At 43.7% G+C, this 68953-nt stretch overlaps 2 protein-coding genes across 2 annotated transcripts; one reads left to right on the top strand and one right to left on the bottom strand.

The window, feature by feature from the left end:
• Nucleotides 1-29138: 29138 nt before the first annotated feature.
• On the top strand, nucleotides 29139-32928 carry LOC134612002 (stonustoxin subunit beta-like). The gene is made up of 3 exons (XM_063456384.1): nucleotides 29139-29223; nucleotides 29885-32615; nucleotides 32685-32928. The coding sequence occupies exons 1-3, from the start codon at nucleotides 29139-29141 to the stop codon at nucleotides 32926-32928; spliced, it is 3060 nt and encodes a 1019-aa protein (XP_063312454.1).
• Nucleotides 32929-50825: 17897 nt separating this feature from the next.
• Nucleotides 50826-67582, bottom strand: SMN1 (survival of motor neuron 1, telomeric). Its single transcript, XM_063456784.1, has 9 exons — nucleotides 67456-67582; nucleotides 63504-63575; nucleotides 63151-63276; nucleotides 61073-61273; nucleotides 58811-58966; nucleotides 58420-58491; nucleotides 57252-57362; nucleotides 51815-51889; nucleotides 50826-50988 (listed from the first exon to the last, which is right to left on the bottom strand). Exons 1-8 carry the CDS (start codon nucleotides 67504-67506, stop codon nucleotides 51833-51835), a joined length of 846 nt encoding a protein of 281 aa, XP_063312854.1. The 5' UTR covers nucleotides 67507-67582; the 3' UTR covers nucleotides 50826-50988; nucleotides 51815-51832.
• Between the last annotated feature and the right edge of the window lie 1371 nt (nucleotides 67583-68953).

Genomic DNA, 68953 nt, shown 5'->3' with positions numbered 1-68953 from the left:
AATGCACTAACTATAATGAACGTGTAAAACTATTTTTACTTACCTTCCAGGACCTTGCTGTGGAGGAGTAGCAGGAGTGCTAGCACGCATGTGCAGCACAGGATCCAGCTGATTCCCCTCCCCGGATGTGACTAGGGTAGGGGATTTTCACGGGTAGGGGAATTTGATAGAACACCGGTGCTCCACTCCTCAGTTTATACACAACTGGGAGAAATAAGGTCCAGGGCAGAGTTTTTTGGAACTTTCTTCAACCCACTGCTCAGATAATCAGCTGTAGCAGTGGGAATGAACCCCTCCCTGCTAGGCAGGAAAAAGGGAGATGTTTTGGTTCTCTCTCTGAGAGGTTGGAAGCAGCAGGCTAACTGAGATCACTGGAGTGCAGAGTGTTGCTTTCTAATAAGGTTGGTGCAACCCAATGATAAGTTTTGTTAGTTTAACACTGATAGAGAGGGATATTAAAAGTTAGTCAGTGCTCAGACGAGCTAGGTTTTTGTTTAAAGGGGAAACCTGTTATATTTATGTTTCTTTAGTTGTGTTGCTGTCTCCTGTGTGGACTTGCCAATAAAGTGCCTGGATTATGTGAAAATAAAAGGACTGTGCCTGTTTACTCTAGAGTACCGTGCTATCTGCAAACAAGGATCACAGTATATCAGTATGTATGTATGTATGTATGTATGTGTGTCTATATCCGTGTGTATCTGTCTCTGTCTGTCTGTGTGTGTATTTATTTCAGTATGTCTTTGTGTGTGTGCAGGGCCGCCATCAGGGCATGACAACCGCAACGGTTTTCATGGGCCCGGCGGTCCTGGGGGGCCCGGACTGCTCAGGTCGTCCGGGCCCCACATTCAGTGGGAACATACCAGGTCGCAGGGGGCCCTGCGACCCCGGTATTTTCCCACTGGGCCAGCCTCTTCTCCTGGGGGGCCCAGCAGCCGGTCACCTCAGGGCCCCCCAGAGGCTGGCCCTGCTGACACCCGGCGGGTGCGCGAGGGAGCACTCTCCTCTGAGTGCTTCCTCTTCAGCTCCCTCGCGCACCGTACTGATGCCGGAGCCGGAAGATGACGTCATCTTCCGGCTCCGGCATCAGTACGCGGCGCGCGAGGGAGCTGAAGAGGAAGCACTCAGAGGAGAGTGCTCCCTCGCGCGCCCACCGGGTGTCAGGAAATTTGAGTGGGTGGGGGTGGGGGTGGGGGAATTTGAAGGGGGTGGGGGGGGGATTTGAATGAGTGGGGGGGAGAGGGAAAGCAGGAAATTTGAGGGAGGGGGGAGGGAGGAAATATGAATGAGTGGGGGGAGGGAAGGGAGGAAATTTGAGTGGGGGGGATTTGAATGAGTGGGGGGAGGGAAGGGAGGAAATTTGAGTGGGGGGGATTTGAATGAGTGGGGGGGAGAGGGAAGGCAGAAATTTTGAGGGGGGGAGGGAGGAAATATGAATGAGTGGGGGGGAGGAAGGAAATATGAATGAGTGGGGGGGAGAGGGAGGGAAGGGAGGAAATTTGAGGGAGTGGGGGGGAGAGGGAGGAAATTTGAGGGAGTGGGGGGGGGAGAGGGAGGAAATTTGAGGGAGTGGGGGGGGAAAGGGAGGAAATTTGAATGAGTGGGGAGGGAAGGGAGGAAATTTGAGGAGTGGGGGGGAGAGGGAGGGAGGAAATTTGGGGGGGAGAGGGAGGGAGGAAATTTGGGGGGGAGAGGAAGGGAGGAAATTTGGGGGGAGAGGAAGGAAATTTGGGGGGGAGAGGAAGGAAATTTGAGGGAGGGGAGGGAGAGGTAGAAATTTGAGGGGGGAGAGGAAGGAAATTTGAGGGAGGGGAGGGAGAGGTAGAAATTTGAGGGGGGAGAGGAAGGGAGGAAATTTGAGGGAGGGGGGAGAGGAAGGGAGGAAATTTGAGGGAGGGGGGAGAGGAAGGGAGGAAATTTGAGGGAGGGGGGAGAGGAAGGGAGGAAATTTGAGGGAGGGGGGAGAGGAAGGGAGGAAATTTGAGGGAGGGGGAGAGGAAGGGAGGAAATTTGAGGGAGGGGGGAGAGGAAGGGAGGAAATTTGAGGGAGGGGGGAGAGGAAGGGAGGAAATTTGGGGGAGGGGGAGAGGAAGGGAGGAAATTTGAGGGAGGGGGGAGAGGAAGGGAGGAAATTTGAGGGAGGGGGAGAGGAAGGGAGGACATTTGAGGGGGGAGAGGAAGGGAGGACATTTGAGGGGGGAGAGGAAGGGAGGACATTTGAGGGGGGAGAGGAAGGGAGGACATTTGAGGGGGGAGAGGAAGGGAGGAAATTTGAGGGGGGGGAGGAAGGAAATTTGAGGGAGGGGGGAGAGGAAGGGAGGAAATTTGAGGAAGGGGGAGAGGAAGGGAGGAAATTTGAGGGAGGGGGAGAGGAAGGGAGGAAATTTGAGGGAGGGGGAGAGGAAGGGAGGAAATTTGAGGGAGGGGGAGAGGAAGGGAGGAAATTTGAGGGGGGGAGGAAGGAAATTTGAGGGGGAGGGAGGAAGGAAATTTGAGGGGGGAGGGAGGAAGGAAATTGGAGGGGGGAGGGAGGAAGGAAATTGGAGGGGGAGGAAGGAAGGAAATTGGAGGGGGGAGAAGGAAGGAAATTGGGGGAGAAGGCAATGAGAGGGAGGGGGAGAAGAAGGCAATGAGAGGGAGGGGGAGAAGAAGGCAATGAGAGGGAGGGGGAGAAGAAGGCAATGAGAGGGAGGGGGAGAAGAAGGAAATGAGAGGGAGGGGGAGAAGAAGGAAATGAGAGGGAGGGGAGAAGAAGGAAATGAGAGGGAGGGGAGAAGAAGGAAATGAGAGGGAGGGGGAGAAGAAGGAAATGAGAGGGAGGGGGAGAAGAAGGAAATGAGAGGGAGGAGGAGAAGAAGGAAATGAGAGGGAGGGGGAGAAGAAGGAAATGAGAGGGAGGGGGAGAAGAAGGAAATGAGAGGGAGGGGGAGAAGAAGGAAATGAGAGGGAGGGGGAGAAGAAGGAAATGAGAGGGAGGGGGAGAAGAAGGAAATGAGAGGGAGGGGGAGAAGAAGGAAATGAGAGGGAGGGGGAGAAGAAGGAACTGAGAGGGAGGGGGAGAAGAAGGAAATGAGAGGGAGGGGTAGAAGAAGGAAATGAGAGGGAGGGGTAGAAGAAGGAAATGAGAGGGAGGGGGAGAAGAAGGAAATGAGAGGGAGGGGGAGAAGAAGGAAATGAGAGGGAGGGGGAGAAGAAGGAAATGAGAGGGAGGGGGAGAAGAAGGAAATGAGAGGGAGGGGGAGAAGAAGGAAATGAGAGGGAGGGGGAGAAGAAGGAAATGAGAGGGAGGGGGAGAAGAAGGAAATGAGAGGGAGGGGGAGAAGAAGGAAATGAGAGGGAGGGGGAGAAGAAGGAAATGAGAGGGAGGGGGAGAAGAAGGAAATGAGAGGGAGGGGGAGAAGAAGGAAATTGGAGGGGGGGGGAGAAGAAGGAAATTGACGGGGGTAGGGGGAGAGATTGACATCCATCACACACACACACACACAATGCACCCCTTGCACACAGAAAAACACACAATGCATTACACACAGACACACATACACAAGCATTGCATCCCTTACACACAGCAACACACAATGCACCCCTTCCACACACTCAGTGCATCCCTTACAGACACACACACTGCATCCCATACATACACAAACTCACCTTGCAGCCCTTACACATACAAACACAGATTCACACAAGGCATTCCTTACACACATCAGGACATCCCCCCCCACACACACCCCTGTGAACAAACTCATTGGTGGAACATGAAGGTGGACCCTGGGACCCAGACCTTGAGCTGTGTAAAGGGCCCTCAAAAAATGGAGCTGCTTCTCGTTCTCCCAGAACATTGATTTTTGTGACCACAGTTACAAACCGCCTCCAGAGAGCCTGTTCTACACCAGACCAGTGGAGCCAGACGGCAGCTGAAGCCCATCATCATCCTCATCTGGTTGTAAGTAGGCAATCTAGTATATTATTCGTGGCACTAATCTTTAATTTACCTCACATTAAAGGGACACTATAGTCCCCAGAACCACTGCAGCTTAATGTAGTGGTTCTGGTGTCTATAGCCTGTCCCTGCAGGCCTTTTATTGTAAACACGGTGGCACTGCAGCACTGTGTTAGTTAACATGGCAGATCATATGGGTGGGGCACTGTGATGTCACATGGGGGAGTGGCAAACTTTACTTTTGCCTAGGGCGGCAAAAATCCTTGCACCGGCCCTGCAGACACTGCATCCGTGTGGGCGGACTCGGGGGGGGGGGGGGGGACTTGGGTGCAGGAGCCGGGGGGCCCAGACCTTGAGCTGTGTCAGGGGCCCCAAAATTTCTGATGGCAGCCCTGTGTGTGTGTGTGTGTCAGTATGTATGTATGTATGTATGTATGTATGCATACAAAAAGATCAGTCTTGCGCTAACTCCCATCACTCCTGGGCGGCAGCAACGATGACAGTACACATCAGCTGCAATACATACAGTAAAAACAAAAGAAAAAGTTACCTGCGCTCTCTCCTTAATCCCTATGTATATCTAAACAAATAGAGGTAATTTAGTTACTCCAATGGCCATTGGAAGGAATGCCCACCTGCCAATGACCAGATAGACCCCCCTAGGCGGGTCCTACACTGACCTTTCCCCTTGCTTCCTTGAGCTTCTGGCAAAGATATCTCTAATGAGACAGAGAGGGGTAATTTTTATATACTTATTACTTATTAACCCTCAATAGGGATCCCATGTGTTCCCTATTGAGGGTTAAGAAGTATATAGGGTTGTATATAAAACTAGAAAAGCTAAAATTTCTGGGGAAATTGTGTAAAGTGTTCTTGCCTCCACCAGTAGTCTACAACTGGAGTGGGCGGAGTAACTGTTATTATTTATATAGCACATTTAATTGCAATGTTGTTGCACAGTTACATTAAATAATACATTTATAAAAACATTAGCAGGTGCAAAAGGCCCTGTCTATGACATCACTTGCTGCTGCAGCCTGGCACAGGTCAGAGTATTTTGCCAGTTGCCATCTTCCAACGGTCGTATTTTAAAAACTATAAATCCTACAATGAAGAGCTTTATATTGTGAGAATCACAAGACCCAGACCTACATTTTGATGCATAGTATGTCTCTGCAATATTAACAATGAAGGCATAGTCGCAGTTTAGAAATTGCCCTTGAAATGTGAGCTTTGCAGAGTGGAGTTTCAATGAATGTCAATGGACGGTGTGAGTTGCAAACAAATGGTCATATTGTGAAAACTATCAGGACTATGGCTTAGCTGTGGACATTTTTAGCAGCAGGGATAGCTGAACATTTTGATATAAGATTTGTGTAGGTGGGCCTGAAAATGAGGGAGTGGTGGTAGTTTAGAAATCATGTCCTGATTTTTCAGCTTTTGCCAGCTCCCACTCTAGCTTTGCCATTCATTCCTATGGGACAAATCTCGCCACAAGAACGACGATATTCCGTGAACCATTCGGCGAAACATTCCCACTCTAGCTTTGCCATTCATTCCTATGGGACAAATTTTGCCACAAGAACGACGATATTCCGAGAACCATTTGGCGAAACGTTCCACAAAGTAATAGCACACCAATTAGGAACAATCCGCACGTTTCGGTATATTTCTGTCTATGTAGTGTAAAAACTGTGGGAGGAGTTAGGGTGGTAAATTTGGCTATAATAAGAATAATAAGAACTAGAAAAGGTACAATTTCTGGGGAAATTGTGTGAAGTGTTCTTGCCTCCACCAGTAGTCTACAACTGGAGTGGGCGGAGTAACTGTTATAATTTATATAGCACATTTAATTGCAATGTTGTTGCACAGTTACATTAAATAATACATTTATAAAAACATTAGCAGGTGCAAAAGGCCCTGTCTATGACATCACTTGCTGCTGCAGCCTGGCACAGGTCAGAGTATTTTTGCGGTTGCCATCTTCAAACGGTCGTATTTTAAAAACTATAAATCCTACAGTGAAGAGCTTTATATTGTGAGAATCACAAGACCCAGGCCTACATTTTGATGTATAGTATGTCTCTGAGATATTAACAATGAAGGCACAGTCGCAGTTTAGAAATTACCCTTCAAATGTGAGCTTTGCAGAGTGGCGTTTCAATGAATGTCAATGGACTGCGTGAGTTGCAAACAAATGGTCATATTGTGAAAACTATCAGGACTATGGCTTAGCTGTGGACATTTTTAGTGGCAGCAGGGATAGCTGAACGTTTTTATATAAGATTTGTGTAGGTGGGCCTGAAAATGAGGGAGTGATGGCAGTTTAGAAATCATGTCCTGATTTTTCAGCTTTTGCCAGCTCCCACTCTAGCTTTGCCATTCATTCCTATGGGACAAATTTCGCCACAAGAACGACGATATTCCGTGAACCATTCGGCGAAACGTTCCACAAAGTAATAGCAATCCGATCGGGAACAATCTGCACGTTTTGGTAAATTTTTGTCTATGTAGTGTAAAAACTGTGGGAGGAGTTAGGGTGGCAAATTTGGCTATAATAAGAATAAGAATAAGAACTAGAAAAGCTACAATTTCTGGGGAAATTGTGTGAAGTGTTCTTGCCTCCACCAGTAGTCTACAACTGGAGTGGGCGGAGTAACTGTTATTATTTGTTTATATAGCACATTTAATTGCAACGTTGTTGCCCAAAGTGCTTCACAGTTACATTAAAACATACAGTTATAAAAACATTAGCAGGTGCAAAAGGCCCTGTCTATGACATCACTTGCTGCTGCAGCCTGGCACAGGTCAGAGTATTTTTGCGGTTGCCATCTTCAAACGGTTGTATTTTAAAAACTATAAATTCTACAGCGAAGAGCTTTATAGTGTGAGAATCACAAGACCCAGACCTACATTTTGATGTATAGTATGTCTCTGAGATATTAACAATGAAGGCACAGTCGCAGTTTAGAAATTACCCTTCAAATGTGAGCTTTGCAGAGTGGAGTTTCAATGAATGTCAATGGACTGCGTGAGTTGCAAACAAATGGTCATATTGTGAAAACTATCAGGACTATGGCTTAGCTGTGGACATTTTTAGTGGCAGCAGGGATAGCTGAACGTTTTTATATAAGATTTGTGTAGGTGGGCTTGACAATGAGGGAGTGGTGGCAGTTTAGAAATCATGTCCTGATTTTTCAGCTTTTGCCAGCTCCCACTCTAGCTTTGCCATTCATTCCTATGGGACCAATTTCGCCACAAGAACGACGATATTCCGTGAACCATTCGGCAAAACGTTCCACAAAGTAATAGCAATCCGATCGGAAACAATCTGCACGTTTTGGTAAATTTTTGTATATGTAGTGTAAAAACTGTGGGAGGAGTTAGGGTGGCAAATTTGGCTATAATAAGAATAATAATAACTAGAAAAGCTACAATTTCTGGGGAAATTGTGTGAAGTGTTCTTGACTCCACCATTAGTCTACAACTGGAGTGGGCGGAGTAACTGTTATCATTTATATAGCACATTTAATTGCAATGTTGTTGCACAGTTACATTAAACCATACAGTTATAAAAACATTAGCAGGTGTAAAAGGGTTTGTCTATGACATCACTTGCTGCTGCAGCCTTGCACAGGTCAGAGTATTTTTGCGGTTGCCATCTTCAAACGGTCGTATCTTAAAAACTATAAATCCTACAGTGAAGAGCTTTATACTGTGAGAATCACAAGACCCAGACCTACATTTTGATGTATAGTATGTTTCTGAGATATTAACAATGAAGGCACAGTCGCAGTTTAGAAAGTGCCCTTCAAATGTGAGCTTTGCAGAGTGGAGTTTCAATGAATGTCAATGGACTGCGTGAGTTGCAAACAAATGGTCATATTGTGAAAACTATCAGGACTATGGCTTAGCTGTGGACATTTTTAGTGGCAGCAGGGATAGCTGAACGTTTTGATATAAGATTTGTGTAGGTGGTCCTGAAAATGAGGGAATGGTGGCAGTTTAGAAATCATGTCCTGATTTTTCAGCTTTTGCCAGCTCCCACTCTAGCTTTGCCATTCATTCCTATGGGACAAATTTCGCCACAAGAACGACGATATTCCGTGAACCATTCGGCGAAACATTCCACAAAGTAATAGCAATCCGACCGGGAACAATCTGCACGTTTTGGTAAATTTTTGTCTATGTAGTGTAAAAACTGTGGGAGGAGTTAGGGTGGCAAATTTGGCTATAATAAGAATAAGAATAAGAACTAGAAAAGCTACAATTTCTGGGGAAATTGTGTGAAGTGTTCTTGCCTCCACCAGTAGTCTACAACTGGAGTGGGCGGAGTAACTGTTATCATTTATATAGCACATTTAATTGCAACGTTGTTGCACAGTTACATTAAAACATACATTTATAAAAACATTAGCAGGTGTGAAAAGGGCTTTGTCTATGACATCACTTGCTGCTGCAGCCTTGCACAGGTCAGAGTATTTTTGCGGTTGCCATCTTCAAACGGTCGTATTTTAAAAACTATAAATCCTACAGTGAAGAGCTTTATATTGTGAGAATCACAAGACCCAGACCTACATTTTGATGTATAGTATGTCTCTGAGATATTAACAAGGAAGGCACAGTCGCAGTTTAGAAATTGCCCTTCAAATGTGAGCTTTGCAGAGTGGCGTTTCAATGAATGTCAATGGACTGCGTGAGTTGCAAACAAATGGTCATATTGCGAAAACAATCAGGACTATGGCTTAGCCGTGGACATTTTTAGTGGCAGCAGGGATAGCTGAACGTTTTAATATAAGATTTGTGTAGGCGGGCTTGAAAATGAGGGAGTAGTGGCAGTTTAGAAATCATGTCCTGATTTTTCAGCTTTTGCCAGCTCCCACTCTAGCTTTGCCATTCATTCCTATGGGACAAATTTCGCCACAAGAACGACGATATTCCGAGAACCATTCAGCAAAATGTTCCACAAAGTAATAGCAACGCGATCGGGAACAATCTGCACGTTTTGGTAAATTTTTTTCTATGTAGTGTAAAAACTGTGGGAAGAGTTAGGGTGGCAAATTTGGCTATAATAAGAATAATAATAATAACTAGAAAAGCTACAATTTCTGGGGAAATTGTGAAGTGTTCTTGCCTCCACCAGTAGTATACAACTGGAGTGGGCGGAGTAACTGTTATTATTTATTTATATAGCACATTTAATTGCAACGTTGTTGCACAGTTACATTAAAACATACAGTTATAAAAACATTAGCAGGTGCAAATGGCCCTGTCTATGACATCACTTGCTGCTGCAGACTTGCACAGGTCAGAGTATTTTTGTGGTTGCCATCTTCAAACGGTCGTATTTTAAAAACTATAAATCCTACAGTGAAGAGCTTTATATTGTGAGAATCACAAGACCCAGACCTACATTTTGATGTATAGTATGTCTCTGAGATATTAACAAGGAAGGCACAGTCGCAGTTTAGAAATTGCCCTTCAAATGTGAGCTTTGCAGAGTGGCGTTTCAATGAATGTCAATGGACTGCGTGAGTTGCAAACAAATGGTCATATTGTGAAAACAATCAGGACTATGGCTTAGCCGTGGACATTTTTAGTGGCAGCAGGGATAGCTGAACGTTTTTATATAAGATTTGTGTAGGTGGGCTTGAAAATGAGGGAGTAGTGGCAGTTTAGAAATCATGTCCTGATTTTTCAGCTTTTGCCAGCTCCCACTCTAGCTTTGCCATTCATTCCTATGGGACAAATTTCGCCACAAGAACGACGATATTCCGAGAACCATTCAGCGAAACATTCCACAAAGTAATAGCAACGCGATCGGGAACAATCTGCACGTTTTGGTGAATTTTTGTCTATGTAGTGTAAAAACTGTGGGAGGAGTTAGGGTGTCAAATTTGGCTATAATAAGAATAATAATAACTAGAAAAGCTACAATTTCTGGGGAAATTGTGTGAAGTGTTCTTGCCTCCATCAGTAGTCTACAACTAGAGTGGGCGGAGTAACTGTTAGTATTTATTTATATAGCACATTTAATTGCAATGTTGTTGCCCAAAGTGCTTCACAGTTAAATTAAAACATACAGTTATAAAAAATTAGCAGGTGTAAAAGGCTTTGTCTATGACATCACTTGCTGCTGCAGCCTTGCACAGGTCAGAGTATTTTGGCGGTTGCCATCTTCAAACGGTCGTATTTTAAAAACTATAATTCCTACAGTGAAGAGCTTTATATTGTGAGAATCACAAGACCCAGACCTACATTTTGATGTATAGTATGTCTCTGAGATATTAACAATGAAGGCACAGTCGCAGTTTAGAAATTGCCCTTCAAATGTGAGCTTTGCAGAGTGGAGTTTCAATGAATGTCAATGGAAGGCGTGAGTTGCAAACAAATGGTCATATTGTTAAAACTATCAGGACTATGGCTTAGCTGTGGACATTTTTAGTGGCAGCAGGGATAGCTGAACGTTTTTATATAAGATTTGTGTAGGTGGGCTTGACAATGAGGGAGTGGTGGCAGTTTAGAAATCATGTCCTGATTTTTCAGCTTTTGCCAGCTCCCACTCTAGCTTTGCCATTCATTCCTATGGGACAAATTTCGCCACAAGAACGACGATATTCCGTGAACCATTCGGCGAAACATTCCACAAAGTAATAGCAATCCGACCGGGAACAATCTGCACGTTTTGGTAAATTTTTGTCTATGTAGTGTAAAAACTGTGGGAGGAGTTAGGGTGGCAAATTTGGCTATAATAAGAATAAGAATAAGAACTAGAAAAGCTACAATTTCTGGGGAAATTGTGTGAAGTGTTCTTGCCTCCACCAGTAGTCTACAACTGGAGTGGGCGGAGTAACTGTTATCATTTATATAGCACATTTAATTGCAACGTTGTTGCACAGTTACATTAAAACATACATTTATAAAAACATTAGCAGGTGTGAAAAGGGCTTTGTCTATGACATCACTTGCTGCTGCAGCCTTGCACAGGTCAGAGTATTTTTGCGGTTGCCATCTTCAAACGGTCGTATTTTAAAAACTATAAATCCTACAGTGAAGAGCTTTATATTGTGAGAATCACAAGACCCAGACCTACATTTTGATGTATAGTATGTCTCTGAGATATTAACAAGGAAGGCACAGTCGCAGTTTAGAAATTGCCCTTCAAATGTGAGCTTTGCAGAGTGGCGTTTCAATGAATGTCAATGGACTGCGTGAGTTGCAAACAAATGGTCATATTGCGAAAACAATCAGGACTATGGCTTAGCCGTGGACATTTTTAGTGGCAGCAGGGATAGCTGAACGTTTTAATATAAGATTTGTGTAGGCGGGCTTGAAAATGAGGGAGTAGTGGCAGTTTAGAAATCATGTCCTGATTTTTCAGCTTTTGCCAGCTCCCACTCTAGCTTTGCCATTCATTCCTATGGGACAAATTTCGCCACAAGAACGACGATATTCCGAGAACCATTCAGCAAAATGTTCCACAAAGTAATAGCAACGCGATCGGGAACAATCTGCACGTTTTGGTAAATTTTTGTCTATGTAGTGTAAAAACTGTGGGAAGAGTTAGGGTGGCAAATTTGGCTATAATAAGAATAATAATAATAACTAGAAAAGCTACAATTTCTGGGGAAATTGTGAAGTGTTCTTGCCTCCACCAGTAGTATACAACTGGAGTGGGCGGAGTAACTGTTATTATTTATTTATATAGCACATTTAATTGCAACGTTGTTGCACAGTTACATTAAAACATACAGTTATAAAAACATTAGCAGGTGCAAATGGCCCTGTCTATGACATCACTTGCTGCTGCAGACTTGCACAGGTCAGAGTATTTTTGTGGTTGCCATCTTCAAACGGTCGTATTTTAAAAACTATAAATCCTACAGTGAAGAGCTTTATATTGTGAGAATCACAAGACCCAGACCTACATTTTGATGTATAGTATGTCTCTGAGATATTAACAAGGAAGGCACAGTCGCAGTTTAGAAATTGCCCTTCAAATGTGAGCTTTGCAGAGTGGCGTTTCAATGAATGTCAATGGACTGCGTGAGTTGCAAACAAATGGTCATATTGTGAAAACAATCAGGACTATGGCTTAGCCGTGGACATTTTTAGTGGCAGCAGGGATAGCTGAACGTTTTTATATAAGATTTGTGTAGGTGGGCTTGAAAATGAGGGAGTAGTGGCAGTTTAGAAATCATGTCCTGATTTTTCAGCTTTTGCCAGCTCCCACTCTAGCTTTGCCATTCATTCCTATGGGACAAATTTCGCCACAAGAACGACGATATTCCGAGAACCATTCAGCGAAACATTCCACAAAGTAATAGCAACGCGATCGGGAACAATCTGCACGTTTTGGTGAATTTTTGTCTATGTAGTGTAAAAACTGTGGGAGGAGTTAGGGTGTCAAATTTGGCTATAATAAGAATAATAATAACTAGAAAAGCTACAATTTCTGGGGAAATTGTGTGAAGTGTTCTTGCCTCCATCAGTAGTCTACAACTAGAGTGGGCGGAGTAACTGTTAGTATTTATTTATATAGCACATTTAATTGCAATGTTGTTGCCCAAAGTGCTTCACAGTTACATTAAAACATACAGTTATAAAAAATTAGCAGGTGTAAAAGGTTTTGTCTATGACATCACTTGCTGCTGCAGCCTTGCACAGGTCAGAGTATTTTGGCGGTTGCCATCTTCAAACGGTCGTATTTTAAAAACTATAAATCCTACAGTGAAGAGCTTTATATTGTGAGAATCACAAGACCCAGACCTACATTTTGCTGTATAGTATGTCTCTGAGATATTAACAATGAAGGCACAGTCGCAGTTTAGAAATTGCCCTTCAAATGTGAGCTTTGCAGAGTGGAGTTTCAATGAATGTCAATGGACGGCGTGAGTTGCAAACAAATGGTCATATTGTGAAAACTATCAGGACTATGGCTTAGCCGTGGACATTTCTAGTGGCAGCAGGGATAGCTGAACGTTTTGATATACGATTTGTGTAGGTGGGCCTGAAAATGAGCAAGTGGTGGCAGTTTAGAAATCATGTACAAATTTCATGGGACAAATTTCGCCACAAGAACGACGATATTCCGTGAACCATTCGGCGAAACGTTCCACAAAGTAATAGCAATCCGATCGGGAACAATCTGCACGTTTTGGTATATTTTTGTCTATGTAGTGTAAAAACTGTGGGAGGAGTTAGGGTGGCAAATTTGGCTATAATAAGAATAATAAGAATAATAATAATAATATATATGTGAGATAACATTAAGTGGTCTTGCTATGCAAGAACACTTAATAATAATAATAATATATATGTGAGATAACATTAAGTGGTCTTGCTATGCAAGAACACTTAATAATATATATGTGAGATAACATTAAGTGGTCTTGCTATGCAAGAACACTTAATAATATATATGTGAGATAACAGTAAGTGGTCTTGCTATGCAAGAACACTTAATAATAATAATATATATGTGAGATAACATTAAGTGGTCTTGCTATGCAAGAACACTTAATAATATATATGTGAGATAACATTAAGTGGTCTTGCTATGCAAGAACACTTAATAATATATATGTGAGATAACAGTAAGTGGTCTTGCTATGCAAGAACACTTAATAATAATATATATGTGAGATAACATTAAGTGGTCTTGCTATGCAAGAACACTTAATAATATATATGTGAGATAACATTAAGTGGTCTTGCTTTGCAAGAACACTTAAAAATACCCCTCTCTGTCTCAGTGGAGATATCTTTGCCAGAAGCTCAAGGAAGCAAGGTGATAGGTCAGTGTAGGACCCACCTAGGGGGGGTCTGCCTTGACGTTGGCAGGCGGGCATTCCATCCAATGGCAAGTGGAGTAACTAAATGACCTCCATTTGTTTAAATATACATAAGGATTTAGGAGAGAGCGCAGTATGTATGTATGTCCTTATGCGTTTGTGTCTGTATGTATGTTAGTATGTATCAGTGGCGGATCCAGGGGGGGGGCAACGGGGCAGCACATGCAGGCGCTAGCCCTGCAATGTGCCTTCACGGACCGGAGGGGAGATCAGAGATCTCCCTCCCCGGTCTGCAGGCACTATGCTGGCAGCCGGCAGGGGAGGGAGTGAGAGAGGACCCGGGAGCTCAGCCTGCAGCTCCTCCGGGTCCTCCTCTTGTGAGCAGGGAGCATTTCCGCGGTTACCACGGCAACGCTCCAAATCTCGCGAGAGTGAACTCTAACCCTGGAGCACCAGGGAATCCCACTGGAACCACCAGGGACGGAGAAATGTCCCCCCTCCTCCTCAGTAAAGGTAAGAAGGGAGGGGGGACATAGAATATTTATTTTAATTAAAAAAAAATTATATATAAAAAAAAAAGCCCCCCCTACCCTTCTTATAACACACACACTGCTCCCCATACACTCTACACACATACACTACCCCCATACACACACTGCTCCCCATACACACATTGCCCTACACATACACTGCCACCCCATACACTCACACATACACTGCAATCCTCACACACACTGCAACTGTTGCACACACATACTGTCCCACACATACACTGCATCCCTGACATAACTTCCGCCCTCACTCACACACTACAACCTTCACACACTGCTCACACACTGTCCCCCTCACACACACACACACACACACACACACTGCACCCCTTACACATTGCACCATTCACACACACCACTGCTCCTATGCAGGGCCGACCTTAGGCCTTAAGGCGCCCTGTGCGAAAAATCTTAACAGTGACCCCCCCAATCATACCCCTTTATCCATGTACAGTGTATGTCAAAAGGTGTGTAGTGTTTGTATATAGAATTTATTAAATTAATAATTATTTAAAAACAAAAATGATTCCCCCTTCCTTGTTACCTTGCATGGAGGTGGGCATGCTGAACTCTGGTGATCCAGTATGCTGGGAATCTGGTCGGCGCCTCCACCGCGTGCAAGACCATAAGTAACCGTTTTTTGTTATCTCAGGCACTTACAGTGTCAGAGCTTTCCTGTAGTAATCCGTGGCAACGTTCTGATTGGCCAGAGCTCGGAGGACAGCTACATATTGCATTTTGTATGAGACCGCTCTGCTGTAAAAAATCTCATAATAATATGATGTAGTGTGTGGTGTCTGTGTGTGATACGAGTGATGGCTGTGTGTGATATGTATGCTATGTGTTGGCTGTGTGTAATATTTGTAATTATTGTATTGGATATGTGTGCTGATATGAAGAGCAGAGATCGTGTACTGGTAGGTGGGGAGCAGGAGGCATAGTAGAGGAGGGTGGTGGAGCAGCGGTCGTGTAGTGATAGGTGGGGGAGCAGGGCAGTGTAGTGGTAGGTGGGGGAGTAGGGGGCACAGTGGGGGTAGATGGGGCGGAGGCACAGTGGTTGTAGCTGGGGGCACAGTGGTGGTGTATTGTTAGGTTGGGGAGCAGGGGCACAGTAGTGGTAGGTGGGGGAGCATAGGTAGTGTAGTGGTAGGTGGGGAGCAGGGGGATCAGTGGAGGAGGGTGGGGGAGCAGCGGTAGTGTAGTGGTAGCTGGGGAGCAGGGGGCACAGTGGGTAGTTGGGGGCACAGTGGGAAGCTGGGGGAGCAGGTGGCACAGTAGTGGTAGCTGGTGGAGCAGGGGCAGTGTAGTGGTAGGTGGGGGGGCAGGGACACAGTGGTGGTAGGTGGGGGACCAGGGGGCACAGTGGTAGTAGCTGGGGGCACAGTCAGTGGTGTATCCTGGTTTTGTGCTGCCCTAGGCAGGACAAAACTCAGGTGCCCCCCTCCCGCCCACGCCACCCCCACCCAACCCTCCCCCCCCGCCCGCGCCACCCCCACCCAACCCTTCCCCCGTCCCGCCTTCTAAATACACACACACACATTCACTGACAAATACGCATACACTAGGTAACAGAAACACACACACACACTAACACACACACTCACTAGCAGATACACACACACACTCACACTAACAGACACACACACGGTCTAACAGACACACACAGTCTAACAGACAAACACACTAACATACACACACACACACTTACAGACACACACACACTAACACACACACTGACACACACACACACACACAGACCCACACACTAACAGACACACACAGACACACACACACTTACAGACATACACACACACACACAAACAGACATACACACACACAAACAGACATACACACACACTAACAAACACACACTTACAGACACACACACACACACACTAACAGACACACACACACTAACAGACACACACACACTTACAGACATACACACACACTAACAAACACACACTTACAGACATACACACACACAGACACACTAACAGACATACACAGACATACAAACACACTCACTCACTCACATATTTAATACATTTTTTTTTTTTTTTAAATTTAACCCCCCCAGCCTCCTTACCTTTGGGAATGCTGGGGGGGTATCTGTCTCCCTGGTGGTCCAGTGGCTGCTGGGCAGTGCGGGTGGGTGGGCGGGCGGCGAGGGAGCACTTCCTCTGAGCTGTCTGCTCAGCTCCCTCGCGCGCCGCAGAGTGATGCTGGGAGGCGGAGCCGGAATATGACGTCATATTCCGGCTCCCAGCCTCACTCTGCGGCGCGCGAGGGAGCTGAGCAGACAGCTCAGAGGAAGTGCTCCCTCGCCGCCCGCCCACCCACCCGCACTGCCCAGCAGCCCGCCGGCCGCCCAGCATGCCTTGTTAGCCGCAAGGCTAACAAGGCATTTGCCTTGGGCATTTGGGGGCGGCTTTTTTTGCCGCCCCCTGAAAAATGCCGCCCAAGGCAAATGCCTTGTTTGCCTCGCGGCTAATACGCCCCTGGGCACAGTGGTGGTATATTGGTAGGTTGGGGAGCAGGGGCACAGTAGTGGTAGGTGGGGGAGCATAGGTAGTGTAGTGGTGGGTGGGGAAGCAGGGGACACAGTGGGGGAGCAGGGGTAGTGTAGTAGTAGGTAGGAGAGCAGGGGCACAGTGGGAAGGTGGGGGAGCAGGGGCACAGAAAGTAGCTGGGGGAGAAAGGGCACGGTGGTGGTAGCTGGGGAAGCAAGGGTCACAGTGGGTAAGTGGGGGAGAAGGAGCACAGTTGGGCTAGGTGGGGGCACAGTTGGGCTAGGTGGGGGAGCAGGAACTGCTTCCCTTAACTTACCAGGCAGAGGGTTCGCCTGCATGTAGCTCCGCCCCTGCTTGCCATGTAGCTCCGCCTCTTGCCACTTAACTCCACCCCCTTTGCCCTCACTGATAGACCCGAGTGGGGTCTGTCAGTGAGGGCTGAGTTAAGAGGCAGGGGGGGCGGAGTGCGGCCACGCTACACAGCGCAGCCTGTATTAGGGGAGGGCTCTGAGCTCTCCCTCACAGGCTGTCACTAGGAGACAGTGCGAGCTGTGTAGGCCGTCAGGGTGCCCCCTGGTCCACCCCTAAGGCCGGCCTTGCTCCTATGCCCTACTACAGCCCCATTTCCCAGCAGACCTCTTAAACGGTTTGACTACTTACTCTGGGAGGGGGTCCCGGCACTATTGACACCATAACCACTACACTGAGCTGTAGTGGTTATTGTGTCTGGATTATTTCTTTAAATAATCTACAAGTGCCCCTCCCGAGATCAGGCTCTGGATCTGCCACTGGTATGTATTTGTGTGTCTGTATACGTCTGTGTCTGTTTCAGTATGTATAGGAATTAGTTAAAATTTGTTTCAAACTATAGTCTGGCCCCAAGCAGTGTCTGAGGGATAGTGAACTGGCCCCCTGTTTAAAACGTTTGAGGACCCCTGGCTTAGTAGATCGGTCCCATAGTAAATTCTAATGGGTTCCGATCTCCACTGACGCTTTAAAGATAAGGAAATAATAGCACAACAAAGTCTTTTATGTTTGAAAATTGTCAGTTTTTTTGAAGGTGTAATCTGTTTTCTGCTGGAGCAGAACTTTTCCTGTGCTAAACTCCAATATTGCACATGTGATGTTTTCTGTTGTTGTTTTGTGAAGTTTTAATTCAATGTCCTTTTTATAGTTATTCTTTGGACCACGGTATTATGAGTTCTCTATTACATTTTAGTACTTATTAATACCTAATCCATTAATTATATCAGTTATATATTTTATATTGAATATGCATTTTTGTAATATATTCTATACCGAAATCATAAAATCTTCAAGACATACAAATAGTTAAAACAAGATAAGATATTATTCTGGATCAAACCAAGTGTTTGTTTATTTGAGTATCTGCACCTGTCCAAATTGTTAAGATAAATGCGTGAACACTCTGAAGTAAGTCACACCGAGACACAAGGTTTCAGGTTAATGGAAAAACTTTGGAATGTTTATTCAGGGGGCGACAAACCCCTTATAAGGGCATGAATACATCATATGCAACAATATAGATAACAGAATACATCTTTAATTGGTTAGGTTCCTCTGTGCACATCCAACAAGGCGTGATGTCACCATCTTCCCGGGATTTTACTCCGGATACAGGCACCATCTTGTTACACGAGGTAGGTAGTTAGTCGATGGGAGGGGTTGCTCTAGCAGCCATTTTGAGTAGATATTGAATACAGGTTTACATAGTAAATAGACATTTTACTAATTTATGTCCACAACAGTCCCCCCTTAAAATGACTATTTGCTAACAACTACAATAAGCATATAAAACTCTAAACCTGTCCCTAAGAGGCTGCAGCACATCTGTCCTACAGCTCTCAAACTTTTTTGGTGCTGCGCATAAGATGGCTTGTCCACTACCCCCCTCGATACAGACTTTGCCCGTAAAGACAGATGCTATCCCTAAAATTAAATAGTTGTACGATTGGTGCGAAGGGACTGCTACGAAGAATGGGGCTTGTCATAATCCTTGTCATCTATTTCTTGGTAAAGGAAAGTCGGGGTGGTCTGGTCAACTGTCTTCTGTAGGCACTTTTTAATACAGGGTAACACGCAACAGATAAGAAGAGCAAGAATGATCATCATCATTACTAAAACAGCCATACCTATCTGGGCCAGAACTCTCTGCCAGCCATTCATCCATCCAAACCATCTTTCCCACGGATCAGTGACGCCAGAATTCCTTTTCAATTCTTCAGAGAGACTCTCTAGTTTCTCTATTGCCAGGGTTACCTTACCATTTGGACCTGTATTATGCGAGATGAATGTACAACAAGTCATAGTGTCAGGGAGTATTTTACATACCCCCCCCCTTTTCTGCCAAGATCATGTCTCGGGCCATCCTATTCTGTGAGGTCATCTGGGAAGTGGCTTGTAATTGCTCTGCCAGCCCTTGAAGGGCATCTCTGGTATAGTTAACAAATCTCTTTTGTTTATAGTATATATAATTAATCCAATTAAAATTCTTATTGGCAGTAACAATTGGAAGAATAGATTCAAACCCTGCTGCAACTTCGTCTCTTGCATTGAATTCATTTGGAACCCCCTTGGCACCCCTATGGCATCAATATATATGTGTAGGGGGGGGGGCGGGGCCGAACCGCCGAGCTGGATAGTCGCATGCAGGCTGAGCTCCTGTAAAACCTTTATAATTTAAGGCATTAAATCATGGCCTACAGCCTGGAAACAGAATGGCAGCGACGGACCTTAACGCTTGGGGCACATTGGATCCAGGGAGAGGCTGGCTCACCGAGCTACAGTCCCCTGGAGAAGAAACCATGGATGTCTCAGACAGGGCCCTCCCTGGTGGTGAGTGGGGCAGACGGCCACTGCCCTCCTATCCTACCAAACGGAGCCCAGTCAGGGTCCCAGCTCTGAGTGGCTTAGGCACCGTTCCCCCCCCATGGACCGGTGGGGGTGATCCCGGTCCTCACCCCACGGCCCCAACCACAACACCGCAACCAAGACCCTGCGACAACATTACTGTGGATGGTGGGCCGAGCTCAGCACTTAAGATGGCGGCCGCCATGTGCGCAAGAGGTAGAGGGACGACCATCTCCCCTCACACAGCAACGGTAACCAGCGCAGCTCCCAGGCTTAAGCTCAGTGGACCCGCGACCTCCAGACCTCACTTATCCTGACAGCTATCTGACCGGCAGTGGACTATGGGGGTGCTCCATCCACACTGCCGATAATTGCTACACCGAGGGGACGGAGCATGACACGGAGGACATTTCCTTCAGACAAAACCGCTTTTGATGATAAACAAGGCACTGCTGCACCAAAGCTAACCCCATACCCACCTTCCACTTAGCTACACTCACGGAGTAACCCAGCGTGGAGAAAAGCGACAAGCCTTCACAGGCACCATCCTGCATTATCCCTAGGACGCCAACCCCCTGCTACAACATTACAGCAGATCGGGCATCGGCTAACCAACAGTCAGCTCCCTCCCGTGCGGCCTCGAGACTACCATGGTGCCGGCCCCTACCTGCCGTGGCAACTCCAGAAGCCTCGATCAACCAGGGTGATATTCTTAAAGAAGCAACATACCTCACTCCAGCTCCCACCTCCAGGGGTGGGGTGCTGTGGGTGGTAGGGGTCCTGTGGGTGGTAGGGGTAAAAATAAGTTTAAAAAAACAAAACAAAAGATATGTTAATACTGTATCTCCCTTTCCCCTCTTCCCCCCTTCCCCCCTTCCCCCCTTCCGGTGAAAGGGGGGGACACAGCCATCCCTGGTGGTCCGGTGGTAAGTTTGTTTCTGGCAGCTAGCAAGCAGCTCCCCTGTCCTCCCGCGCGATGCTGTGTGGAGCGTTGCCATGGTAACGCACGGCAATGCTCCACACAGCATCGCGTGGGAGGACAGAAGAGCTGCTTGCTAGAGCCCTCCCCCTGCCCTCCCGACACGGAAGCAGAGTAGGCGCCTGCCGTTTCGGGCAGGCAGGTGCCTACTCTGCAGACAGCCAGCGGTCCCCTCTTCCGGCGACCTATGGCCGCGTGCCAGCAGAGCGGGCCCGGCGTGCCACAGGTTCGCCATCACTGGTGTAGAGGATCTAAAGTGTGTGCTTATGGAATGAAGTGTATAGGGATACCCGTTTGTGTAGGGCATGGGTCCTCAAACTCCGGCCCCCCAGATGTTGCTGAACTACAGCTCCCATGATTTTCTGGCTATCTATGTAATTCAAAAAATCATGGGAGTTGTAGTTCAGCAACATCTGGGGGGCCGGAGTTTGAGGACCCATGGTGTAGGTGATGCCGTGTGTGTGTAGTGGATGCAGTGTGTTTTTGTGTAAGGGATAGAAAGCAGTGTTTGTTTGCATGTAAGGGATGCATTGTGTGAATCTCTTGTGAAAGAGCGAGTTTGTGGGGTAGGATACACTGCACACACACACACACACACACTGCATCGCCTACACAAACTGGTATCCCTACAGGGCCGGACTGGGGATACAAAGCAGCCCTGGATAAAAAATTTATGCCAGCCACATAAGTCACTGCGCCATATATTGTCGCGTGTAATATGTAAGGCTATGTCTTGCCATGACAGATGATTGAGTAATATATATATGCATGTCCCTACAGGCTTTTCAACGTAAACACTGACTTTTCAGAGAAAAGGCAGTGTTTACATTGCTTCAAAGTGACACCGCTAGTGACAGTCACTCAGACGGTCACTAGAGGTGCTTCCTGTGTCAGTGCACGTACATTCAGGGCCTCCACACTCTGCAGGTGCTGAACATTCCCCATAGAGATACATTGATTCAATGCATCTCTATGAGGAGAGGCTGATTGGTGTAACGTTTTGCAGCCAATCCAATGGCAAAGCATTGGATTGGCTGAGCTCATCAAGCTTGATGATCTCAGCCATAGAGGCAGGGCCAGTCGAGGGGAGACCAGCTCGCTGCGTGGGAAAAAAAAAGGTGAGCAAAAACACTATTTTTAAACACACATATACACCATGACAGACACAGAAACACACATATACCATGACACACACACCATGACACAGACAGACACACACCCCATGACAGAGACACACACACACACCATACAGACAAACAGACACCATGATACAGACAGACACCATGACACAGACAGACACACATATACCATGACACACACACCATGACACAGACAGACACACACACCATACAGACAGACACCATAACACAGACAGACACACACACCATGACACAGACAGACACATACACATATACCATGACACACACACCATGACACAGACAGACAGACACACACACACACCATACCATGACACACACACCATGACACAGACAGACACACACCCCATGACAGAGACACACACACACACCATACAGACAGACAGACACCATGATACAGACAGACACCATGACACAGACAGACACACATATACCATGACACACACACCATGACACAGACAGACACACACACATATACCATGACACACACACCATGACACAGACAGACAGACACACACACACACCATACAGACAGACACCATAACACAGACAGACAGCAAAAGCATATGTGAGGAAGGCTGAACTTGATGGACGCAAGTCTCTTTTCAGCTATGTAACTATACAGACACACACCATGACACAGACACACACACACACACACCATACAGACAGACACCATGACACAGACACACACACACACACCATACAGACAGACACACACACCATACACACACACACACACACACACACCATACAGACAGACACCATGACACAGACACACACACACACACCATACAGACACCATGACACAGACAGACACACACCCCATGACACAGACACACACACCATACAGACAGACACACACACACTACAGACACACACCATGACACAGACACACACACCATACAGACATACACCATGACACAGACAGACACACACACACCATACAGACAGACACCATAATACAGACAGACACACACACACCATACAGACAGACACCATAACACAGACAGACACACACACCATACAGACAGACACCATAACACACATACACACACACACACACACCATACAGACAGACACCATGACACAGACACACACACCATACAGACACACACCATGACACACACACACACACACACACCATACAGACAGACACCATGACACAGACACACACACCATACAGACACACACCATGACACACACACACACACACACACACACCATACAGACAGACACCATGACACAGACACACACACCATACAGACACACACCATGACACAGACACACACACACACACCATACAGACAGACACCATGACACAGACACACACACCATACAGACACACACCATGACACAGACACACACACACACACCATACAGACAGACACCATGACACAGACACACACACCATACAGACACACCATGACACAGACAGACACACACACACACCATACAGACAGACACCATAACACAGACACACACACACACACACCATACAGACAGACACCATGACACAGACACACACACCATACAGACACACCATGACACAGACAGACACACACACACCATACAGACAGACACCATAACACAGACACACACACACACACACACACACACACCATACAGACAGACACCATGACACAGACAGACACACCATACAGACAGACACCATGACACAGACACACACACCATACAGACACACACCATGACACAGACAGACACACACACACACACACCATACAGACAGACACCATGACACAGACAGACAGAAACACACACACACACACATTACTCCTACCTGCCAGGGGGTTGTGCAGTGCAGGAGGCCACTGGGGCAGGTCGGCTGGCGGCCGCTGGGGCAGGTCTGCTGGCGGCCGCTGGGGCAGGTCTGCTGGGGGAGGTCTGCTGGCGGCCGCTGGGGGACTTGTACTGGCGGCCGCTGGGGCAGGTCTGCTGGGGGAGGTCTGCTGCTAGCGGCCGCTGGGGGACTTGTACTGGCGGCCGCTGGGGGAGCTGCGCTGGCTCTGCTCTTCTGCCCTCGCGCGCTGCTGAATGAGACCGGTGCCGGAATATGACGTCATATTCCGGCATCGGTCTCATTCAGCTGCATGCTGGGAGAGCAGAGCCAGCGCAGGCGCGCAGCTCCCCCAGCGGCCGCCAGTACAAGTCCCCTAGCGGACGCCAGCAGCAGACCTGCCCCAGCGGCCGCCAGCAGACCCAGGTGCCTGCCCGTCCCGAGGTGCCGACGGCCCACCGGGAAATTTCCCGGTATCCCGGTGGGCCAGTCCGGCCCTGTATCCCTATACACTACATTCCATTAGCACACACATTAGCTCCTCTACAATACCACATAACACATTCCCTACACACTCCACTCCCTGTGAAAACCTGTAGGTGAACTTATGGGTGGGCCTTATGGGCATACTCACCGTCAGGCCCTGGGGCCCAGACCTTGAGCTGTGTAAGGGGCACCAACAAATGGAGCTGCTTCCTGTTCTCCTAGAACAGTTTAGAAAACTCTCCTATTTAGTTTAGAAAAACGTCGCCTGAGAGGGGATATGATAACATTATACAAATATATTCGAGGCCAATACAAACCATTGTGTGGAAATCTATTCACAAACCGGACATTACATAGGACACGAGGTCATGCGTTTAGACTAGAAGAAAGAAGATTTCATCTAAGGCAAAGGAAAGGTTTTTTTACTGTAAGAACAATCAGGATGTGGAATTCTCTGCCTGAAGAAGTGGTTTTATCAGAGTCCATACAGATGTTCAAACAGCTACTAGATGCATATACTTGCAAAAACAGAATATTCAAGGATATAATCTTTCAATGTAGGGTAATAACTGCTTGATCCAAGGATAAATCTGACTGCCATTCTGGGGTTGAGGGAATTTTTTTCCTAGCTTGTTGCAAAATTGGAAGTACTTCAAACTGTGTTTTTTTTTGCCTTCTTTTGGATCAACAGCAAAAAACATATGTGAGGAAGGCTGAACTTGATGGACGCAAGTCTCTTTTCAGCTATGTAACTATGTAACTATGTAACAGTGATGGCGAACCTTTTTGAGCCCGAGTGCCCAAACCACAATACATGCCAATTTTTTTTCCTTAAAGTGCCAACACGGCAATTAAACCTGAATATTGAGGTTTAAGTTTAGAAAAAACAACTCGTACTGTTGTCCGAACTAATTAACAACTTTAATAATGATATAAATAGATAAAATTAAGCTTATATTTATTAGTATCTCCAACAAATGCAATACATACACACACAGACTGCTGAATACATACACACAGTCTACTGAGTACATACACACAAGACTGCTGAATATAGAGACTGATGAATACACATACAGACAGTCTGCTGAATACACACACAGACAGTCTGCCGAGTACACACACAGACAGTCTGCCGAGTACACACACAGTCTGCCGAGTACACACACACACTGCTAAATACACACACACAGACTGCTGAATACATGCACACACAGAGACTGCTGAATACACGCACACACACAGACTGCTGAATACACACACATACTGCATTGAGGGGTGTAGTGTGTGTGTGTGAGGGGTGTTGTGTGAGGGGTGCTGTGTGTGTGAGGGGTGCTGTGTGTGAGGGGTGCTGTGTGTGGGGGGGTGATGTGTGTGTGTGAGAGGGGTGATGTGTGTGTTTGAGAGGTGAGGTGTGTTTGAGGGGTGATGTGTGTGTGTGTGAGGGGTGCTGTGTGTGTGTGAGGGGTGCTGTGTGGGGTGATGTGATGTGTGTGTGAGGGGTGGTGTGTGTGTGTGAGGGGTGGTGTGTGAGGGGTGGTGTGTGTGTGTGAGGGGTGGTGTGTGTGTGAGGGGTGGTGTGTGTGTGAGGGGGTGGTGTGTGTGTGTGAGGGGTGCGGTGTGAGTGAGGGGTGCGGTGTGTGTGTGAGGGGTGCGGTGTGAGTGAGGGGTGCGGTGTGTGTGTGAGGGGTGCGGTGTGTGTGAGAGGGGTGATGTGTGTGTTTGAGAGGTGAGGTGTGTTTGAGGGGTGATGTGTGTGTGTGTGAGGGGTGCTGTGTGTGTGTGAGGGGTGCTGTGTGGGGTGATGTGATATGTGTGTGAGGGGTGGTGTGTGTGTGTGAGGGGTGGTGTGTGTGTGAGGGGTGGTGTGTGTGTGTGAGGGGTGGTGTGTGTGTGAGGGGGTGGTGTGTGTGTGTGAGGGGTGCGGTGTGAGTGAGGGGTGCGGTGTGTGTGTGAGGGGTGCGGTGTGAGTGAGGGGTGCGGTGTGTGTGTGAGGGGTGCGGTGTGTGTGTGAGGGGTGCTGTGTGTGTGTGTGTGTGCATGAGGGGTGCTGTGCTGTGTGGGGAGGTAGGGGTTCTGTGCTGTGTGGGGGTGCTGGGCGGGGGTAAGGGTGCTGTGTGTGTTGTGGGGGTGCTGTGTGGGGGTAGGGCTGCTGTTTGTGAGGGGTACTGTGTGTGTGAGGGGTGCTGTGTGTGTATGAGGGGTGCTGTGTGTGTATGAGGGGTGCTGTGTGTGTGTGAGGGGTGCTGTGTGTGTGTGAGGGGTGATGTGCTGTGTGGGGGGTAAGGGTGCTGTGTGGGGGGTAAGGGTGCTGTGTGTGGGGGGTATGGGTTCTGTGTGGGGGGTAGGGGTGTAGGGGAGGGGAGGGATGCTGGGTGTAAGAGAGGGGTGCGGTGTGTGGGAGGTAGGGGTACTGTGTGTGGGGGGGTAGGGGTACTGTGTGTGGGAGGTAGGGGTACTGTGTGTGTGGGGGTAGGGGTACTGTGTGTGTGGGGGGTAGGGGTACTGTGTGTGTGGGGGGTAGGGGTACTGTGTGTGTGTGGGGTAGGGGTACTGTGTGTGTGGGGGGGGTAGGGGTACTGTGCGGGGGGTAGGGGTACTGTGTGTGTGGGGGTAGGGGTTGTGGCGAAACCGACCTCGCCACGTGTCCTTGGAGGGGGCTGCTTGCCCGCCTCTTGCCTTTGGACTATGGACCAGACCTTATGTGAATGTGTTAACCCAGATAGCTATGCCATGGAGCCTATTCGTGTAGTTAAAGACTTCGGGTACGTGGCGAGTGAACTGTGTGAGTAGGATCTGCGCGCTATTCGGTAGTTTTGTGCGCGCAGATCCCAGCTATCTGGGGATAGGTGAAATGTCTGTGTGTTATGTGTAAAAGGTGAATTTATGTATTTTAAAGTGTTTTACTGTCTTTGTGCCCCCATGTGCTCAATGGAGTCTGTCTCTGTGCTGGGAGGTAATTGGATTACTTCTCCAGCACAGAGAAGGCTCTGTAAAAACCGGTCTGAGCTGGAAAGCTAGGGGTTTTAAAAGATACTTTACTAACTTTTGAACCCCTGGTCTGATCCATGCCATTTTTTAATATGTTGTTCCCCTGAATGGATTGATTGTGGATATGTAATTTTGTGTGAATGTGATGTATGGTTTTGAAGTTATAAATATTGTGCAAAAAGTATATTTTAAACTGTATGCATAATGGGATTATGTGTCACACTAAGGGGAGGGGATGTGTGGGAGGTAACATCTATGTCATTGGTTATTTTATACCACCCCCTGGGTGTGGCCTGTATGTGTACTCTTGTAATAAAAGCCAGGCTGAATGTGCCAGTCCAGAGTTCCTGCTTAACCCTCAAAGTGAAGTGTCGTCTCATTATTGGGGGAGGATTTATTGTATGCTGTTCCAGTTTGACTGCTAGGAGTGTAAACCTATTCGTATGGTTTCCTATTCAACTGTCTACAGCATTCATATGCTTGAGAGGATTTATACGCTTCTCTGATTCGGTGGTTGTGGTGTCTGCTGCAGTGCTTGGAGTCCTCAGGAAATGCTAGGAGCATCCATTAACGGAGGTACCCAGTCGGGGTGCCAGGCGATCCGTTACAGGGGTAATGTGTGGGGGTAGGGGTGCTGTGTGTGGGGGTAGGGGTGCTGTGTGTGGGGGTAGGGGTACTGTGTGTGGGGGGTAGGGGTACTGTGTGTGGGGGTATGGGTGCTGTGTGTGTGTAGGGGTACTGCTGGGGGGTAGGGGTGCTGTGTGTGGGGGATAGGGGTACTGCTGGGGGGTAGGGGTGCTGTGTGTGGGGAGTAGTGGTACTGCTGGGGGGTAGGGGTGCTGTGTGTGGGGGGGTAGTGGTACTGCTGGGGGGTAGGGGTGCTGTGTGTGGGGGGGGTAGTGGTACTGCTGGGGGGTAGGGGTACTGCTGGGGGGTAGGGGTGCTGTGTGTGTGGGGGGGTAAATGTTTTTTTTTTTAAAAGTATATTAAATCATTATCTTCCCCCCTCCCCCCTTTCTTACCTTTAATGAATGAAGGAGGGGGGGGGACACAGTCATCCCTGGTGGTCCGGTGGTGGCAAGTACTGCTTCCGGTTTGGGAGGCAGGGGAGGGATCTTTGAAGCAGCTCCCCTGTCCTCCTGCGCAATGCTGTGTGGAGCGTTGCCATGGTAACGCGCGGCAACGCTCCACACAGCTTGCTCGCGGGAGGACAGGGGAGCTGCTTCAAAGATCCCTCCCCTGCCTCCCGAACCGGAAGCAGAGTAGGCGCCTGCCGTTTTGGGCAGGCAGGTGCCTACTCTGCATTAACCCCTTAAGGACAGACGACGGATATATTCCGTCATGATTCCCTTTTATTCCAGAAGTTGTGTCATTAAGGGGTTAATGGCGAACCTATGGCCGCGTGCCCACAAAAAGGGCCCGGCGTGCCACCTGTGGCACGCGTGCCATAGGTTCGCCATCACTGTCCTAGAACATTGAATTTTGTGACCACAGTTACAAACAGCTTCCAGAGATCCTGTTCTTCAGCAGACCAGTGGAGCCAGACAGCAGCCAGAGCCCATCACCATCTTCATCTGGTTGTAAGTAGGCAATCTAGTATATTATTAGTGACACTGATCTCTAATTTACCTCACATTAAAGGGACTCTATATTCCCCAGAACCACTGCAGCTTAATGTAGTGGTTTTGGTGTCTATAGCCTGTCTCTGCAGTCTTTTTAATGTAAACACTGTGTGCAGCACTTGTGTTAGTTCATATTGAAAAGGAGCACACCTTCTGATTTGCCACTATTGATGATGTTCATTTTTCTTCATGTTGCCATGTTTAAGTACCTTTGAGACGTTGATACCTGTATCTATGGGAAGTCAATTGTTGCAACATTTGTGACCATGATGGTTTTACAGAGATAGAGGTGGAGTTTAATGCTCCTCTATCTTAAACATCACCACTAGCAATTGTGTTGTGTTGTAAGTCCTGTCTGTCTTTTGTCTTTAGTGCTGTATAGAACCTATCATCATTCAGTGAAGAATTGGAGTGGGGATAGTTTGTTTGAACCAGTGATATGACGGCGATTGAGATTCCATCACTGGGACGTCCATTCTCCCTTGGAATGATGTACGATTGCCGTGAAGATAAACTTATCCCCGGTATTTATCACCCAACAACATATACCTTCTTATTATATACTTTGTTGCTTGTAAGTAGCCCCCCCACCTGCCCCGGACATTTCACGATTTTGTCATGTTATATCCATCAATTGAAATGTACTATATATAGAGAATTTTTATTATTTGTTTAAGATAATATTGACTCTGAAAATGAAAATCTCTTACAGCGCCTGTGATGGCTGGAAGACACTGGGTTTAAGAATGAGTTAGCACATTGCCTGTACAGCTACTATGTTCCTGTATTGAAAGGGGGTGGGGGGTCAGACAGCGGTACAAAGTGTATTTACTAAGATAACAACTTTTAAAAACAATCTCAGTGCCCTCTCGTGTTTTTGCTCTGGATCATTCCCTGAAACCAGCAGTGACCTCATTCTGTAAACAGATATTTCAGAGGGTGACTAGGCTCTGTATGATCAATGAAAAAAATGATTGAACATTTATTGTAATTCATCACATGAACTGGAATTAATTCTGGGAAACTTGTTGAGGTTTTTAGAAAGTAATAATATTAATAACACTGTTAATAACTAAATTAGGACAAGTATCACCTATTAGAAAATATATTTTATGCATTTCTGAAGATGGTGTTGTATACTTGAATATGTAGATTAATATGTTTGTTTGGGTTTTTTTTATACAGGTGTCACTTTGTGGAACCGAGATACACTCAAAACAAATGTGGAGTCAAAATCTCAAGACAATACGTCATTTGAGCTGATAGCATCAGATACGATTTCTGATAAAGCCTCAGCATTGAACATCTCAGCATCATTAAAAGCCAGTTTCCTCAGTGGCATGGTACAGGTTGGTGGATCTGCTACTTACCTGAATGATAGAAAGACATCAAGTCATCAAGCCAGAGTCACTTTTAAATATTTTAGAACCACCAGATTTGAACAGTTGTCGATGGACCATTTAGGTGTCCAAAATATGACCTATCCTGAACTTTTAGATGATGGAACCACCACCCACGTAGTTACCGGCATTTTATATGGAGCTCAGGCTTTCTTTATCTTCGACCGTGAAGTGTCCACATCAGAAAATACACAGGAAATTCAAGGAAATCTCCAGGTGATGATCAAAAAACTACCCAGAATTTCAATTGAAGGAAATGGAAAGCTGGCAATAACTGACAAAGAAAAAGAAAGTGTGGATCGCTTCAGCTGTACATTTCATGGGGATTTTGCTCTTGACAGAAATCCAGTGAATTATGAGGATGCCATTAATATTTATGCCAGCCTGCCAAAGCTGCTCGGATACAATGGGGAGAAAGCTGTGGCAATGAAAGTCTGGCTGTATCCTCTAAGTAAACTGGACAACAGAGCCGCCAAGTTAGTTCGAGAGATTAGTCAGACACTTGTTTTTAAATCCGAAAGTATCATCCAGCAAATGGTAGAGGTGAACACGCAATGCAACGATCTGATGAAACATCGAGCTGCCGAGATCTTCCCCGAAATCAAGAGAACAATAAGTAATTTTAGAGAAAATTGTGAGAAATTTACACTTGTGTTACAGAAGCAACTTGCACAAACCCTGCCCTCCATTCGAGGTAAAGGGATAGAGGAGGGGGCATTAGTGGACATTTTAACAGCAATTGAACAGTCACCATTTGGGAAGTTCCATATTGAAGAATATTTGAGCAAAAAAAAGCAGGAGATGGATATAGTCAGTTCCCATCTGGACGTTTTGAAACCTATTAAAGTTCTACCATCTGAACCGGAACTAAATCAAGTTATAACAGATCCCAGAATTGATTTTATAGTTTGCTATAATTTCACTTCATTAAATGAAGAAGAAACTTATCTTTCTGAAATGACTTACTGGCTGCAAATTATGGAGAACTCAAGCAACACAATCTATCAGCCAGACAAGGTCAAAGCATGGTTCAAGAACACAGGCGTCATTAAAAATGCAAGAAAATATGTGAAAGCTTTTCAAGAGTTCACACAGACCAATGATCCCAGAGAGGACACTCAGTTCATTATTTCATGTACCAAAGACCCAGAGAACCCTGGAGTTTCTATCTATCTATATGAATTTGGAGATTTGGTGAGCGATAGATTCTTGCCCCCAGGTAAACCTTCTCCTCCTATTATATGCACAACTCATAATGGGGCAAAGCTTACCTTAGAGCCTTCAGACTTTGGGAAAGATTTTATAATAGGGTACAAGATCGAGTACAGAATCTTAGAAGAAGAAAGCTGGAAAAATTATACAACAGAGAACAATGATCAAGAAATAAATTACAATGGTTTGCAACCAAATGAAACCTATCAGTTCAGATACTCTGCGATGTGTAAAGTAGGACTTGGTGCAGTCAGTGATATTACAGTAGGAAAGACCCTTCCAACCAGTCCTCCGGAGGCCATACAATGTACTGCTGGCTCAACTTGTCTCCATTTACATTGGCAAATACCCAGTGTCATTGGAAAAGAAGTCACAATAACAGAGTTTAAAGTTGAATACAAACAGCGGCTCCAACACGATAATATTACCTGGATAGAAAAAAAGACAGGGAAGAAAACAGGGCACTGCGTCATTGATGGGTTGAACACTAAGACATCATATAAAATCCGTGTTTTGGCCATCTGTGGAGATCATGGGATTAGCGCTCCAAGTGATGAGATTCTAACTTTAACTGCAGAAAAAGAATCTTCTGACATTAAATATCAACTACTCAAGGACAGCAGTTATTTAACTGGAAAGAACCCCTCTATCCATCTGCTGAAGATGGATCGATCTGACTGTGGATACGAAAAATATAGCATGGGGAAAGAAAATCCTGCAAAGACAAATAAAGTGATATTAGTAGTAGGAGACTCTGGCTCAGGAAAAACCACCCTTATCAATGGAATGGCCAACTACATCCTTGGTGTGGATTGGAAAGATGATTTTAGATTTAAACTGGTAGAAGAGTTTACAAATGCTTTTAAAGTTAACAGTCGAACTGACAAAGTATATGCCTACCAGATGAATCATGAAAGTGGCTATAAGATCCCTTATTCTCTCACCTTGATAGACACCCCAGAATTTGGTGAAACCCGAAGAATAGACCAGGGCAAAACGATCATTAACGCCATCCACAAGGTCTTCCCGATCGATGCCGTCTGCCTTGTAGTTCAGGCTTCTTTAGTTCGACTAACTCCCACCCAGGAATACATTTTTCATTTAATGTTTTCTCTTTTTGGAAAACGCAATATATTTATTCTCATCAACTTCTGTGATGGAGCGAGACCTCTAGTGCTACAAGCTATTAAAAGAGCTAATTTTCCCTTCTCTCTGGATTGTATTGGCGATCCTGTTCACTTCAAATTTAATAATTCAGCATTATTTGCCAAAAATCATTCAAGTTCCATTAGTGTTAATGAGATGTTTTGGAGAATGGGTGCTGACAACATGGAAAGATTCTTTACATCACTGAACACGATATAAACCAAAAGTCTGAAACTGACTAAAGAAGTCCTAAAGGAACAGAAACAGCTGGAGATAATTCTTAAGGCTCTGCAGCCACAGATCAATGCTGGACTTATTAAACTGGATGAAATTAGGAAAACAAAGGATCTTATGGAGGCAAATGAAAACTTTGAGTTTGAGGTCAATGTGACTGACTGTTCCAGTACAGGAACTGGTCCCACACGGTCAGTTCATAACAAACTGCCAGCATTGTCACTTAACACGCCATGATAACCGTGCATATGCTGATGGCAGAGATAAAAATTTAAATGTTCAGCAATGACCAATGGATACTGCACAGTCTGTCTGATTTTCACATTTCCACTTATATTTCTGATTGTAATGAACATTCTAGACACATTTCTTTGGACAAAGAACAAAAATCTATGAGGAGATTAAATAAAATATGAACAAGCTTCAGGGGAGGTGACTGTAGAGAAAGTGTCCCAAAAACATGATAAAAAATATATAATTGAGATGGAATCTGTGCTGGAGCCTGGGTCGGACTGGGAAAAAAATTCGTCCCGGCTTTTTTTTTTATCACAGCGGCCCACTAAGAAGGGGGCGGGGCACAAACACGCCCCCTCTCAAAGTGAGCATGTTGGTTCAATGCTCTTCCAGGGCAGACCCTGCGCAGAGCTCTGCCGAAGAGCTCTAGCATGAGAAAAAAGCCCCTAGCTTCTAGATCTATCAAATCCAGGTCTCCCAGCTTAGGCATTTTTTTGTGTGCTACTTCCTCTAAATTGTTTTAAATCGTTTTTTATTGTCATCACATTGTATTTGTGGAATTCAAACATGGTATTGTAAAAGCATATGGTCGCCTAGGCAGAGGCGTTAACATTGAAACAGGTAAATTGAACATGTGTAGTTAGTTTAATTAAGCAGGTGCGTACTTCAAGATACATTGACTAGCTTCCTCTAAATTGGGGTACAATAAACTCACCTTCCTTTCCCCACTTGCCTCCATCCTTTCCAACAAGTATTGCACATGCTTGCTAATTTCACCAAACTTTTTAAAACGTTTGTCCAATTCCTCCCCAAATTTCCCTGGAAAGCTAACTACCTCTCCTCCACCTGGCAAGAGAGGTGCTGTAGGAATCAAAGCAGGCAGCTTTGGTGGTTCCTTCACCTGGGGAAAGGATGGTACTTTATCTGGCCATCCCTAAAGTGTTGGAGCATCTATCCAAAGATTATTTACCTTGACTCCTTTCTTATGAAGTCCCATTTTCTTGTATAATCTCCAGAGAGTGGGAGTATCTACCCCATCAATATCGTCTTTACTTACCCCCAATCTCTGAGGAGAGCCAAGAACATTTCTTTTCTACTTACCCCGTTTTCAGTATTCCCATCCTTTGGTGTTCCAGATGGTCCTAATGTGTCAGGATCGGGACAGGGATCCAACACGCAGAGTACAAACAGTAGCCAGATACGTATACCGGACCTTAGAATGGCCGGACTAACGTAAGTAGCACTGTATAGAATGGTCAAAGACAAGCCGAGGTCGAGGGTAACAGAAGACAGGTAAGCGAGAGACAAGCCGAATCAAGGGTAACAGAGATAAGCAGAGTAAGGTAAACAAGCCGGGTCAAAACCAAAAGGGAAAATAGAATACACAAGCACTGAGTGACTAGAACAAGCTAGAACCACGACAGGGCAATGAGCTAATGAAAGAAGCTCAGTTAAATACCCTGTTCAGAGCAGTAACCACGCCTCCGAGGCGTCTTGATTGGTCCTGCAGCAATTGACTGACAGGTCGTTCCGGAGGAGTGTCCTGATGACTACTTCCTGCCTAGATGCTGTAAAAGGCAGTCACTCCCTCGCGGCCGGCCTAGCATGACCGGATAGACCGCGGGGAAGGGAGCCATCAGACCGTCTGGATAGAGGAACAGCTAAGTCTCTACCTCTTTCGGAGGTAGAGACCACAGGTACCCTGACATAATGTTAATGAACCTGGTCTTGGGAAGCCTCCCTCACCAGGGTTCTGGGATGACCATTTTCCCAATTCTCCTAATTGCATAATGGCCTCAGTAACCAATTGCAATGTGTTTCCGGTTTGATTTATAAGCAGTATCATTATCGCCTGCTTATATGCTGGAGGGGCAGTTTTTATGATCCTATTTCTCATTTGAATTGTCATAGGCATTTTCATCAGTCTAACCAGTTGTTGTGAATTCTGGATAGCCTGTCTGACCATCTCCTGTTTGTTTCCTCACTGCATCTGTCAGCCCGTACCATGGTTTGTCATTATCTGGCCAGTCACTGACAGATGGATACCGCAATTTTAACCCTATCTGGACAAGCTCCAGGAGAGTGAGTGAAGCCGGATTCCCATCTACTGCGGGAGTTCCGTTTACTTTAACAACATCCTCCTGACATTCTCATCCTCTGAGATAGTAGCCAATTTTGCTGAGTGCATGGCATCAATATTAATGCCTCCTGCCCCTGTTTCAGCTAGTCTGACAACCCACTCATCCAGTGGTTCCTTTGACCGCTGTCTGAAGGTTGAAAGAATATCAGCCATCTCTTGCTGTATATAGTCTTCCATGGAGGTTCTGCTAACTTGCCCCAGGTCAGTGTACTCCAATTTTCTTCTGACCACAGGCAAAGCATTTACCCCTTCAGACTCCTCATCTGAGCTCCAGATGTTGCCATCCCAAATTTCAGGATCCCAATCGGGTCCTAGTTGTGCTAAACACACCTGCATCTTCCTCTTGCTAATCTTATGACTCCCAACCTTTCCCTTGACCCTAGTTACCGTCATCACAGATTTTTTCAGATTTTTTCCATCTGACATTTATCCTTGAGTGTCTGTCTATATACAGTAAGTATTATCCAACCTATTTTCTGCCACTTATCTTTCAGAATCTCTCTCAGACAAGCAAGAAGGTTAGTAGGCATTTCACTTTTTTCACATTCATAGTCACATTTACCAGTTGAACAAGCCCATTCACTGGCAATCAATGCATATGGCTCATCTTCCCAACCGGGAATGATGGTGCCATCACCCTGTTTCTTATTCTTTTTAAACATTGTGCAGATGTCTTATGGGTTTTTTTGTTTTTTAAACTTGCACTCCTTGGGGATTTGTGTTCTATGTGTTTATTTAATTTCACTTTAATGTGTACTAATCCAGACACCTGGTGTCTGGCTTATTGTCTTATTCTTCACTCAAGCCTGCCCAGGCGACTATTCGGGCTGCAGGTGTGCGCTCCCCGACCACACTGGCTTTCTACACACTCCATGTAGTGTATAGGGGCGTCTATGATCTGGCCAACAATCTCACACATTCAGTGACAGCCGTTTCATCCACTTCCCCAGTCAGCACTGGCTTCCAGCACCTGTTAAGGCGCGTAGGTGCACTGTTACTGACCAAGCACAATCACCCATTCGTGTCAAAATCACCCCAAACAATCTTGTGGTATTGGTGACCTTATCTCAATACCTGGTATTGAGCTTATTGAGTTAGCAGCAATTCAGCCTTATTCAGGACGCTAGCCTGTTCAAGTCTACACTTCTCAATCTTGCTCTTGCAACGTCATGCAATTTTTTTTTTAAGTTTACACAATGTTCAAAGGATCTCTAGAAACCGTAATGATTGTTATCTGATCTTAAAATCTCTGTAGTATATTTACTGCAGCACTCGGAAGAAACTGACAGCGTTTTAAAATGGCTCCTTTTTTGCTCGTGATGCAGTAGAAATGAAACCTCGTACAATGTTAGTTTCACTTTCACTGAAAATCTACATGAACAGTCCCTTATTTCAAAACACAATTTTCTTATCTTTAAAATGCTAGCACCTCCCTAGCCAACTATATTTCACAATCCTCAACTCAATTTCCACTCATCCTCTCTGTGACGCCAAAATGTTGTGCCTAATTATTAAATTCATGTCAAAAAGCAATAATCAATTACCCTAGGGTTTTTTAAAGATAGTGGTGGGCACCAAAACCCTACTAGGGATGAGTGAATTTAATATTTTGAGACAGGGAAAGACACTGAACTCAAGTACTTGTAAATAATCAATACAAACTTTATTGACAAACAAAGACTTAATTAATAATCATTCAGTTTAAAGAAACGGCTTAATAAAAAAAACGCTCAATAAAAACAGCTTAATATATCAACATAAGAGAGAGACTTGCTGCACTACTATACACAAGAGAGAACTTCTAGCAGTCTGGCTTGAAGGAGACCCTCTCTTACTGGGAAATCCGCTTTTACAGGTGGGTAGTACTCCAATGAGTGCCAAATTCTCTCGTTTTTTTATGTTATTAATAATCAATGGGCGTAATAGTCTGTACTTTTTTCACCAAATCTTCTTATCAGTGCAGCCCAGCAAAGACCTTGCAAAAAACGTTGGATGGGACCTGCAGTTGGCCTGACTCCAAGTCCCACAACAACGCCATGCCAGATCTGTGCGGTTAATTATCTCTATTCTCATAACTATCTAAAAAGCTAGCTCTGTTCTCATAACTATCTCGTGAAGCTATGCATGAGTACTGTGTTTTGTGGTTATTAACATTTTCAGTACTGTGTACCAGCGCCATCTTGACTATCTATAATAGTTTGATTTGCTCAATAGTGATCAATCATTCTTAATTAATATGGAATATTATCACGTGTGTGTGACTATATATTGTGTATATATTGTAAAAATAATTTACAAATAAACTGTAAACATATTTTAAAATGCTATATGTAATTTTATTCTAACTGTATTTTGATATTAATATATTTATATCAAAATACACTTAGAATTACATTTTATATATATATATATATATATCTATGTGTATATACCCTTAACGACCACGGACGTACTAGGTACCTGTTTTATGACGGCTCACATGCGAACTGTCATGGGGATTGCCTGCTCTGGTGCACATGTCTATGTTCGGGGAAAGTTCCCCGAACATAGGCGAACGCACGAGAGCAGGGAATCCCTCAAATCTGTTGGGGAAATATTTTTTTTTTTTGTGAAATGCTATTTCAGTTTATTTGTACTTTTATCGTGTTTTGCATTTATGCATTATTGTCTTCTGAAACATTGCCTGCGAGCACAGGTTATTGTATGTTTGTTCTCTGACAGTCGAATTCTTACATAAAGAATAAAAAAAGAAATATCACAACAGGTAAAACAAATTGTGACATAAAAATAATAATCATGCGTGATGGAAAAAAATGAACAAGATAATGAAATATGGCAATGGAATAAAATAATGCAAATTGGTTAAACAAATCTGAATGCAAACAACACCTGACAACCTTTTCTTTTATCAAGCATCAAATAACTACCTCAGTGCTGGTCATTAACCATTACAGCCTCGCCATCCAGAACAAAGAATTCCACTATTTATAATCACATTAACTACCCTAGAATTTATTGCTAAGTGGCAATCAAAATTCACAATATCGCTTTATGTTACTATGCAATATTTTCACTAGCCTGGTAAAAACAATGTCACCAGCCTTTAATAAATCCTTTCTGCAGTAAACAATTTTTTTTTTTTTTTTTAATATTTAGTTTTTTTTTTCAGAGATGAAATATAGAAAATTTTCTCCATACTTACCGTAATTTTCTTTTCCTGGCTATAATTCATGGCAGCATCACTAATGGGTTAGCTCCGCCCCTAACAGGAACAGGACAGGAAACAATTAATCAATTAATCAACCAGACTATAGGTATAAAAGGTCCCTCCTCCTTCCAACCCACAGTCTAGTATAAAGCTTTAAAAAAAATTATTGGGAGGGTTGCTGATGCTGCCATGAATTATAGCCAGGAAAAGAAAATTACGGTAAGTATGGAGAAAATTTTCTATATTCCTGGCCATTCATGGCAGCATCACTAATGGGTAATACCCAAGCTCTGCAATCAAGGGAGGGTGAATAAAAACGAGACTCCAATATCATGCTGCAAAGGAGAATTTATTCACGAGAGATTTACTGAGGACAAAACCCCTCTACCGAAGGATGATGAAGAAGAGACCACATCCAGTTTGTAATGTTTGATGAAGGTTATAGGAGACGACCAGGTGGCTGCCCTGCATATGTCATCAGAAGGAACCTCTGCCCAATTAGCCCAGGAGGTGGCCAGAGCCCTCGTAGAGTGCGTCTTTATCTTTTCCGGAGGAAACCCAACGCCTCAAAGTAGCCGTAGATGCCGCCTCCCCTTGTCTGTATCCTGACGGGATAATAAACAATTGCTCCGACTTTCTAAACTTGTTTGAGACCTCAATATATTTCATGACACACTCCCTCACATCCAACTGATGGAGCTTAACTTCTTCCGCAGAAGAGGGGTACTGGTAAAAGGAAGGTAGAACCACTTGTTGAGCCAAATGAAAGCTAGAAACCACCTTTGGTAGGAATTCCATTCTAGGTCTTAGGATAATTCTATCATGAAAGACCTGAACGTGGTCAGGGTCACTGGAGAAGGCTTGAATCTCCGACATTCTTTTTGCTGTCGTGATTGCCACCAAGAACAAAGTCTTGTACGTCAGATTAATAATACCCAACTCATCCAACGGAGCAAAGGGGTTTTCTGACAACACATCCAGTACCAAAGGAAGATCCCAAGGAGGAGCGTAGTTTCTAGAAGGAGGTCTTATGCGTATAGCTGCCTTAAAGAACCTCGCAATGATGGGGTCTAATGCCCAGGAGGTGTTACACAGGGCTGATAGAGCTGATGACTGCACCTTCAGAGTGCTTAAGCTTAAGCCCTTTTCTAGACCTTCGTTTAGGAACTCCAGAACATCTAAATTCGAAGGCTGTAGGAAACTCTTGGACTTATTATTCGCCCATACACGAAACACATCCCATATCCTGTGGTAGCATGCAGATGTGGAACTTTTCCTGGATTTCAGCAAAGTATTCACCACCGGCTCTGGTACTCCTTGTTCTAAAAGTCTCTGCTTCTCAAGAGCCAGGCCACCAAGTTCCATTGGTTCGGATTGGGATGCACCGCTGGACCTTGTATCAACAGGTCCATTCTCAGAGGAAGAGGCCATGGAGGACCCACGCACATCTTGTTCAGGAGGGGAAACCATGGTCTTCTCGGCCAACTCGGAAGTATAGCAATCACTGTCTTCTTTTCCTTCCGAATCTTCCTCAACAACCTGTGAATCATAGGCAGGGGAGGGAATGCATACCCCAGATCGAAGTCCCAATGATGGGAAAAGGCATCTTGTCCTGCTGACTGATATTCTGCCTTCAGAGAAAAAAACTTCGGGACTTGAGCATTCCGAAACGAAGCCATCAAATCGACCTGGGGTGTGCCCCACCTTGATGCTATCTGTTGAAAAACCTCTGGGTTTAATTGCCATTCTCCCGACATAATTTTTGTTCTGCTCAAATAGTCTGCCAGAACATTTTCTTTCCCAGGTAGATATACTGCTTTCAGGCCCTGCAGTTTGTCTTGAGCAAATTCCATCAATGGAGATATTTCTCGTAACAGAGCCTTGCTTTTGGTACCGCCTTGTCTGTTTACATATGAGGCCACTGCTCTGTTGTCCGTCTGGACCCTCACCCAAGAATTCGATATTGCGTGTTGAAACCCAAGCAGGGCATATAATATTGCTCTCAGTTCCCTTAGGTTTGAGTGCAGCTTGCTCTCTCTCTGAGTCCAGGATCCTTGAATCCAATCCCTTTCTAAGTGTGCACCCCAACCACTTATACTGGCGTCTGTCGTTACCGTGATCCTCCAGGGGAAATCCCACGGAAAGGTTTTTGGTATTCTCCCACCAAGTCAGGTCGTCTATTGTTCTTCGAGAAATAGGAATATTTCGATCCCAGTTTTCCTCTTGCGTCTTGAATTCTTGCAGAAACTGCATCTGGATTGGGCGCATCTTCCACTGTGCCCATTTCACTAGGCCTATAGTTGACGTAAGGGAACCTATAAGGCTCATAAATTCCCGTGCCGTAATGCATCTCTTGTAGCGAAGATTCCTTATCTTTGTCTGAATCCTCTCCATTCTTTCCACTGATAGATTTACTTGCCCGATTACTGTATCTATGGTAGCCCCCGGGAATACAATCTTCTGAGAGGGAACCATCATACTCTTCTCCATGTTTAGTTCCACCCATGTTTCATGAGTATATTCACGACCCACTTGGTGTGGAGTGCTACCGTATGGCTGGATGGTCCTATAATCAGAAAATCGTCCAAGTAATGGTATATCTCTATCCCTTGCTTTCTGATTACTGCGACTAATGCGATAAGCACCTTTGAGAATGTTCTCGGAGCCAGGCTTAATCCGAATGGGAGTCCCCGGAACTGGTAGTGATTTCCAAAAACACAAAACCTGAGGAACTTCCGGTGCCCCATGTTGATTGGGATCTGGTGGTACGCATCTTTTAGATCGATTGACGTCATCCAATCCCCCGCACTGATGTTTGGAATAATCGTTGAAATAGATTCCATCTTGAATGATTTTCTTTTTAGTTTTAAATTCAACTTCTTCAAGTCCAGGATAAGCCTCCACTTCTTTTGAGGTTTTGGGGCTAGAAAAACAGTAGAATAGTGGCCCATCTTCTTTTCTCTTTTTGGAACGCATTCTATTACTTGATCTTTCAGGAGTTTTGAGATGCAATCTTTCATGGCTTTCTCCTTTTCTCCTTTTGCTACCCGAGACTGGGTAAACACATTTTTTGTTGGCATGGTCTCGAATTCTAACCTGTATCCTTCTTCCAAAATTGAAAGGACCCAGGCGTCTGTCACACTTCTGACCCAGACAGGATAGAAAAGATGTAGTCTTCCCCCTGTAATTCCTGGCTGGGCCGGCACACGTTCAGAAATTTTTACCTTGTCTAGCTCCCCTTCCTCTGGAAGATTTTTGCTGGGTGTTTCTCCAGTTTGGTCTGGAATATTCTTTCCCCGGTTTATATGCTCTACTTTCTCGAAAGGCCCGGTCTTTATATCGCCTATCTTTCCATGTTGTAGAGCCGTATTTTCTGACTTGAGGAAGGAACGCTTTCTTCCCATCCGCAGCCTTATGTATTGCTTCATCCAACACCTTTCCAAACAGGAGATCACCTTGAAAGGGAAGTGCGCACAGGGATGCTTTTGAAGCGTAGTCTGCCCCCCAAGAGTGTAGCCATAAGGCTCTTCTTGCTGCTATAGAGAGGCCCATGCTTTTCGCCACCATTCTGGTAACATCCAGAGATGCTTCTGAGCAAAATTCAGTTGCCAGCTTCAGATCTCTCAATCCTTCCAGTAGATGCTCCCTGCGAACTCCTTTAGTGATATCTTCTTCTAAGTTGTCTAGCCATACCTTAAAAGCTCTTGTTAATGTTGTTAATGCTACTGCTGGATGTAGTGCTGATCCTAAGGCCAGGTACGACTTTATCAGGCTGGCATCTAGCCTTTTCTCCATAGGTTCTCTCAAATAAGCCATGGAGTCAATGGGAAGGGCTGTTTTCTTAGCCATATGAATGACTGCGGCATCAATCTTGGGAACAGAATTCCAGGTTTTGCAGTCTTCCTTAGCGTAAGGATATAATCTGAACACCTTACTTTTCAGTGTCGCTTTTCTTTCTGGTTTTTGCCATTCTTGAGAAATTATCTCTTTAATGGTAGCGTGTACTGGGAAAGTAGGCCTATTGGCTCTCAAATCCTCAAAATATCTATCAGATTCCTTTATTTCAGTTTCTTCCTCTGGGAATCTCAGGGTCTCTCTGATTATGTTGATCAATTTGTCAACTGATCTAGAATCCAGACTTTTTGAAACATATTCAGCTTCACCTTCTTCGTCTGACATATCCTCCATCTCCATATTATCACTAGACTCCGATGAGATTTCTTCTCTTCTCAGGCGTTTAGATGAGGACATCTTGCTTGTGGTTTTGAACCCTTCTGCGATCGCCTCTGCAATCCATTTTTTCAATTCTGTCTGTGGAGACTTTCTTCTCTCCCTTCCTTCTGCGGCTTCTGTCAGACAATCTAGACATAAGTTACGTCCACTTATTTATTTATTTATTATTGCCATTTATATAGCGCCAACAGATTCCGTAGCGCTTTACAATATTATGAGAGGGGGATTTAACTAAAAATAGGACAATTACAAATAAACTTACAGGAACAATAGGTTGAAGAGGACCCTGCTCAAACGAGCTTACATTCTTGGTGCAATTTGATTGCAGTTCACACACCTATTCATTTTCTCTTTATGCTTTCTAGGTGAATCCTCTTGTGGATTGCTCGGGCTGTAGAAACAAGAGCCATATTTATAATCGTATATTTTTGAAAATTCTTTACCTTACTTCAGCAAAATTCAATCTAGGGCAGCCTTAAACACACCAAAACAGTTCCCAAACATCAGCCAGGGCATTGGGAACGTCCAAAAAACGCTTATTTATGGTTTCCCGTTTGTTTTGAATTTTGGCGCGATATCGCTTTAAGAGCCCCGGCGGTTCGCGCATGCGCAATAGAATTTCCCGACGCCGGAGCTACTGCGCATGCCCCGCCTGCCGAACCCGGAAGTGGCTTCAGATGAACGAGCAGACATAGATGCGAACTCTCTACTCCAGGGGAACACAAGCCAAACACCATGATTTTAATCCTAGACACCAGCTTGAGACAAGATGAAGTTTAACAGAAAAAACACTACACTGCAAATCCCCAGAATTTAGGGTAAGATCAATTCAGTCACTTACCCAGCTTCTCCTCTGCCACAATTCTGAGGGGGGGGGGGTTATTGATGCTTAAAGGGGAATTTTTAAGGATACACCGACCCCACATCATTTAATCTTTTTACAGCCCTTTCCATTTAAAGAGGTACAAACACTAACTTGTACCCTAACTCAGTTAGTCCTGCTCTTGCAGGCTGATTACTGAGTTCTTCAGATAAAGAGAGGCTGAACTTTATCTGGAAGGAACCCATGGTAAACATGGGGAGGTGGCCTCAAAAAAAAAAATTAAAGGTATAATTCCTGTTTGTCCTGTCAAGGACAGAAAAAAAGACTGTGGGTTGGAAGGAGGAGGGACCTTTTATACCTATAGTCTGGTTGATTAATTGATTAATTGTTTCCTGTCCTGTTCCTGTTAGGGGCGGAGCTAACCCATTAGTGATGCTGCCATGAATGGCCAGGAAATACCAATTCAATGAAGTAAATAAAATTTCGATACAGGGTATGGAGCAATTAGAACTTCACAGTTACATTGTGACATATACAGATGGCATGTCATTCTTGACTATATATCAATACAGTACTACAGCATTCGGGATTGTATGTTGCATAGTATATTATACACTCAGGACATTTGCACTGTGGTGTTTCCTTGGGATAGCCATTGTTTCCTAATAATAATCTGCGCCGGAGTAGACAGTTGTGCCCGGTTCTTATTTGTTTTGACTATAGAGCTTGCGTCTATTTGCTGCATGCTTCTGGCAGGTCGAGTTTATGTTTCCCGGTGAAAATGTTTTTTTATCTATGGGTCCCTATGGCACACTTGCCTATGTATCAGTGTGTCTTCTATATTAACGGGCCTTCCCTTCTGTCCCTCTAGGAGGAGGGTCTCATATCTATCACGCCCTCCAGTAGGTTGTGGTTCTTTTAGGTAATTTTGCATATGATCTCTATGTGTCTTAGATTGTGTTAATGATTTGCAGATTATTAGTCTCCTGCAGGCCTATTTGTGTCCCCCGCCACCTAATTCCCTGTGTGTGTTTATATAGCGGATCCAAGGGTTCCAGCATTCAGTGTACAGTGAGTATTTTCGTGTAAGTGATAGATGAATTTCTTCCATCAGTCTCAGGTTTTCTACCCTCAGTATCCATTCCCTGATAGATGGTATGGCTGGTGTTTTCCAGTGTACTGGGATTAGCATGTTGGCTGCTGTTAGAAGGTGAGAGATGAGAATTTCCTTGCATTTGGATATTGAGGTAGGAAGGAGGAGGAATAGAGAGATCTTCGGGGACATGGGGATGTTGATCCCAGTGATTTTCTGAATCATCTATGTCACTCTCTTCCAGAAGGTTTGTATTTGCTGGCAAAGCCACCACATGTGTCCCGGTGTGCCTGTGTGTACTTGGCATCGCCAACATTGGTAGTTGGATGTTGGGAAAAGGCGGTGTATGTGTAACGGGATGTAGCGCCACCTCAATATCCTTTTATAGTTGTGTTCATGTGAGGCATTGCTAATGAAAGTGTGGAATACCTTTTTTTAAAAATCTCTTTTGTTCCTCTGCGGTTAGTGATATCTAAAGTTTCCCCCTCCCATTGTGTCAGATATTTAGGCTTGGGGGACCTGTGTCTGTTTGTCGAATTTTGCAGTAGGTCTTGAAAATCGTTTTGTTTCTGTATGCTTCAAGGAGGGTAGGGGTTGAGGAGATGTAGTGTGTGAGTTGTGTTACTCTAAATCGTTGGATCGCCGAGATCTTTGAGTTTGGTAGCAGTGCGGCTGCTGATTTCACTCCTGTAGAAGATATCAGAGTGCCTAGTTGGAGGTATTGAGCGTCGTGCAATGCTTGGAAGGCAGATGTTGTCATGCATTAAAAATGTTGATATGCAATTTCAAATAACAATTCTGAATGTTAACGATACTGGTAAAATGCCTAAACTATTTTGGTTTGATACATATTTCAAAACGCAGATACAAGATTCTGATTTATATGAATAATCTATTCAGCTGTTTTCCAGGTACAGTTGTGCTCAAAAGTTTTAAATTGCTGGGCGCTCTTTCCTTTAAGGGGTTAAACCACTCTCAAATGGTTTAACCCTAAAGGCATCCTCCAGCTCCAAATCTTAAGGTCGCGCAGTGGTATTCGGCTTCTGAAACGGAGTGTCAGGAAGTGCAGCTTGACGTCAGGCATGGGTGCCGCCGATTGGATAGAATGGTCAGCTGACGCTCTAAGCCAATCGCTAGTTCCCGATTCATAATTTTTTTAACGTTTTTATGAATGGGGAGCTACTGATTGGCTTAGAGTGCCAGCTGACCGTTGTAGCCAATCAGCGGCACCCCTACCTAGCGGTCCTCTGTGTTTCCTAACAGTAAATAAAAGTGAACACATTAACACTGATATGTTTTTTACCTGGGGAGATGAGAAGGTCCAAAGTTTCCTGCCAGGCCCAGGTACCAAAGCCTTATGATGTGGTGTCTAGAATAAAGTGGAGGGATCACTTCACTTGTCCTTCCTGCTCCAATCTCATTTTCTTCTCCATTTGACACAGTCTTCTTTCTCTTCTAATACGGTCTTCTCTCCTTCTTGGCTCCTTCTGCTCCTTTACCTTTCTGCTACTTTCTGCTTATTTTGCGTCCTTCTGCTCCTTTCTCTTTCTGACCCCTCCTGCTCTTTGCTGTCCCCTCCTGCTCCTTGCTGTCCCCTCCTGCTCATTGCTGTCCCTTGCTGTCCCCTCCTGCTCCTTGCTGTCCCTTGCTGACCCCTCCTGCTCCTTGCAGACCCTTTCTACTTCTTGCTGCCCCTTCCTGCTCCTTGCTGACCCCTCCTGCCCCTTGTATACCCTTCCTACTCCTTGCTGACCCTTCCTGCTCCTTGCTGACCCCTCCTGCCCCTTGCAGATCCTTCCTACTCCTTGCTGCCCCTTCCTACTTCTTGCTGACCCTTCCTGCTCCTTGCTGCCCCTTCCTACTCCTATGGGGGGGGGGCATGCCCATAGGGATGCCTTGATTCAATGCATATCTATGAGGAGAAGTTGATTGGCGCAGTTTTGACACGCTTGCACAATAGTCTCCCAGTGCTTTCTAATAGGGAAGTATTGGATTGGCTAAGATCTTCAAGATTGATGATCTCAGCCATGGAGATGAGGCCGGCTGGTGTCATCAGCATGGCATGGAGAAAAAAAGGTGAGTAAAAATACTTTCCCCATGTGATTGGAGGGTGGCAGGTCACTTAACATACACACTGATATTGCAACACTCACAAATGATTTATTTTCTGTTAATGTGTCCACCCAGCCTACGTTTGTAAAGCTGGAGTGGATCAGTGTCCCTGGGGTCCAGTGGAGCTGCTGTCATCTCACTGCTCTGCTCCCTCTCACACCATTTAGTGATGCGGGGCCGGAGTGACATCATATTCCAGCTCCCAGCATCACTGGAAGGCATGCAAGGGAGCAGAGCAGTGAGATTACACTTCCCTCGCCGCCTCTGGACTCAGTCAGTCGCCCGCCAGCATGCTTTCATCAGCTCTCCATGAGCCCGCCCGCCCCAGCTTTCCATGAGCCAGCCACCCACCTGCCTCTGTTCTCAGGCAGCCAGTCAGCTCTGGGGCTGAACGGGCTCACAAATCCCAGGCACCAGGACAAATTTCCTGGTCGCCATGGTACCTGGGATTTGTCAAGCCCTGAATTATAAGATTCTTTGCTTGAGTTTTAAAAACTCCAGCAGGAAGTATACAGAAAGTTATATTAGGGTATTGTTCTGTTTACAGTAAAATCTGGTTCATACTGCAAGAAAATACATAGAAATGGATTTTATCCTCTTTGACATTAGCACCTTCTCTACAAATCACACACACTTGTTTTGATTTTTACAGTAAAATTAATATTTTACTAGAACAGGTTCAGTCCCAAAATCAAAGCACATAGTTGTGAATAGAGATCCATACATACTTACCATGGGTTCCAGATAGGTGGGTTCTCTGACCAGTAAAAACATATGGAACTACACCACCAGGTACCAAAAGAAATACTCATTCAGACCAAACCAGGTGTTCAAAATCCAAGCTGTATTCTATCGGACATAAATCACACAGGAAACATAATGGCAACACCAGTGAGGAAAGAGACACGGACAGGGAGATGGTTATGCGTTTCGTGCCTGGATGGTACTTTCTCAGGAATTTAGCATATGAACAGATATTTGGTGTAATGGCACTTCCTATATCTGGGCATGAAGTCCACAAAGTAGAATGGATGAAGACCTAATAGCTTGACTTAATCATAGTTCCCAATCAGATCTCATACAAGTTTTATTTTTCAATTCTTTATTTTATTTGTGCATAAGATTAACAAGTATGTTTGGGGGCGGGGCCGCCATGCTGACCGATCGCATGCAGCAGAGGCTCCTGAGGGACTCAGCCTTATACACTAAAATATCTGGCTCCTAAGCTAAATCTGAGCCCAGAATGACTACAAAACAAACACATGGCTGTCGGTGCTGCAGCAGACCCAGAGATCGGGAGTTTTTGGACATCAGTGTATTCCCAAGTAATAGAAGTGATACTGTATAAAATATCACTAATAGCTGTAACAAGAGGGGGGAGATAAGACGACTGCTAAACCAGTGCTGTATATAGTTAAAAGATTTATGGATAAGTAAATCCCTACATGATAGTACAACTAACGACATGGGTTAACTCCACATACAACAATTGGTAATGTTCTATGGTGCTTAACCTCAGAAAGATCAAAGATAATGGTTCAGCTAAGACAGATTTCTGACACACGGCGATTAGCCAGTTAAATATCACAAAAGCTGCCTGGATCATAGCAACGTATTGATAATAAATTAAAGGTTGCTGTCAAGCAGTAAAATAAGGGGTTGCGGACCTGGCTCCGTTTTTTCTGCAAGATACCTAGCAGTATATTCTAGTGTAACAACGGCTGCCTGCACTGAATGAGGTCAGTCAGTCTAGGGTCCTCAAGTTTTGAGTTTGCATCGGCACCAACAGTTGTGGTAAGAGGGGATGTTCGCTTTTAAGTGCCGAGGTACATGCTTATACCCCTAAAATCAGCTTTTATAGCCCAATCAGTCTGGAGTTCCTCCGACATGCTTCCAGTCGGCATGGCGGCCAGGCCTCGCCCCTCTCGTGCATGTTTTAGATCACTCTGGTCATTACAAAGGTAACCTACAGCATTTGCATATCAGACTCATCCAATGAATAACTGGATAGTGAAGGGATTAACCCCTTAAGGACCAAACTTCAGGAATAAAAGGGAATCATGACATGTCATGTGTCATTAAGGGGTTAAGAAATGCACTACTAACAGAACACACAAAAGACAGGTTGACGAAATATGTATCTTTATTGATTCCTACAAAAAGGTATAATTCTCAACTTAACAAACAATGTTGCCAGTTACACAAACCAAAAAAGACCTCCTTAGAGACCTTTCACTATCACTGGTTAAACAAACAGTAAAAAAAAAAAAAAAAAGGGTAGGGGGGTGCCCAAAAAAATATGTTATGTTTTGCATATTCATGTTAACCACAATGGGGCACAAGAAAGATTAAAATTATTGGATCATTTTCATACAGCTGAAAAGCACATTAATACTAATTCAGTCTAAGGCAGCTTTAAAAAAACAAAAAAAAAACACCCTTTTCATGGACTGACTAACCTAAATGTAAACATGCGGCTAGTAGGAAAAATCGGCCATGATCTGATCAATAATTATTAACAGAATAAGTTTAGCATGATCGAAAGCTTTTTACCACATCCATAACTTTTTACCATATCCTATGAAAACAAACTAATTTCATTAAGTGAGAGATCTAAAAAAATATTTTGTGGGGAACAGACATGTCTCCGAATGGACAGAATGTTATTCCATATCACAAAACATAAACAAGAGAAAAAACAAACAAAGGAGAGAAATCACTAATTATGAATCCAGAATAAACATACGTAAAGGAACTAGAGCTGTAACATTTTAGCACCAATATATTGCACATTGTGCAGTACTTCAGTGGTGCTGGAAGAGTTCAATAAGATTACATAATTGGGTTTATTCACTAAACCCCAACTTGTGGGGAATTGAAAACCTGAATTGCACTGACTTAATGTGACTATTGCAAAGTTCAAGACTTTTCTCCAAATCAACTTTTTTTTGGGAGGTGCCTAATGTTATCCTTCTAAAAAGGTCAGGGACTCTTCACTGAAGGAAGCAATACTGACTGAGGCATGAATGTGAGAGACCAGCATCTCTTTATTATTGTTTTTATGATATTTTATTTATACCTTTTCTAAGTGAATAAATAGCCTTTAAAGTATTCCTTTTGGTTGCGGTTTTTGGATCTTCTCGCTGACCTGGATACCCTATTGGCCATCACTTGAGGAGGGAATTTTAAAGGAACATACCCCCCGTTTCCATCAAGGGGAGGCACCCATAATACGCTTTATTTTCTTGGAATATGTGAGTGCATTCTGATCACCAGAAGCTTTATTATAGTGTTTTAGCAATATTTGCACTATGTTTTGTCCTCTATTATAGGCACACGAGCAGTATCCCAAAATTTTCCTATCAATTACACAGTCTTGTTATATGGTTATCAGCTGGGAGATAACCTTGGGAAGCCGTGTACCCATCAGTTAAGTTTTTTCTTTTGTATTTATCACTTGTTCACGGGTGTCCGTGTTTTGTTATCTAATGAATGTGAGAGAGGTTGCTAGTGTGCAGCTTAAAATGTTTTTCCATATGTAGACATTTTTATTTGTGCCACAGTATCCCGTTCATGGATGTTCTCTCATTGTTTCCCCACATTCAGAGGCCGAAATTAACTCACCGTAGGCATTCCTTACAGGCTTACACTATCAGGGATAATCACTGATCCAAAATTTATAGGAAACAAACCTAGGAAATATAACATTTAAGGCCAAATATTTTTATTATTTTCCCATTTCAGATTTTTTTCCCCCTTAAATGGCAATTTCTTGGTGAATTAACAACAACCCACAGTCTAGTAAATAAGTATGTAAATGTTCAGTGCAGATATTCTCTCCTGTACTGCTCAAGAATATAGTGAGGTTATAAAGATGGACCAAGGTGGTTAAACAGAAAACAAGGATAAACGCAGGCACAAATAAACCACATATAAAACACATACTACATGAATAAAGTATATCGGATTACATCATGGTACGTGTGATAGTAAGAGTTCCTGTACAAATATTATAAACAAAGCAATTCCCTGCACAAGGGGTTTGTAAATGTGGTCAGTGATTCTGTATAAGGATTCCTTCCTGTTTGGCATTTTTAAATGTATACATAAACTAGAAGAACTCGAAAGATAACTACCAAAAACAGTGTTATAAAAAACAAAACAAAAAAACACTTAAAACAAGAATCAGAACCTTTAACATCACCATGTATTGCTGAGGTTGCCTTTAAGAAAAGTAAAATAAGGTAACCATTTATTTTCATTTTTTTTTTTTAAAGCTTAAAAAAAAAAAAACTTCTAGGTTCCAATTTTACAGGTTTTTTCAAAATGAAAACCTATTGCTGAACAGAGAGATGATGAACAGATGAATGAGAGCAGTGATCCTCAGACTTGTATTTTTCCTTTTCTGTGTGTTGAATACCAAGGAAGACACGTCCTCTGTGCATTTAAAATACCTGCAAGGGGGTGATAAGAATACTCCTATTAAACTTCAAATGACATTAAAAGCTTTGCATGTGTACCTGCGAGCCTTTGTTATTCCCATGCACAGCATACGTTTAGATCACACGTGTTCCTTATTTGATTTAAGTACTTCAGTTTAGGTGCAACTTTAACATGGACAAAATGGATGTCTCCCTTTTGGAATAACCCAAGCTCCACTGATTGTTATTTCACATCTGCAGCAATTTTTAGTTTTCTCTTCGTGGTTTATCCCACCTATAAATTCACATAACCCCTATTCAAATGTCATTTCCTCTCACAACAGCTACTAGAACCATGCTTTGTCCAAACATCAGGCCTTTCCGTCACACCAACTCAACTTCCTTTCTCCAGTCTACCCTTTACTTAACACACACACACAGCTACACCCTCCAGTCTGTTACTCTCGCACAGCCACATTTCTCTACTTCAATCTCACATTCTCTAGTTCAGCTTACACCTCTTTCCACATATCCCTGTACCATTGATGGTCTAGCTGTGTATGTGACGCAGCAGGCTTACACATCTTACAATTGGTTCCTACTCAATATCTCCACCATCATTCCTCTCCTTCTAGACTGACCATGATCACTCATAACTGTGGTGTGGTTCTACTTCAGATCCTAAATACATTATCTTTCGGGAGGTCAGACTGGTGCAGGAGCACTCTTCCAATATCAAAATATAAAAGTTAGATGTAATGTATAGTTGGAGCTCTATTGATATGAAGACATATTTTTCTAAATTGCTCATTCATTCCCCGTATCTATATCACAGTTTTATGTTTCATTGAATACTTACATGTTCATGAATTTTCAGTTATTTGGGTGGGGGATACTTTCCATATGAAGCCTCCATTCGACTCTGTTTCAAGCCCTATAATGCAATATAGACAGCACACTCTAATAACACTGCAACAATTATTTAAGATCAACATCCTCTACAGATTAGGCTTGTGAACTACATATCTGATGTTCATGGGCAACTTGTTTAACAAGAATCTATAGTTGTTTGCTTAACGATATGTTAAGTGGATAAGAACAATATATAACTGTTAAATAAATCAGGAATTTTTCTGTAGTCGGAATGTGCTCAGAGAAAAATAACTAAAAATCTAACTAAATGCAGGCTTCAATGTTACATTACACAACCCCACGTTGCAAGGGGCCCAACAGAAAAACATAAATTTTACTTACCGAAAATTTCTTTTTCCTGAAGATTAGAGGCAGTGCTTATACCACAGGGATATCCAATCTGGAGGGAAAAAACAGGCAGGCAAATCTCCAAACATTTTAACCCCTCCCCTAATTACCTCCTTTCCAATAAGTAGCAGCTCCTCCTGATCATCCCCAGAAAATACATAAGCCAAATAGCTGCAAAATTACTGAGTTTATTAGAAAAAGGGGCGGGAATTGTAGCACTGCCTCTAATCTTCAGGAAAAAGAAATTTTCGGTAAGTAAAATTTATGTTTTTCCTTTCAGATTAGAGGCAGTGCTTATACCACAGGGATATAATAAAGCAGATCCTGAGGGCGGGTTTCAGTTCACTACTGCTTGAAGCACCTTGCGCCCAAAAGCTGCATACTCCGAGGCCAGTATGTCCCACTTGTAGTGTCTTGAGAACGTATGGAGAGAGGACCGATTAGCAGCTGAACAAATTCGAGAAGGAGAAGCAGCTGCTCGCAGAGCCCATGACGGCGAAACAGCTCTAGTAGAATGTGCCTTTATAGGGCCTGCAAATTCCGTGCCACTCTTAGAATAAGATAACCGAATACAATCCTTCAGCCATCTAGCCAGAGAACTCTTCGAAACCAACATACCTTTTCTTTGTGCCTTTGAACAAGACAAACATACCGATATCCTTCCGGAAGGATTCCGTAGCTTTTAGATATTGCAAAAGACATATCTTTACGTCTAAGCAGTGAAAATTACTTACCAAGGCATTAGACGGATTCCGACAAAAGGTCGGCAAAACCACTTCTCGGTTGACATTGGCAACAGATAAAACTTTAGTGATACCTGAAGGATCGAGCTTCAGAACCTCCTTGTCCTGATGAAAACCAAAAAGGGAAAATTCTCCCGAAGCGCTCGGATCTCACATACTCTTTTAGCTGACGTAATAGCCACCAAAAGAAAACGGTATTCAATGAAAACATCTTCAGGGAAACTTCTTCCAATGGTTCAAAAGGCGGTACACAAAGCGCGGAAAGGACCAAATTCAGATCCCAGGGAGGACAGGTTTCCCTAACAAAGGGCACCAAACGTGTCAGAGCTCTGAAGAACCCTGAAATCAGAAAATTCGAGGTGAAGCATCTGAGGGAGAAGAAACTGATAGCAGAAACATGTAATCTAAATGAAGCAGGTTTAAGACCTTTTGCAAATCCCATCTGAAGGAAGCATAGAATCTTCTGGATGGACGCGGAAACAGGGTTGACTTCAAACCTACAACACCGCTGAAAAAAACTTCCAAATCCTAGCGTAGAACCTTGAAGTAGATTCCTTGTAAGTTGCCAAAAAAAATTTTTTATAACTTCAGGATCCAGACCTTTACTCTCTAAAATCTGGAGTTCAGAAACCAGGCCGCCAATCGGAATCTCCGAAGGGTCGGAAGAGGCACCATGGCGTCCCCTAGAATTCCTCCTGAAAGAGGAAGCTTCCAAAAGGTGGCCCCTGGAAAGTTCAGAAGAACCGAGAACCAACTTCTTCTTGGCCACCAGGGAAGGATTAGGATAATCCTTACACTATCCAGCCTCTTATTTGAAGTATTCTGGGAATAAAAACTACTGGCGGGAAGATATACGCCAGGTTGAACTTCCGTGGTACTGACAGGGCATCTATGATATCTGGCTGGTCTGCTGGATTTAGGGACGCAAAACGACTCGTCCTATTTATTCCGGAGGCCATCAGGTCTATCTCCGGAACACCGAAGCGGTCTGTAATGAGCTTGAAAATTCTGCATGACAAGGACCAATCTGCTTGTTTCAAATGATGCCGCTCAGGGCATCTGCCACCACATTGAATTTCCTAAAACGTGAACTGCTGAGATCGACATAAGGTGAACTTCTGACCACAGAATGATCAATGAACAAAGGCCTTCAAATGTAGTTGATCTTGTACCTCCCAGTTTGTTCAAATATGCCACTGTCGTTCGATAGACTGAACGAATTTGAATATGTTGATCTGAAATGCCAAGAGCGCCATCCATACGGCCTTTAATTCCCTGAAGTTCGAGGAATTTCACACATCCTTCTCTTGCCAACGCCCATGCTTCATAATGTCTCTCAGATGGGCCCCCCAGCAAAGTGCAGAGGCGTCTGTTGTTATTATCATGAAGGACATCATCCGGAATGAAAGACCTGCGTGCAGGAATCGAGAAGAGGAACACCACTGCCGACTTCTTAAAGTTTAGATTGTTGAACCTCTTAAGCCTCTCTAGGCCGAGTTCCTGTTGATTTCAGACTTGCAGTATGCTACTCTGTAGAGGTCTCATCCTGGCTTTTGCCCAACCGACAGCCGGGATTGAGGCTGTAAACAGTAGGCACATGGCTTCTCTGATCGAAAACACACCTTTTTCTCAGAGATTCTAGATTAAACGCTTGATCTTTAGTTTCTTCTCTTCTGGCAGGAAAACTTCATAGCGATAGAATCCAAACCCAGACCCAAGAACTGGATCCTTTGAACTGGCACCAGTTCCGATTTGTTGACATTTATTAGCCAGCCATGTTTCCCAGCGATTATATAGCTGTCCCCAGGACTAACTGTAGCTGATCCTGGGACACTGCAAACAACAGCCAGTCGTCCAAACAAGGAATGACAGCGATGCCCATACATCTTAGAAAAGCTGAGACGACTACTAGAAGCTTTGTGAATAACCTGGGCGCTGATGACAGACCGAAAGACAGTGCTCTGAATTGGTAATGTCTGGTCTACCGATTGGCAGCACACAGCAAACCTTAGAAGATTTTTGCTGGATTCTGCTATGGATACATGAAGATAGGCATCTTGAAATCCAGGGACGCAAACCAACTTACTGGATGAATAAGCAGAGTCGCTGATTTTATTGATTCCCTGAGGAATTTTAATTTGATAATCCGCCTGTTAACGGCTATTAGGTCTATCATGGGTCTGAACGATCCATCTGGTTTCGGCACCAAGAAAAGTCCTGAATAGGTGCCTTGATGTCTTTCCTTTAAAGGAACTTCTTCCACCACTCTGATTTGTAACAGACTTGATACTTCTCGCATCAGAGAGAGTTCCATATCCAGAGAATGAACCTCGGAACATAGAAACATTTTCTTTGGGGTTTGTGATAACTCTAGAGCGTATCCTTACTTTATCACTGCGAGGACCCAGTGATCTGATGACGTCTTATTCCAGAGATCTAGGAAAAGACTCAACTTCTTTCCTTCTCCTATAATCAACGGCTCTTTTATGTTGACCCCTGAAATATGTTCTACGAAAGGAACTTTGAAATGAGGGAAGCGTCTCCGAATTCCGGCTTGGAAACTGCTTCCTATCCGACTGTCATCTGTTTTAACAACTCATCCAATTTCGAGCCGAACAATCTTCCTTGCTCAAAGGCTAGTTCACACAGTGAATTTTTAGGTGCCGCATCCGCTAGACAATTTCTAAGCCTTCCCACCAAAGTCATTGGGTCTTGGCGACGGATGCCCCCGCAATCAAAGCTTTAGTTTGGGCTGCAGAAGAGATGAACAGCTTTTTTAAGGAGGAGTCCATGCGTATTTCCATGACATCCTTCAGCCCGCTTGAGTCTCCAATCGGTAATGTAGTCTTCTTACCTATTTGAACAATAGGAACGCCCACTACAGGGACTGTATCCAGCTTACAGTCTTGTTCCGCTTCTATGGAAAAAGAGAGATTTAAAAACTGTCTAGAAATAAACAGCTTGTGACTTGGGAATTTTCCATTCTTTTAAATCAACTCCCTAATCTGTGGGTGAAAAAGAAACATATTGGACTTCTTCCCTGTTTCCTCAAGTTCAAATGCAACTGCACTTCTTTAATCAATTTCCCAAATGGATTCTTCTGGGAATGCAGATTCCTCATTTGATGAGACACTGCCTGAATTATCGCCATACTCAGAACCACTAGTTCCAAAACTAGTATCGGAACTTCCCAAGATCTTAGGCTTTTGTTAGCATGTATTACAATCTGTGAATCCTGGGCAACCGACGCCTGGATTGTCTGTAATGCTGCTGACTACATATCCACCACTGTTTGCTGCATACTTTGTTGCAACCAGCTGAGAAAGTGGACATTTCTGTTCTTTATGCTTCCTCTGAAGCTTCTTTGAACACACAGAGCAAAGTTTCCTTTTTACAACCATCTGGCAAAAGATGGCCACACACAGAGCACATTAAATGCTTGGCTTAGATGTACATTTCCCCTTCTCAGCAACTTTATCCAAATTTTCAGGATTATATACTGGGAACAGAAAACAAAAAAGGGAAAATAAACAAAATTTTTCCCTAAAGATTCAGGCTAGAACCATTTAAATAAAAACTTAATCAGTCTTACCTTAAATGGCCTGAGAGTGTGTTGGAGGGCAGGTGAGAAACACACTTTGCAACCGTTCTGAGAGCTCCTGGCAAACAGAGGTTGCTGCTGGTAATGCTCCTTTTAAGTCCTGTAACCAAAAAAAAAACCGCCAAGTTCAAATTTGGCGCCTGAATCCAGGTTCGCATTGCGCATGTGCATAGCGCTCTGCGACTCCCTGGTGGAACGCAACGCAACCTGTGCGTGCGTTCCACCGACAGGACCTCCCAGCCGACGCACGCCTGCGTCCTTCGTCAGACCGGCACCTGGCGCGGCAAGAGACGGAATAAATTCTGAGGGACCACGCCGGCCGGCGTGTTAAACGCTACTTACCCGAACATCAAGGAAGCAGAGCCTCCCGAGCCTCAGCCCTTCTCACCTGCTTCCTGGAGAACCTCCTGTATAACCTCCCCTGCCGAAGGCAGGCAAAGAACTGGGGATGATCAGGAGGAGCTGCTACTTATTGGAAAGGAGGTAATTAGGGGAGGGGTTAAAATGTTTGGAGATTTGCCTGCCTGTTTTTTCCCTCCAGATTGGATATCCCTGTGGTATAAGCACTGCCTCTAATCTGAAAGGAAAAACCAAACCCCCCCAAAAAAACAACTGGTGACAAATTTTGCTTAGGGCGTTAAATAAGCTAATGGGTTAGGACAGTTATGTGTGTGTAACAAATTTTAACTTACCAAATAATAACCGGTGTGATAGCCACTCATGTACCAGGCAATTAACATACTTCCCAAGGCCTCATCATCTTCAGTGGTATCTGGGCCCATTGGAGGAGGGGGCGGAATCAACTATAACACACACAAATCATCATTAGGAGACTGTTTTTGGTTTTACCACCAATGTAAACTTGGATTCTCTGATCATCTCCAACAGTTTAAAAATTTTGGATACCAAGAGTGACCAGGTACTCTTCAGAATAGTTTAGGGCACAAGTAATTTGAAATTAACTTCCCCCAGAAAGAGTTTTTTTTTTTTTTTGTTTCTATTTAATTTCATTTGCTTCTGACAGCAGCACTATGGTGTTTGGAATACAGGTTAATTCCCAACGCTATAGAGTCCCTTTAAGTGAAAGAAAATAATATCTACTCACTGTGCTCACAGAAAGGCAAGCAACTGTATAGATGTTTTAAAACAACACAAAAAAGCCAATCGCTTCACAGTATAGACCTCTATAGGAGAAGAGTACAGGAATTGATTTTGCTCCCTGTCAGTGTTATTCTGTTCTGATGCCCAACCAATGAAGGAAGTGTGTCAGTGACATGGAAGAGGATTGACCTGCTGGGGAAGTGCTCCCAAAAGGGGGCCAATCGCAATTACATTGGCAGGAGCAAGAAGGGACTAAAGAATGAGTGTAGCAGTTTACATAGTAATGCTGGCAAGGAGGTAACTTCATAACAGCTCCTTAAGCAATTAAGTAATTAAATAAATTTTATCCCTAAGATAAAAAATATTAATTGCTTTAGGAGCGGTTATAACATTAGATTAACTCGTCATAACAGGTCCACTTTCAGAAGAAAGAAGTGTCACCTGGGTAGGGCATCCTGGCTTGGTCACCTGGTACCCAGTTCACTCCCTCCCACACGTAATGTATATGCAACATAAGAATATTAAGCGCAGTAGTGATGAAGGCTTGCCTCTATGCTCCAATGGAAGACTTAACATCCTTTCCATTGCATATTGTAATAAGCTAGATTTGATACCAGTGATTTGTTTCAGTCACACCATCTTATTTTCTCTTGATCTTAGCAGATAAGATGCACAGTTAAGTTTTGAAAAAGGTCTAGACACTAGTAGGAGATGAATGGACACATGAAACATAAAACTAAATTGAATTCTGTGACTTACTGGTGGTCCTGGAGAAAAGGGTGGGGGCCAACCTGAAAGGTAGGAATGGCCCGGGTTTGATTTCTCACCATGCTGAAAGGAAATTAGTATTAAATATATCTACAAGTTTTTATAATGCAATCTTATAATCACCTAAACCACCATCAGAGACAGGCATACAAGTTTAACGCTGGGTAAGAACTTCCCAGATATTGACCTGGTCACCTGAAGTGGCACAGGAAACCTAACACAGCAAATTTATGGCTAAATTAATAAAATCTGTCCTGTCTAAAAAGCAAAACGATGGGATACACTGACAGTCCAAAGAAAGAAAAAACCTATTTTATTTTTATTTTTCACTTCAGATACTCACTGCACAATGCCCAGTGATATATTAAGAAAGTATTCTTACCCTGCCGAAGCCTGGCATAAACGGTGGAGGTGGAACGGGAGGGAAGTAAGAGTTCCAGGGTGGAGGCAATGGTGAGGTTCGTCCATGGGGATCTTTGTTAGTAGATCTAGAAGACAATTCACTTTCGTCAGTTGAATGTTCATCTCCATTCACATCCTAGAACATAAAGTAAAAGAAGATGAACTATTAGTCTCTTTATATAGTTTCTTTTGTATGAATTATGCTTTACACTTGTTGGTGTTCTTGTACATTTATATATATATATATATATATATATATATACACACACACACTATACATACAATAAAATGTCTTTTGGTGATTGGAAGAAAGAAAATGTTAATAAAAAGAGTGTGTGTTGGGAGTGTTATTTGTCCTCCCTCCACAAAATCTTTGGCTCATACTGGTACTACATTTCAAATACACAGATTAAAACGGATCTGTCACTTCTCTATTTTCTAAAGATATAATCTTTATGAAAAATGAATTAAGACTGCGTTGGAATGTCATTAAATTCCAACGCAATCCAAAGATACCGTAAGACGAGGCAGGCAACCTTCAGCACACAAGATGTTGTGGAATACAGCTCCCATAATGCTCGTTTGGAGAGCTGAAGGTTGCCTAACCCGGTCACAAAACAAAGTAGGGATAACTTTGCCTTAAGGCATAGCCTGAAATTTACAAAAGGTGGGGCTCCGCCGTCAACTTTTGTCCAATCCCAGCAGCCATCACAAGTGACAGCTGTGGGATCCTCCACCCTCGCGCACACTGACACGGCTCCTGGCAACTGAAGCCCCAGGTGCCAAATAAGACCTGCATGATAAAGATGGCGGCGGCCATGAGCAACAGCGTCAGGTAAAAAAAAAACCTCACTTCCTCTGCACCCTCTGGCCACCCATGCCAAATCTGTCCAAAATTGACAGATCCACTTTAAAGAGGTTGGCAGGTAGGAGAACTTTGTAAATTAACTTACCATACCCAAAGTTCATAGTCCGATACACCTAGACATAACAGTCTTTGTAAATATACTCCCCTAGAGAAGTGCTCCTTCCATATCGAAGCTGGAGTTAAGAAACAGATTGATGCATGCTAGAAGTACACAACACTACAAAACACGTCTCCTCTGTAGGTCACCCTTCCATAAGGGTCACACTACTGTTTCCTGTGACACTTACTGTTACAAATATTACAGAATTTACTCTACCATCTTCTACTGCTCCCAGTCTCCATGAATTGAGAATTTAAGCTTTGTTCTTACATTTCCCCCCATTTAAATACTAGACGCAACATTGCAACACCTCTCAAATGAACCTCACATTTGTAACTGCGCTCAATATACCACCCAGTCTGTTACCATTTACATTATAGCATGATCCTCCAGGTGTGTTGAACAGAAAGCAGTGATATGTGCTCAGTGCCTCATTGGCCACAGGCATCCAGCTCTCCTCCACAAATACAATACAAAAATGAGTTGCATGACTTACAAGGCCTAATTTAACAGTATTGCCATGACAGATACACATACATAGAAAAATCAATGGTTGAATTAGTTAGAAACACCTGTCCCCTTGCTGAGAAAGCCAATAACATATCACCACTTCTGGAAGTTCTATTACAGCATTTTATTTCCCTAATACAATGCAAAGGCCTATGAGGAAGAGCCACTTGGAACAATAAATATTTTCTGACTGAAGTTTGATGACATGTTTGAGCATAGGTGGTTTCCCCAGGAAAGGGACAAGAAAAAGAATCAGGAATATCGATACATGTTGAGCCCGTTGGAAATATACTAGCACAGGGTAAGGACCATAGTATGTAAAAGTTGTAAAAAATATACATTATATATTTTTATTCTTAAATACGTTGCAGGTACAAAAAGGTATATAGTAAGCTGAATGTTGTACGGGTTTCAAATATGTGTCAAAGTTTACACTTGGATTTCCTAGATCATATACAGGGTGACGTGTGTTCAGAAAACCCCCCCAAAAAAACAACATGGTGCTGTCAAATGTTTAAATTAACCAGAATCTTGAAATATGGTTACAGTCATAATATTCACAGCAACAGATTTCCTCTAAATGTGGCCCCAAATGAAACACACTTGGGGTTAGAAACAGTGAAATGTCTACATATCCTGGTACTTTCCTTAACAAGCTCCAAATCAGTTAATTTAACTTATTAGAGCTCAGAATTGAAATGATAACATTTCACAGTGTTCACACTTTAAATGAGACTCAGTGGCGATGAGCACATGTTTCTTACCAGCTCTTGATCTTTCTGGTCACTCTCCACTTCAGAACTGTCTGGGAATCGCAAGTCACACAGATTCTGCTCCTCATTGTTGCCATACCCAGTATAAACAACTATACAAGTCCCTCTTTTTCCATCGATGGAAGAGATAGTAGCTGGGTAAACATTTCCATCCTCAGACCACATTGCATTACAGGCTTCTCCTACCTTCCACTAAGAGAGGGAAAAATATAGATAACATTTTTGAAGAATTAAGTGAGCAATTCACTATGAGAAAAGGATGTGCAATTTTAGAAAGCTGTATGTACTACAAGGGATATACAAACACTCTTGTAATGAGGCCACATATGCTCACTGAGAATATTGGTCACCTTAAGCATTCTTGAAACATACAGAAATATGAACTACAGGCCTGAAAGATTAATGACAGTTACATAGCTGAAAGACTATGTGTCCATCAAGTTCAGTCTTCATCGCATGTTTTCGCTGTTGATCCAAAAGAAGGCAAAAAAACAAGCGCTTCCAATTTTACAACAAACTAGGAAAAAAAATCCTTCCTGACCCCAAAATAGCAGTCAGATATCTCCTTGGATCAAGCAGCCATTACCCCACTAATTAGAAATTATATCCCTGTATGTTATGTTTTTGCAAGTATTTATCCAATTGCAGTCTAAACATATGTATGGACTCTGATAAAACCAACTCTTTAGGCAAAGAATTCCATATCCTTATAGTTCTTACTGTAAAAAAACAAAACCCTTTTTTTAGCCTTAGATAAAATCTCCTTTCTTCCAGCCTTGTGTCCTATGTATAGCCCTGTTTATGAATAGGTTTCTAGATAATGGTTTGTACTGACCCTGAATATATTTGTATAATGTGCATGGGATTTAAAGAATAGCGGTCACAAGGAAACTCTAAAGTCCCACTACAATACTCATTAGTGAAGATCACAAAACATGTATGTGGGCCCTTAAAGGTGAAGTACCAAAAAAAAAAAAAAAAAAAAAAAGCTATATATTGCAATCTGTGTTTCTCTTGTAATATGAGAGTATGATAGTATTGTGTGCACATGGTGCATGTTCACTTTATCATTCTGTGTATGTCCTGGTTTCCCTATACCTCAATAACATAAGAAATACAATATTAAACAGAAACATTACATTTTGTGTCAAGAATCTAAATGTGGATCAGAAAAAGTCTATTCTTTTGGAATTTTGCCCTACAAATGCTTGTTTAAATCCCAATAGTTAGAGACCAGATAATCGGTTTAATCTCTTTATATCATTATACTCAAGTATGGTCCCAATTACAAAGAGCTAGACAAAGCCCAGTGCATCAGACTGACATGGCAACAAGAAACTAGCGGCTGGCAAATGTTCCTTGTGCATGGCGATTGTCATATCTGCTGATGCTTAGATATGTAGGGTATGAAGGAGAGTGGGACACAAAGAAAAACTAATGCATCCTATTCACACACGGTGTTATTAACTAAGCTGAGAATTTAAAGTGAATTTCAGATCTTAAAAAGGACCACCATAGGCACCCAGACCACTTCAGCTCAATGAAGTGGTCTGGGTGCTAGGTCCCCCCTAGTTTTAACCCTGCAGCTGAAAACATAGCAGTTTCAGAGAAACTAGGGTTAATCCAGCCTCTAGTGGCTGTCTCACTGACAGCTGCTAGAGGTGCTTCCGCGATTCTCACTGTGAAAAATCACAGTGAGAAGATGCTGGACGTCCATAGGAAAGCACTGAGTAATGCTTTCCTATGAGCGTTTTTAATGCGCGCGCGGCTCTGGCTACACAAGCGCGTTCGGCTCCACTTGGGAGCCAACGTCGGAGGAGAGGTCACCAGCGCCGAGAGAGCCCGGCGCTGGATAAAGGTAAGTGGCTGAAGGGGTTTTAACACTATAGGGTCAGGAATACATTTGAGTTTCTGACCCTTTAGTGTTCCTTTCAGGCCAATATAGACAAAATATAAAAACCATCTCAGTTAGTCGTGCTTCCAGCTCAGCTACCTTGGCCTGAAAGCTGAAATTCACCCTGAATTCTCACATTATTAAATAACTTTGTGAAACGCCAATAATGGATCACCTTTTTCAAAGGCGCTGTATTGCTTTTCTTTCTACTTTTGTTCTTCTTCTTGTTTTTTCTTTTTGCACTGGCGTTTTTTTCGGGTGTCGGGGAATCCATTGCACAATCTCCATTCCTCAGAGCTTTCTGAAATGAAAAAATACCAGGAAAAAAAAATAATAATCAAAACTGCAAAATGCACGGATCATAATTCCAAACTGATAATACAATTCACACGTTTAACTCAGTCAGCATTATCAAACAATTGGGTAAACTGTGACCATTACGGATTCAACATCAATACTGGTTAACACTCAATACAATTTCACACCCATATATATTCTACAGAAACTAATAATTAAATGCAGCATTACCTTAAATGAGGACACTGCTTTATCATAGGCTTTTATCAGTGCGGTATCATCCCAGATATCGGAATCGTCACTCTAAAGAGAAAAACAAACAACAACAAAAAGCTAATTTCAACCACCTCACACGTGACATGCTAGGGGAAGCAGAATGACACTGGGGTAAAAATACAAGCTTTGATTGGGGAAAAAATGTTCACATTTAGAGCACATCAGTCAAAACCTAAATTTCCAGCTGTTGTCAAACTACAATTTCAATAATCATTAAAGGGACACTATAGTCACCTGAACAACTTTAGCTTAATGAAGCAGTTTTGGTGTATAGGACATGCCCCTGCAGCCCCACTGCTCAATCCTCTGCCATTTAGGAGTTAAATCCCTTTTGTTTATGAACCCTAGTCACACCTCCCTGCATGTGACTTGCACAGCCTTCCATAAACACTTCCTGTAAAGAGAGCCCTATTTAGGCTTTCTTTATTGCAAGTTCTGTTTCATTAAGATTTTCTTATCCCCTGCTAAGTTCATAGCTTGCTAGACCCTGCAAGAGCCTCCTGTATGTCATTAAAGTTCAATTTAGAGATTGAGATACAATTATTTAAGGTAAATTACATCTGTTTGAAAGTGAAACCAGCTTTTTTTTCATGGAGGCTCTGTCAATCATAGCCAGGGGAGGTGTGGCTAGGGCTGCATAAACAGAAACAAAGTGATTTAACTCCTAAATGACAGTGAAGTGAGCAGTGAAATTGCAGGGGAATGATCTATACACTAAAACTGCTTTATTTAGCTAAAGTAATTTAGGTGACTATAGTGTTCCTTTAACCAGAATCACAATAGGTTTGTAGTTATGCAACAGCTGGGGATCTACCTTTTGGCCACATATGTGGAAGAACAATGAGTTAAAATTACTTAAAAGCCAGGGTATATAGACAGACCCCCTATATGGAGATTGTATACCAGGGTATACAGACAGACCCCTATATGGAGATTGTATACCAGTATATAGACAGACCCCTATATAGAGATTGTATACCAGTATATAGACAGACCCCTATATAGAGATTGTATACCAGTATATAGACAGACCCCTATATAGAGATTGTATACCAGTATATAGACAGACCCCTATATAGAGATTGTATACCAGTATATAGACAGACCCCTATATAGAGATTGTATACCAGGGTATATAGACAGACCCCTATATAAAGATTGTATACCAGGGTATATAGACAGACCCCTATATAAAGATTGTATACCAGAGTATATAGACAGACCCCTATATGGAGATTGTATACCAGGGTATATAGACAGACCACCCCATATGGAGATTGTATACCAGGGTATACAGACAGACCCCTAGATAGAGATTGTACACCAGTATATAGACAGACCACCCCATATGGAGATTGTAGACCAGGGTATATAGACAGACCCCTATATGGAAATTGTATACCAGTATATAGACAGACCCCTATATAGAGATTGTATACCTGGGTATACAGACAGACCCCTATATGGAGATTGTACACCAGTATATAGACAGACCCTTATATAGAGATTGTATACCTGGGTATACAGACAGACCCCTATATGGGGATTGTACACCAGTATATAGAGAGACCCCTATATAGAGATTGTATACCTGGGTATACAGACAGACCCCTATATGGAGATTGTACACCAGTATATAGACAGACCCCTATATGGAGATTGTATACCAGGGTATATAGACAGACCCCTATATGGAGATTGAATACCAGTATATAGACAGACCCCTATATAGAGATTGTATACCAGTATATAGACAGACCCCTATATAGAGATTGTATACCAGGGTATATAGACAGACCCCTATATAAAGATTGTATACCAGAGTATATAGACAGACCCCTATATGGAGATTGTATACCAGGGTATATAGACAGACCACCCCATATGGAGATTGTATACCAGGGTATACAGACAGACCCCTATATGGAGATTGTACACCAGTATATAGACAGACCCCTATATAGAGATTGTATACCTGGGTATACAGACAGACCGCTATATGGAGATTGTACACCAGTATATAGACAGACCCCTATATAGAGATTGTATACCAGGGTATATAGACAGACCCCTATATAGAGATTGTATACCTGGGTATATAGACAGACCACCCCATATGGAGATTGTATACCAGGGTATATAGACAGACCCCTATATGGAAATTGTATACCAGTATATAGACAGACCCCTATATAGAGATTGTATACCTGGGTATACAGACAGACCCCTATATGGAGATTGTACACCAGTATATAGACAGACCCCTATATAGAGATTGTATACCTGGGTATACAGACAGACCCCTATATAGAGATTGTATACCAGGGTATATAGACAGACCCCTATATAGAGATTGTATACCTGGGTATATAGACAGACCCCTATATAGAGATTGTATACCAGGGTATATAGACAGACCCCTATATAGAGATTGTATACCAGGGTATATAGACAGACCCCTATATGGAGATTGAATACCAGGGTATATAGACAGACCTCTATATGGAAATTGTATACCAGTATATAGACAGACCCCTCTATAGAGATTGTATACCATGGTATATAGACAGACCCCTATATAGAGATTGTATACCTGGGTATATAGACAGACCCCTATATGGAGATTGTACACCAGTATATAGACAGACCCCTATATAGAGATTGTATACCTGGGTATACAGACAGACCGCTATATGGAGATTGTACACCAGTATATAGACAGACCCCTATATAGAGATTGTATACCAGGGTATATAGACAGACCCCTATATAGAGATTGTATACCTGGGTATATAGACAGACCACCCCATATGGAGATTGTATACCAGGGTATACAGACAGACCCCTAGATAGAGATTGTACACCAGTATATAGACAGACCACCCCATATGGAGATTGTATACCAGGGTATATAGACAGACCCCTATATGGAAATTGTATACCAGTATATAGACAGACCCCTATATAGAGATTGTATACCTGGGTATACAGACAGACCCCTATATGGAGATTGTACACCAGTATATAGACAGACCCCTATATAGAGATTGTATACCTGGGTATACAGACAGACCCCTATATGGAGATTGTACACCAGTATATAGACAGACCCCTATATAGAGATTGTATACCTGGGTATACAGACAGAACCCTATATGGAGATTGTACACCAGTATATAGACAGACCCCTATATAGAGATTGTATACCAGGGTATATAGACAGACCCCTATATAGAGATTGTATACCTGGGTATATAGACAGACCCCTATATAGAGATTGTATACCAGGGTATATAGACAGACCCCTATATGGAGATTGAATACCAGGGTATATAGACAGACCTCTATATGGAAATTGTATACCAGTATATAGACAGACCCCTCTATAGAGATTGTATACCATGGTATATAGACAGACCCCTATATAGAGATTGTATACCTGGGTATATAGACAGACCCCTATATAGAGATTGTATACCAGGGTATATAGACAGACCCCTATATAGAGATTGTATACCAGGGTATACAGACAGACCCCTATATAGAGATTGTATACCTGTGTATATAGACAGACCCATATATAAAGATTGTATACCAGGGTATATAGACAGACCCCTATATGGAGATTGTATACCAGGGTATATAGACAGACCCCTATATGGAGATTGTACACCAGTATATAGACAGACCCCTATATAGAGATTGTATACCAGGGTATATAGACAGACCCCTATATAAAGATTGTAGAACTCCAACTCCCATGATGCTTAGCCCAAGCATGATAGGAGTTGCAGTCTCACAGGAAGCTAGGGGGGAGCCTTGTGCCAGGCATGGTCCCTCAGATTGTATAACCAGTATATCCTCTCTGATATCCCCTCCCTGCAGCAGGCTGTGTGCCTATTGGTACCTGGCCGGCTCCGCGTCTAAACACCACGGCACTGTCCTCCAAGCCGGCCATAGACACGCTGCTCGCGAACTCACTGCGCACGGGAATTGACCGTGTTAGGCTTCCGTACTACGTCACAGACCATAGAGTGCGGGTTAGCAGTTACTGATAGTTATGGGAAAGAGCGCCCCCTCTATGGTATTATGGGCGCACGGTCGAGTGACAGCCATGTTCCACATGACACTTCCACCGGCGCCATCTTTAATATGGGCAAGAAATACCTCTAGAATGGAATGAATGGATTTGTTCAGAACTGACTTATTCAAAAGGTTACTAATAGACTCAAAATGTGTTCATGGGACAGGCTCAAGTTTTGTCCCACCATCCTTGATTTGTTCTGTGCATGTACCCCTTGCACCTGATACCCCTGTATATATTCACCAATACAATGTAGCCAGCCATATGGCCCGTCCTACCTGTGTGTTACTAATTATTATTATATTATTTATATAGCACTGATGTGGGATTATTAAAAATCTTTATTGTACTTGTATTGAATTATTGTACTAACTCCATTTTAACCTTATATTGTGACAATCCTCCATTTTGTCCTCCTAACCTGACTTCTTCAAATCCTCCATTTTGTCCTCATGACTTAACTTGTTCATTTTAAAACTACCTTACGTGACTGAATTTCCCAACCCAATTAGTATAGTAGACAAAGACTGTATTTCCTGCAAAGACACAGGAGTTGCTGACTACTCCCTAAACTTGTAAGATAGTATAGTTTGAAGGCCACGAGAACACAGTAGTAATGAAATGTTCTATTCATAAGAGACCTTGCACCTGGACATGAGGCCTGATATCACTGACCGTGTAAAATGACGCTCAAGACCCCCCTTGTCCCCACCCGTGTCCAAAATAATACCACCTCTTGGTGGGTGGACACGAAGTTAGTCACATAATGTTTAATCCAATTAATGATGTTTATTTGTTATTATCTGATATTCAATGATGATGTCATTTTGCTTTTAAAAAGATCTGCATAACTGTTTTCCAACCAGATTGCATTAAATTTTCTGAAGTGCTTTTAACCTGAACTCCATGTGTCAGTGTGAGCTTACTTCTGCGTATACGCAATTTAATCATCTCAGATTTGGACAGGAACAGATAGACATTTAAACATATTTGTTTATTTCTAAATTAATCTACATCAATTTGGCTCCCAACGTGGGGCATCGGGCTATGACCTCTGGCCGGTGAGCCGTCCTAAGGAAGACAAGGTTGGACGGGGGAATCCTGGGGGTAGGAAAGGAGATTGATCACCTCCAGGTACACGGTAGAGACTTCTGCAGAGCCACCGGTATGTTCCGGCCCCTTTGATTGACCCGTCCACGTGTCTGTGACTGCTTCCCGGGAGGACATCAAAGACAGGTAATATCTTGCCCGGTGCCTCGTTACTCACTTGTTTACCTGCATTTTAGTCTATCTGTTGCCTGGGTGTGTGTGAATTGTTTGC

This window comes from Pelobates fuscus, chromosome 5 (genome assembly GCF_036172605.1).
Source record: "Pelobates fuscus isolate aPelFus1 chromosome 5, aPelFus1.pri, whole genome shotgun sequence".
NCBI classification, from domain to species: Eukaryota; Metazoa; Chordata; class Amphibia; order Anura; family Pelobatidae; genus Pelobates; species Pelobates fuscus.
The sequence above is the reverse complement of the archived record's forward strand: the minus strand, read 5'-3'. Positions and strand labels throughout refer to the sequence as shown.

Coding starts and splice junctions, on each gene's coding strand:
- SMN1 (XM_063456784.1), bottom strand. CDS start 67,506: ATGGCCGGCTTGGAGGACAGTGCCGTGGTGTTTAGACGCGGAGCCGGC. Junction 63,576..67,455: donor TTAGACGCGGAGCCGGCCAG/GTACCAATAGGC, acceptor TTTTCTCTTTAG/AGTGACGATTCCGATATCTG. Junction 57,363..58,419: donor CCTTTTCTCCAGGACCACCA/GTAAGTCACAGA, acceptor TGTGTGTTATAG/TTGATTCCGCCCCCTCCTCC.
- LOC134612002 (XM_063456384.1), top strand. CDS start 29,139: ATGACGGCGATTGAGATTCCATCACTGGGACGTCCATTCTCCCTTGGA. Junction 29,224..29,884: donor TGAAGATAAACTTATCCCCG/GTATTTATCACC, acceptor TTTTTTATACAG/GTGTCACTTTGTGGAACCGA. Junction 32,616..32,684: donor TCCATTAGTGTTAATGAGAT/GTTTTGGAGAAT, acceptor ATAAACCAAAAG/TCTGAAACTGACTAAAGAAG.